This window comes from Lagopus muta, chromosome 13 (assembly GCF_023343835.1).
Source record: "Lagopus muta isolate bLagMut1 chromosome 13, bLagMut1 primary, whole genome shotgun sequence".
Lineage (NCBI taxonomy): Eukaryota > Metazoa > Chordata > Aves > Galliformes > Phasianidae > Lagopus > Lagopus muta.
Genome location: NC_064445.1, coordinates 4629942 through 4702030, shown reverse-complemented (window position 1 = coordinate 4702030; position 72089 = coordinate 4629942). Strand labels below are relative to the sequence as shown.

The following is a 72089-nucleotide window of genomic DNA, read 5'->3' as shown; positions in this document are numbered from 1 at the left end:
TTTAAGAACCGTGGAGATGTGGCACTGAGGGACATGGAGGTGGGTTGGGGTTGGACTACAGGGCTCAGAGGACTCTTCCTTGGTCTCAGCAAAACTCTGGTTCACCTGGAAGCACCTGAGCTGGGCATTAACTCCTTTCCCCATCACCTTGTTGTGGAAGGGAATCTGGCTCAGCCTTTCCCTTCCCTTCCCTTCCCTTCCCTTCCCTTCCCTTTCCTTTCCTTTCCTTCAGCCTGTGTGCTGACGGTGGCTGCTGGCTTCATCACATCTTGATGCAATTTAGGATGACACTGAGCAGCCCCATACAAGATTAATGAAAATGTTCTTTAGTCCCTTCAAGTCCTTCTAGTGAGGTAATGTAATGTAGATTGATTTGCACCATTCCTTTCACCTGTCCCTGTTTCCCAGAGGCTTTGAAGGATGGCAGGCTTACTTGCCTGCTTTATTTTTTCATTTCCGACAGGGGAGGAAAGATGTTAAATATCCCCATTGGTAGCTTTTACTTCAGGGCTCAGTTACATCATAGGCCAAAAGAAGGAGGGCTTTTTCCACGTGTACATATTACTCTGTGGACCAGTTCTGCATTTTGCCATCCTCCTGCTGCACTTTTATAAGTGTCATTGATGGCTTGCTTTCTGCTGACCCCACAGCATCTGCACTTTTGATGGATTACAAAACCCTTTTAGAAGGGTTAAATGCTTTAAAAAGGCAGCAGCCATGGCATCAGGTTGTGACCAGCAGCCACACTCACTGCCTTCCTGGATACAAACCAAGCTTCCCACAATTATCTCAGCATTTACAGCAGCATCCATGTTACTTTCTGATTTTTAGAAAACTTATTTAAACATTTATTTAGAAAAAAATTTTATTTAAAAAAATATTTAAAAAAAAAACACCTTTTTAAATCTCCCAGTTGTATTAGAAGACTGCTTTTCCACTGTTCTGCATCAATTTGGCATATGTGGTTAAGAGCCGTGCCACGTGGCTCTTGCCTTTTGTTTTTTCTTTAATATTATAGAATCATTAAGGTTAGGTAACATCTCTAAGATCACCTACTCCAACTCACCTCACCGTGCCCATAAACATATACCATATCTCCACTGTCCTGGAACACCTCCAGGGACTCATTCTAAGAAATTTTTCTTAATATTCAACCTGAACCTCCCCTGGTGCAACTTGAGGCCATCACCTCTCATCCTATCACTGTTACCTGGGAGAAGAGGCTGACCCCCAGCTCACCAAAACCTCCTTTCAGCCTCCTGTTCTCCAGACTAAAAAAATCCCAATTCTCTCATTTGCTACCCATAAGATCCTTCATCACTTTACTGCAACATCCACCCTTCTCTGGGCATGTTTCAGCACCTCAATGCCTTTCTTGCAGCATGGGGTCCAACATTGAACACAGCACTTGAGCACCTGAAACACTCTGCCAGGCAGGCTGCAGACCTATGAATGAGTTAACCCCCAGCAAGACAAGATGTCCCAATTAAAATTTAAGAAAGAAAGAAAAAAATACGTATATCAATCTGTATAACTGTGCCCTCTGGGTTGAATCCTGGCTAAATCCGACACACTTTCAAGCATTCACCTTTCAACACGTGGTCTTCCTCTCTGCCTGCAGCTGCCACAGTGCAAACTGCTCCACATTTGTGCCTTAAGTCTTGCCTCTATTCATGCAGCCATGGCATTAGCACAAAGACGTACTGAGGGCAGCTGCCATTTAAGCTTTTTCAACCAGAAAATGTCTAGCTGCCCTAATTTGGGGCTGTGGGTAGGTAGGAGTAGGGGGTGAACTCACACTAAAAAAAGGAGCATTATTCCATAAAACAGATCCTGCATGATGCTTTCAGTTCAAATGCAGTTTGACATTAATACATGCCTTAATTTCCCTGGAGAAAACAAACATGCTGAGACTGTCTGCAGGATACAAATTTGAAGATTTGTTATTTAAGGCTTAGAATGAGCCCCCAAAAATAGGCAACAGTATCCAGTTGTAAATCTTTAACTCTAGTAATTATCAGGCTAAAGTTGTAAATGCACCAAGAAATCATCTGGCATTGCAACATTCCACCTCTGCTCTACATAAGCACTCTTTGAAGAAGATAAGAGGAGTCAGAAACAGGCACAAAAGGAAAGTGGCTCCCAAGAGCTGGGAGCATCCCTTGCACAAGCAGAGCAAGTATTACAGGTTGGGACTCTCTCCAGATTTACTGTCACATCCTCCCTGCTGGAACACTGAGCAATATTTCATAAGCTACTCATTCAGTCAATGTTACCCTCTTTTGTTCATGGAAACATCTAGAAAGGAAGTTTCAGTGTAAGTTACATACTGATGTTCACCCTGTCCATGCACTTCAAGCCTACCCACAGGTAGTATATGGCTCTTATTGACTGTGAGAAGCATATTCTGGAGATACTAATGTAATAAGATGGACCATTGATGCTCTATATTGAAGGTACAAACTTACAGTTGCTTGTTTTAACCAGATTTCCTTTTCTGGGGATTTTTATATCAATAAAAACAGAGCATTAGGCACAGGCGTGAAATCCCCACACAAAACACAATGAAATCAAATAGAACTGAGAGTCTGGCTTTCCTCATTACTTGAAAGTAACAGAAAAGTACCAGCAGCAAAGTTTTCCACATCGTTCCACCGGCTGGATTAGCTGAAGTTTTAATGCCTCCCATTTATCAGCTTCAAAAAAAATAAATAAATCAATAAATAGTGAATATGGAAACTGAACTCTGTGCTCTACAAAAATTGAGTTGGTACTACAAATAATACTCAAACAAAGAACTTTAAAATTCATGCTCATCCTTGTCACTGAAATGATTACTGCATCCACCAATGGGAACCTCCTTCCCCTCAGTAACCATGGAAATATTTAAAGGCTGCCAAAGCCCTGCAATTACAGATTTCCCAATAGTTTTCAACATATCCTGCACAGAAAGTCGTGGTTTCCTGCCACAGAATGCAAAAATGTACTTTAATTATCACAACAGAAAGGGATAACTGGTCCAAAGAGAAAGCAGAACTACTCAAAATCAATAGAAGACTGCCACCAGTTTGTAAGGTGTGTCTTATTTGCCTTGCTAGAATCAAACAGAGCTTTATCGCGTATCAAAATTCAAACAGAGCTTTATTGCGTCAAAGGTTGCAAAGGGAAGGCAATTCCACTGATATGAGTGCAAAGTTCTCCTAGTTAGGAGCATGGATGCGGATAGCAGGGCCTTTGTGCAGTCTGCTGAGCAATGCTGGAACAAGTCGAACAAGGATCCTTCCTCTCTCCCCACCTCCTCACTGCAGGTGTCCCCTGATCTGGGAACAGGCTCCACCAACTCTTCCATGGAGATCATTAAAATCAGGTGGAGAAAGCAACCCAAAAAAGGAGGGTGCTGAGGGAGACCTGCCACCACCAGCACTGCACAGAGGAGGAATTTCCTCAGGGCGCACTCAAATCTCCACCAGACTCACTGGTTGACTTCAGTAAGCAATGCCAATCTATGTATTATTTATCTTTTACACTTTAGATTGCTGCAGTTAAAAGCACTTCCCTCAGTTTTCTTGTTTTCCATCTGCTTGTATCATTACCCTAGGATCACTTTGAGTTTAATTGAACCTGCACGTGCCTACTGAAGAGAAAACCTTGGACATGCTTGGTATAAAAGCTGCCACTCACTGTTTCTGTAAGAAACTGCCATTCTAAGTGCTGAACTGCCACAGCTCCATGAATACTGCTGGAGGAAAAACGTGCTCATTGGCAATTCTTCCCCACATGAGTGCAAGTTAGCAAGTACATATGACAGACATCAAAAGTTGTTGGTCCCTTCCCTTTCTTACCCATCTTCTCCCACCCCCAAAATTTCTTAAACATAACATTAAGCAGCACAGAACAGGGGTGAACATGATTGACATGACAGTGTTCCTTCCCTTTTTACTGCATAACTTCATGCACCTGAGCCTGGCCTTCTACAACATCTATGAAATAGACCTGAACAAGAAGAGCCACTGAAGACACAGAGTGCTTGGGGCAGAGCTTTGGGGTTTTTTTTTTCCACCTTAGAACTGACAGTCACTGCGTTTAGTCTGCTTCAAACTTGCATGGAAGAGCACACACAGAATCCTTTTTCTCCAAGAAGCAAATACAGCTGCCTTTTTTTTTTTTTTATTAACCTTTTCTATCTAAAAATACAGAAGTATAGTACAGAGTTAAACTTAAAGGAATTTGCTTGTGAAATGACCTTCCTAGCCTCTTTTTCTAATTTATTGAATCATTCAGATGACCAAAACAGAAGAATCTGGATGCATAGGAAAGCACATACAAAGTACAGAAGTTCCTCTTTGTTTTCTTGTGCCAGTGCCTACAGAGATGTGTGCCAACAGGAGCCAGCCTGCAAATAGTTCTTCTTGTCCCTTGCCTCACTATAAGGATTCTTTGGGGACAACCATTTTAACAACAAGGGACTCATTTCATTCCACATAGGAAGATTTGAGGAAACTTGTTGCTAAATATTAAAATGATTCCAGACTGTTTTTTTTTCCAATCAGACTTGGACACCACCAGATATATATAGGACAGAGTTCAGACACCTGGTTGGAACAGGCTTCTTCCATCACCAGCAGGCCAGATTTGCCAGGCCATCAGCAAAAAACACTGACCCAGTGCTCTTGTTAGATATCCAGTTTAAAAATGCTTTCGAAACATGAAAATCCCAAATTTGCCAAGGAGGAGAGAAGGTATCAGAACACCCAGTGTCCTACAGCAGAGCAAGTCAGTGCTGATGTCTGCCTGCAGCTCCTTGCACAGTTGCTTACATTCATACACCGGGAAACAAAAAGACTGCTGTAACTGACAGAGAATAGTGATTACCGAGCTGAAAACATCAGGATTTGTAACTATGGAATTAAGCCTTTACTGAAGGTGAGTCACCTTCCCAGAGAAATCAGGGCTGAATCAATGAATTACACCAGAAAGCAACGTGTCTTGGTATATAGGGTTATAAATTAAAACTTGCTTTAAGTTAGAAATAAAATCAACATGTCGGTGGAAAAACTGAAGTTTATAATAATACCACATTAAATGAATTATCAAAGTTTCTTTTACACAAATACAGACAACTGCTTCGGTGGCATAAATACATGCACTTACAGTATAACACAAAACCACCATGATGCATGCTAACTTTTGTGGGGATAGATAACCTGAGCATGGATAATTACATAAAAAAACATAGCACAGTATGAATGTAAGCTAATTCTTAAATTGATATTTAAGCCTCCAAGCCTACAGACAGTTTTGTACATGTACACATACACTAATATTTCCATTTACTTCATCAGGACAATTTGCAGGCTTTATATTAAACCTGCTCTGAAGTGCTCGCATGCTTTAGTCACACCAAGGATCGTTTCACTGCTAAGATACCCTCGAGTGGCTCATGAATTCAGCAGCCCCTAGATTCCAGCACTGCTGTATCTATCACCAGCCCTGCATGACATCCCGTAATTATAGGCTGCTATCAGACTAGTAACATCCTCAACAAGTAGAATTGAGCTCTTGAGCATCAGCGTGCAAACCACACAAACACAGAGCTCTTCTAAAACGAGAGATTAACCAAAAGAAAGCAGGCCAAATCCTGCTCTCATTTACCCCTCTTGGATGGGCTGCATGGATGCGGCTGCCAAGACGATTTGGCAAGGTGCAGTCCTTCAGCAGCACGGGCTCCTTTGCACAGCTCCTGTGAACGGAATGCAAATGCACAAGCTGTGCTGTGCCCAGCAGCAGCAATGCCATTCACTCTGCTGCTGCTGTCGGTGCTGCCTTGCTGAAAGGTTGCACTGGGTCCCAACGTACACACAAGTCTAAGTCAGATTTCTCATTCTGGTTGGCTGATAATATTAATCTTGAAGCTCCTTCCCTCCCAGCAAAGGCACACAGTGCATTTCAGAATGGTTTCTTCTTCGTGGGTTGTTTTTTTTGTGTGTTTTTTTTTTTTTGTCTGTTTGTTTGCTTTAGTAAAGGCTGAAAATATTTTTTTCATTTTGAATCAGAAGGTGATTTCCTCAAAAATACAAAACAAAACAACAAAAAAAAAACAAAACTGAATGGAGACTATGCCTGGTGAAATTAAGACTAGAAGTAAACAAGCAGAAGATGTCTTGGAAGCCATTTCCCTGCAGGCAAAGTAATGGGCCTCTGTAATTCTTATTCAAGGAAGCGTATCAAAAACTGAAACAACATATTTCATTCAAAGTCTCGATCAGGAACGCAGCCAGGTTTCACCACTTGCAATGCCAATAAGATCTCTGCTAGGGTACATTTGTTGCTGAGCCTATTCATTTCTCCCTTTTTTTTTTATTGATAGGGATTCCAAGCTTTAGTGGGAAAGTGCCCAGTTTCTGAAACGCAGAACATGGAGCAGCATTAGACCTATTATCTCCACATCCCTCCAAAGCAGCCCAGTAATTTCAGGGTGGTCAGGTCCTGTATGATCTCACTCTCTACTATTGCAACCATTCATTCCATGGAGAAAAATTGGCTTTTGGGAACTCAAAGGAAGGGAAAAAAATGCATCACAGAAACAATCTTAAAGCATTTTAGTGCTCCACAGACAAGGTAAGGAAGGCACACATAAGGCTCCCCACATAAACCTGCTCAAGCCAGCCTGATGAGCAGCCACAAGCTGCTGATGGGGGCAAATCTCCCTAGCAGAGAGGAAAGAGGAGAACAAGAGGTCATTTATCCCCCAGTAAGATCTTCCTGAAATTAGAGACGTACCTTTGGGATCTATCAGGTCTACAGGCTCAGATCTCTGCTGTTCCTCCTGGTCCTTCACACCATCTCTGGGCACCTTCTACTTATCTTCTCCCACCTGGGTAGGTCCAGTCACATGACCTGTGAGCCTCAATTAGGGAAGGCCTTGATGAGTCATGATGAGCCTGGTGCCCATCCTGATCCATCTCTTTGGAGAGGAAGTTTTCTACTTGTGGCTGCACTATAAGGCACACACATCCTATTACAAGCAGGATTAGCTGCCAGACTTGGAAGATACACACCAGCCAATGAGCGTTCAGCCCTTTTCTTGGGCAAATTGTATGTCTTTAAGCCTTTGCATACTCTTGTAGGCAACCATAAGCCAGAGGTAGTTCCAAGTCCAAACAACCTGCTCCATCCCATCACCAAAAAGGCAATTTGACCTGTCCCAGCTGTGTATCCACACCATCAATCACACTTTGAAACACAAGCAGAACTCTGTGTTTAACTCAGACAAGGTAAGAGTGTTAAGCACTGCTTCACTCTGTGTTGCAGCAGTGCTTCTATGTGTGCCATTATTTTTATTGTTAATGGTAATAACAAAAGATGAAATGATAAAAACCCAAGCAGGACATCTGCAACAAGTGTTGGGATTTATATAGAAGACAGAACTGCATGAAACTAGTAACAACTGAGTTTTGAAGTCTCATTCCTTATAAACTGATCAACAGATACCTCAAAGCCTGAGAATTTATAAGTACTTTTTTTATTTAGTACTTAATAATCAGATTTATCAATCAGCAGTGTTATTTATAAGCTTATTTTATGATATGAAAATTAATTTATTGACCTGAAGTAGCAGATAAATGAATCTTTTTGTGTCTTATAGCAACGTCTGTAATTGAAGGGTTATGGCTTACTGGCTGTTATGGTTCTGTAGTAACATACAGTGTAAAGAGGGAACTGCAAAGAAACGCAGATATAAAAAAAAAAATTCATGTAAGGAAATGGGAAAGTGATGTTTTTTTTTCTCACCAGGAAATAATTTTACAAATAGGACCCACATTTCTGTAAATAAACAGTTGCCTTCTCATTAGCTTTGCGTCAACCTATACTAAAATATACATCAGAGAAGTCTGTCAAAGCAGTCACAGAGGAAAAACAAGAGCAGAGTTTAAAAGCAAAGCCTTCAAAAATTGTTATGCTTTTCAAGTCTAAGCAGTAAACAAGACAGAGGAATGACTTGAGAGTTGGCAACAGACTCTCGCAACTGAAAAACAATACATTTTTTTAAGCATAAAACTTAGACTCAGTCAACTGTCTGCAAGTGGCTTGCCGAGAAGGAAGCTGGACATGAGATCCTGACATGCTGTGAAATCACAGCCCTTAAAAACACCATCCAGAGTCCCAACCCAACTGACAGTCAGAAAACAAGCCCTGCAGACGTGGCTGCTGGACTGCAGAGCAGCTGAGACTCCAAACGTGTTCTTTTCTGCCTCTGCGGAGAAGCTAGGGATAAACCTTGCTACCACAAGAGCAGGGGATCAAAACTGAAGAGAAGGTAATTAGAATATTTAAAATGATAACACAAAATAGTGTATTAGAAACAGAGCAATCCGTCACTGCTGAGCAAGCCCTGGCAATGCTGAGTCACCCACAGATCTGCACAGCAGCAGGTGATATCTCTGAGCTCTGTTTCTTGCTTGATGCTGCTCTGAGCAACCAATGCAAGGGTCCCAAGGCATAGGGGAGGACTTGACTCATCCACACTGGAGCTGAGGACACCCTGCATTCCTACAGGGTCCATGCCATTGCATTGTCATGCCCACACATCTCCCAGATAGCTGCACAGTCTCCACTGTAGTTACCTCCTACCATTCATTTTCCCCTCTAGGTACTGCATGTGGGTTTGTGACACAAGATCCAACATTGCATTGAATCATAGAATCTTTAAGGTTGGAAAAGACCACTGAGATCGTCCAGTCCAACCATCCACCAACACTGTCTATTAATCACATCCCTCAGTGCCACACCTCCACATTTATTGGACACCTCCAGGGAAAGTGACTCCACCATCTGGCTGGGCAGCCTGTGCCAGTGCCTGACCACCCTTTGGAGAAGTTTTTCGTAATATCCAACCTGAGGTTCCCCTGGCACAACTTGAGGCCATAAGTTATGAAGTTACACTGGAGGGAGTCCATTCCCCACTAAGAAAGCAGGGGGGGGTGATACAGGGGATGCTCCACTTTACTTTCCAGGTCAAAAAGAGGGGGAAAAAAAGCAATATAGTCATGCCTCATGGTACTCCAAGCATTTCTCTCTCAATGGAAACGAATTTATTCTGGCAAGCTGCTGAGTGCTTCAGTCTGATCCAAAAAAGTGACAGAGCATGAAACATTCTGGATTGATCTGATGCCCTGTGACATGTGCTGTGGCCTTGTTGGAGAGACCAGAGTGCTCTGCAACTTGCAGAGCTGGGAAGCACCTGCCCTGGATGTAAAAACAAAACAAAACAAGGTACTGCAATCTCCTTCCTCAGCCTCCAATGTCCAGAAATTGTGTTACCTTAAAAATTCACTCCATGTCCCTCTTACAAAGATCCCATTATCGTTTTTTGTTTTAGTCCACAATGGAAAACTTTACATTCCATTTAATATTTTGTTATCTAGCCTCTTCACTTGACTTTCACTCTCAGAAGGAGCTATAAGCAAACAGCAAAATGCTTTAAATAGCTTGAGATGCCTTTCACAGAAATCCTCATGTCTCACAGCAAGCCTAAGCAAATGGGTATCCCTGACCAGCACAGCTGCTCCAAAGCTCAAGGGCATTTCATAGCCTAAGCAGCATCTCTGAATTGTTTGCTCTTATTAAAAATGGCATTCTTAAAAAGCACAGAGTACTGGCTTATATCTGCTGCTATTGAAGACAACGGCAGAGCTGTCATCCACTCTAGTGGACAAAAATAAGCAATGTCTGATAACCCCAACCTGGATTGGAACAGCACAGTTCACCTCCATGTGATAGAAATGCATGCATGAAGATGGGATTCCTCCCAGAATTACTCACTACTGTATTTTAAAAATTGACAGTTACTCTTTTTTCTTCTATAGCCTGCAAAATATCTGACCTAGCATGTCAAGGAGCTTTGAAATCATGTAGGAAACAGGGAAGTTGGAGGCACCAGGCATCACAGCCCCTGACCTGGCTTGTATTCAGATGTGCAACGTTCCTTAGAATGAAGGTCTGAAGAAAAATCAGTCAATATCATTCTTAGCAATATTTCCTGTGCTCTTCTTTCCATTTTCCTGCTACTACATATTTTCCAGCACAACACTGAATCTCTTATTTAAAAAAAAAATGCAGGCTGAACAAATCATCAGGGTAGAGCTCATTTCAAAACCAAGAGAGGCTATTTTTTCTGGCCAGCCTATTTCCCTGCTTTCTGCCACCCCAGTAACCCTCAGCCAGCTTTCTTCCCACAGTGCCAGGTGCTCAGGAAGGACAGCCCAGAGCAGAAGGAGCTGCTCCACAATCAGGTGTGAGTCAGCACAGGCAGGTGCACTGTCTGCAGGCTGCAAAACAGCTGAGTTTGCACCCAGCCTGCAAGCTGTCCATGTAGCAGCACCTTTGCTGGATCAGACCCAGAGCTCTTGGCAGTGCTACTTTTCCTTTCAGTGCTGGAGATACTGGACGTGCACCAAAAGGGCTGCTTGTGAGTTTCCTGTACCTCCAGGAAATTCATGCCTACCCCAGGTGGTTCAGGAGATGTTTGTCCAGGGACCGGCTGTGACCCAAGGCTTGATGTAAACTTCTCCTGGGAGCATATTTCTTTCTGAAAAGTGATAACTCAAACAGCTTTAATGCCCTTCTGACAAATCAGCCTCTGTTTTGTTGTCATGCGGAGGAAAGCTCACTTCCCAGCAGTTAGCCCCTGCCTGCTAGGAGCTGTTGGCATTGCCCAGGTAGTCAGGAGGAGCAGCACAGAATCACAGCATCACAGAATCGCCAGGGTTGGAAGGGACCTCAAGGATCATGAATCTCCAACCCCCCTGCCACATGCAGGGCCACCAACTCCTCCTCATTTAATACTAGACCAGGCTGCCCAGGGCCCCATCCAACCTGGCCTTGAACACCCCTAGGGATGGGGCATCCACAACCTCCCTGGGCAGCTGTTCCATCACAGGGCAGAGGCTGAGCACAAACACAACAAGACCTCATCAATTATTAGAAGTTACTGCAGAACTTCTGTCTGCCTCTCTGTACACCATTGTAGTCACTCTTGTGCTGCTTTTTTTTTTTTTTTTTGCATCTATTTAGGTTAAACACTATAAAGAACTTATCCAACAGGCACAGACACCCAATGTGCTGCTTGTTAACACAGTAAATAAGTGATGTGCTAAAATCACTTCCAAAGAAATAGAAGTCTGTGAGTGGATGGGTATGAACACTAATCTGGGGCGGGACAGCTGTACAACACATCTCCTCCCACACTGCCCAGGAGAAAGCAGAGTAAGAGCTTCAACAAAGCTTAATATATCCCCAGGCTAATGGGAAACTAGTTCTAGATAATGGTCTGAAGGAGCCCTGAGAACACATGAATCATAACATGATGACTGTAGAATCTGTAGCATGCTGCCGTAATGAAATCCAAAGCAACTAGGCTATGAAGAATCAGAAATAATTTTGGAGATGGGAAACCTTTGGGAATCTCCCTAGCTGCTGCCATTTTAGGAAAATATCATAGTTTTGTAATCTGTTTGTGCCCTTGAAGAGAGCTCTATCTTCAACACAGTTGGGTGATAAATCCCAGCTATTAATGTCATCTTTCCCCACCCCCCCTAATTGTCAGGAGCAGAAAGCCTTCCATAATGGAAAGAGTGCATACAAAACCACAAACAGCTCATGCAGAATGCACAAGGTAGATGTAAAAAGGAGTTCAAACACAAATGGACCAAGTATTTCATGTCAGTGAAGCATACTGGGACTAGTCTATCACAGAGGGAGAGGAGGGAAGCTTGTGGAGTACCAGGGGTGGTCTGACCTAGGAGGGAAAGAAACTGGCCACCCAAAATCATTATGAATGCCGATTTTCCACACCACCACCAAGGGCAGAATTTATTAACGTTAGTAAAAGATAACAGAGGAAATAACCAGCTGTTGTAAGCCACTGGACGCACAGCATGAAAAATGGTCATGGGAATGCAGGAAGGCACAGAAGGCCAGCTGTGCTTCTTAATTCTCTCTGCTGAATATTAAAAAAAAAAAAAATTAAGCTGACTTGAGAATAAGAACAGAAACCAGCAAACAACTCAGCTTTCCTACCCTGGTCCCACCCAGAAGCCTGGGGGCAAATGAAACCCATGAAGCTGCATCAGGAAGGAACTGGCCCCCAGGCTGGCCTTTGGCCATCAGAGGATTGCCCAGACCCAAAGCTGATGATTCCCCACCAGGTTGTTTTCATGAGCCCAGGCAGACTTCAGCAGAGCTTTGCAGAGCTATAACAACAAAGGAACTTGCATCTTTTCCATGATAAACCATTACAATGCAGCTGGAAGCATTATTGCAGATGCACAGTGTGTTGAAAGTTATCCCTGGCAAGTGGGTGATTAAAAACATAATAAGCAAATGTGTAGCACTGGTCACTGCCACTAATGCATTTTTATTGCCTTACATTTGCTGATCATTTTATAGATTGTGAAGCTAACATGCTGAACTAGAGGAATATTGCAGCAGGTATCTACAGCAAGCTCTAGGGCCAAAAAAAAGAGATGTTTCTATGCTAAAAGGTTCAGGTGTCAGACTGGAGATACGGGGGCCTAAACTCAACTGTTTCTCAAATAAAGACTTGACTTTCCTGTAAGATAATACCAGCCACGCAAAGAGCAAGTTGCCAGATATGCAGTAACTGAAAGAGCAATATCACAATGCAGGAAGCATTAGCAGATGGCTGCCTTGTAACCAGCATCACACACCTTCCCAGAGGGAAGGGAAGAGCTGTTCTCTAAATGGAGAGACAGGAGGGAGGCAGAAAAGCAAATAACAACATCATTGGGCGATCTACCTTCTCATAAGCATGTCTGTTGCTCAAGGAAATTCTGTATTGTGCATGGAATAGATCCAACAGGATTTAGCTTGGAATTGAAATGCAGGGAAGGCTTTTGATAGATGGACATTGTATATATACACATTATTGAAACAAACATCTTTGTGTGTCTTCGAGCAAGGGTGCTTACAGTTTCAGTTGGGGATAATAGCAATAGGTAACACCTGGGGTTACATTTACATTTTCACAGCCCACGACTACAAGGACAAATCCGTGTCTATAGTCCATTACAGCACAGGGAATTGAAGAGCTGCAGTATTTTTCACGGTGTGCTCAAATCATACTGAATGATGAAAAGCTGCAACTTTGTTCAAGGACCTACATCTTCCAGAATTGGGATAATCAGTTCTCTCTGCCTCCAGGCTGAGGCAATTGCTCCGTAGCATTCAAGGGAAGACTTATGGCATTATAAAACCAACATGTTCTGCAACAGGCACAGAGCACCTGAAAGGAGTTGAAGCCTCAGAGCTCCAAACAGCACTAGGCTGTATTCAAGAGCAGCAGGTTTCCATAAAAGCCTTCAGCAGATATGTTCTTGGCCTCCTCTACTTTAGGGGGTTCTTTGTGTCCTCCCCTAGACATGAGACTAGGTCCCCTCAGAGTACTCTTTTCATTTCTAACACCTTTTCTGCTCCCAGGTTCCTATTTCTCTATATATCCAAGCCCACAGAGATCCTAGGTGAAAAGTGGAAGTTCTTGGGCTCTTCATAACCTACCCAGAATGTCACATAACACTCACATGAGGCTGTCAGCAGCTACCATGGCGTTTAATTTTTTGCCTTCAGCTCACTGTTCTGCAGCTGAAAAGATTTGCAGAAGTCATCATTTTGTTTGCAAAGTCCCTCTATGCCCAGGACAACATTAGTCTCATGATCAAAACCTCTGTTCATCTCATCTGGAAGAAACAGTACTTGCAAGTCATTTCCATTGGAAATCCCCTGCAGGCTTGAGGCATAAATTCATTTTATCTCAGCTCTCCTGTGGGCTGAGAAAGGATGTCACAAGCACCTGCAGCTATTACCTATGTAAAAAGAAGTGCATGAGCTTTCCTTGCAGTTTTTACTTTAGACATTATGACACCTGGCTGCTGGTGTTACTGAATACAGCACTACTCAAGTGTTTCGAAGCAAAGTGGCTGAGCATTTGTAATCTGTTGGTTTTTCAGTGTGTTGCCCTATTAGATTTATGCCTTTTAGATTGGGTTTCCCCTGCAAGGTCAGCAAGCACATCTGCTGTGTAATGCTGCAGCCAGGTGCCTTGGGGGACACTGGTGCTTCTGGAAGTGTCCCTCCAGCATCAGCTGCCTGTGGATATGAGATGGAGCGAATGCTAAAAAAAAATCCTTTAAAACCAAAACTCAATTAGCAAAGCATTGGCAATGCCTGTCGAGAACAGCAGATTCATCTTTAACATAACCACCTCTAAAGACAAAATATTTCAGCTACATCAGAAAAAAAAGAAAAGATGAGAATTTTCCGTTACACTTGAATGCTTCACTTAGCACACCAATGAATCAAAAATAATTGCTTGGTCCAGCATTTTGTACAACATTAAATACACCACTGGATCTATTGATCCTTTACACCAACAGCTCTTTGAACCTAAAGCGAGTTCCTCCCTGTGTCTGCTTGCTTCTTGCATTTTAAATGGGAGGGAGGGAAGACCATTTAGAGATCACATTCTGCCAGGGGGACTGCCTCTCTGTGCACTTTTTTGTCCTTTACCATAACAAGCATCTCCCTCGAGTGGGATTTCTTGCATCATTTCACTTACTGGTAGAGGCTGCAGAACTTCAACACCTGGGAAGAATTCTTACAAAGTCACACTCAATCAGCCTAATGATGCAATCCTGGTGTTTTAAATGTTTGAGTAGGGGTGTATGCTTCCAACAATAGATTTCTGATGTATTAGGACCTAAAAGGAAAAGATGAAAGTGAAAGTGACCTCTGTAAGCCTTGATTTTCCAGGCGAAATTTCCATTGCAAATCACAGAAGGGAGAAATGCTTGGACTTAGAAATCTGATTTGGAATTAATTAAAAGCATTTTCAAATAAACACAGTGAGAAATGAGCAAATTCATGCAAACTACTTCAAAATTCTCTGGCAAGAACCTGAGAAGGGTAACATCTCTGTAACAATGCTGCAAGAGAGCACTGTATTGATTGCATTAACAGGGAACAACATGCAGCTGTACAGTGAATGTCTCATAAAGGACTTATAATCCAGTTAGATGAAGTTCCTGCTTTAGTTTTTTATCCCCCTCTGAATATGGAATATCATTCTCACAGGAAGAAAATTAAAGGACTTCAGACGCACGGTTGGATTCACAGAAATAAGGAGATAAAACAAAAACAGCACATTAAATCAGTGGGAAAGTTGCCTTTGAAGGATTCGACACCAAATCAAGATTGGACGCCCCTGTGAACCGCACAGGTAGGAGAGGTCTCAACTGGAGCTGGTGCCTTTCTCTGACAACCTGGCTCCAGCAGGGCCAGGATCTGGTCCTTTAGGTCTTCCACAATTTAGGTCTTGGATCTGGCACTAGGTCTTCCACAAAAATACCTTTTTGTTCTTCTCCTTATGCCTCTGCTATGGTGCTGCTGCTTCTGCTCAGCCCCCACCCATCAACACACTTCCGCTCACCTTGACCTGGTGGTATACATGCAGCATCCATTATCATCTTCAGCTCTCAGTGACACTGATGGTATTGAATCTACATCCTCCCAGGATGTCCCTTACAGACAGGATAAATCACTCAGTGGATGGCACTTCTGCTGCCATGGCTCCTTCAGAATAACAATGGAAAAATTTAATGTCACAAACCAAAAACAAGAAATCTTTGAATACATGAAACCCAGGGACAAGGCAGAGGTCAGAGAATGACACTGCTGGGAAGAAAATCATTTAGCATGAGGAACTGTCAGCAGTATCCGTTCTGCAGCCCCTCACTCCTCAATAACAGCTTCTATAAATCAGTCATTTAATAACATCAGCTTCTAGGCATTCCTCCATGGAATGAGAAAGCTGTGAAAGTCTGTGCATCACATGAGAAAAATACATTTTTAACACAGTGTGCTAATCACATCCATCCCCTCTGCCCTGAGTGTTCCAGCAAGGTGGTTAGCTTGGGGATCCTTTCCTAAATTCTCCAGCCCAGACTCATCCTCAGCCCTCTGGGTGGTGGGAACCCACCCAGAAACCTTTCCAGTAGCAAATTCCAACAGCCTTTATGAGCAGCCCACCCCAGCAGCCCTTCCACACCTGCCCATAGCCATGCTTTGGACAGAGCACAGTAGGTTTGCCTACTAGAAAGCCTTCTTCAACACCAGTGCATGGCCTGGGACATCCTCTTCTGCTTTTCCCAGCACTTTAGTGATTGAGAGGAAGGAACACCACAATGATAAAACACCTTCACCATGACAGTGATTGGGTTGCATGCTCTGTGAGAGCTGCACAGCGCCCCAGAGGCAGCAGGTGACATAGCCCTGCAAAAAGTAATAATGAAAATTTGCTCTTTGCAATAACCTGACAGAAAGCAAGGACACTTTTCAATATAAGTAACAGAACCCCTAGGTTAAGGGAGATTAACAGCAAAGAGCTTTATTAAGCGTGAATCATTTCCTACTTATTGTCCACAAACGCATTGGAGTGTGCTTTCCTTTTCTTTTTCGTAAGCCAAATGTGTAATTGGCATTATTAGTTTCCTCCTCCTCCTTTAGTTTTTAATTAGAGCATAGAGGGGGAAAATGCATTTTTGATATGAAGGAGAACTGAGCAAGTAGAATAATAATTCTGACTGTTTCAATTATTCCTTCATAAGATGAGCCAGATTTTTGTCAGAGCTCAGCTTTCACAGTCAGCGCCGGATCTGAGCTGTGGCCAGAACTCACTGTGCTCTGTGGGGCTGAGGCTCCAGAGATTCAGCTTTTGCCCCAGCACAACATGGTGCATGCAGAGCTCCACCATGGTTTGATCCCAGCACTGGGGCCAGACCTTTCAAACCATTGGCCTCATTTGGAAATTGCATTTCTAGAAAAAGGCAATTTCCCATCAGCAAAGTGCTGCCTTAGGTTCGAGGTTCCTTTCTTTGTAAGTTCTCATTGCTAAGGATACTTTCATGTGCTGAAAGGGATGATTGTCCTCCCCACCTACCTGCCAAGTTCAAAGTCACTGCATGATGCAGAACTGATTGTTCACCCCATCACTGCTCTAAATCCTCCTTCTGTCCCTTCCTCTCATCTTCTTTCAAAGCCGCATCTCCCCAATGGATCCTTCACTCCCTACCCACTGTGGGTAGAATCACACAATTACTAAAATTGGAAAACCGACTCCAACCCCAACCCACCCTCCCCACATCCCTCGGTGCCACATCTCCACGTTTCTCAAGGGACTGTGACTCCTTGAGGGCTGTGACTCCACCATGTCCCTGGGCAGTTGTGCCAGTGCCTCTCTGCTCTTCCTGAGAAGTTTTTCCTAATATCCATTCTGAGCCTCCTCTTCTCCAGACTGAACCATCCCAGTTCCCTCAGCTGCTCCTCATCAGATCTGTACAACCAGCCTTGCTACATACACACTATGTATCCATCTGAGCCTTTTGTCCCAAACTGATCTATTCTCCCTGAAGCCCATCATAAAATCACACACATAGACCTTGGGCTGTGGAATTTCTCTGCCTCTTTTTTACTTCCACATCTAGTTTAGGGGAAAGAAAGTTGAGACTAGAGCTGAGGAAGCCATAGTGACCTTTGAAAGCCCGTTCAGTTATCACCATTCAAAAAACACTGAGGGAATGTTTTCCACAGAAGGCACTTAAGTGTAATTATTATTTCTGAAGTAGCAGAAATGTTTCAGGTGGTGTAAAGCGTTTGCAAAACACTGTCACATGTATCTATGGAAACCACAAGATACAAACACCACATCACCAGGGCTCCTTTAGCTAGTTCCATTGCATTTTACTTGCATATTTACTCCAGCAATTCACACGCTGAATTCCAGCTTGGTTTCATTGATAGGCATGATTTTACAACGAGTGTATATTTCCAAAGTGGGTGTTAAACCGACAATCACTTCCAGCCTTATCTCTGAGGCATTTCAGAGCGAGGTGCTCAGCCCTGTTTGTGTTACATGTGGCAAATGAATTTGTCTCAGCTGTGGATTCAGCATGCACACAGCCCACTGAGTCACTTCAGGGCCCGTCTCTAATTAAATGTAAGCAAGTATTTGGATTAGAGAACCTCAGACCACCAAGGAAGATGAGAACTTGTAGTTCCTTCACAAGTTTAAATCTCTCTCTCTTTCACAGAACCCCAAACACCTTGTCAATCCTCTTAAATATAAGCTATAGACGCCTCTGAGGCAGCACGCTTGGTAGTTTATCTCAGGCACATTGTTTTGAATGGTATTAATTGTACCCCACAGCAGAGGCTTCCGTTGAGCAATACCTGCATGCACCACGTGATGGTGGAAGGGGATGGAAGGGGATGATGCTGTCTGGAGATGTGCTGCTTTCAGAGCAATGGAGATACGGCAGCTGAGGGCAGCTGCCATTTAAGCTTTTTCAACCAGAAAATGTCTAGCTGCCCTAATTTGGGGCTGTGGGTAGGTAGGAGTAGGGGGTGAACTCACACTAAAAAAAGGAGCATTATTCCATAAAACAGATCCTGCATGATGCTTTCAGTTCAAATGCAGTTTGACATTAATACATGCCTTAATTTCCCTGGAGAAAACAAACATGCTGAGACTGTCTGCAGGATACAAATTTGAAGATTTGTTATTTAAGGCTTAGAATGAGCCCCCAAAAATAGGCAACAGTATCCAGTTGTAAATCTTTAACTCTAGTAATTATCAGGCTAAAGTTGTAAATGCACCAAGAAATCATCTGGCATTGCAACATTCCACCTCTGCTCTACATAAGCACTCTTTGAAGAAGATAAGAGGAGTCAGAAACAGGCACAAAAGGAAAGTGGCTCCCAAGAGCTGGGAGCATCCCTTGCACAAGCAGAGCAAGTATTACAGGTTGGGACTCTCTCCAGATTTACTGTCACATCCTCCCTGCTGGAACACTGAGCAATATTTCATAAGCTACTCATTCAGTCAATGTTACCCTCTTTTGTTCATGGAAACATCTAGAAAGGAAGTTTCAGTGTAAGTTACATACTGATGTTCACCCTGTCCATGCACTTCAAGCCTACCCACAGGTAGTATATGGCTCTTATTGACTGTGAGAAGCATATTCTGGAGATACTAATGTAATAAGATGGACCATTGATGCTCTATATTGAAGGTACAAACTTACAGTTGCTTGTTTTAACCAGATTTCCTTTTCTGGGGATTTTTATATCAATAAAAACAGAGCATTAGGCACAGGCGTGAAATCCCCACACAAAACACAATGAAATCAAATAGAACTGAGAGTCTGGCTTTCCTCATTACTTGAAAGTAACAGAAAAGTACCAGCAGCAAAGTTTTCCACATCGTTCCACCGGCTGGATTAGCTGAAGTTTTAATGCCTCCCATTTATCAGCTTCAAAAAAAATAAATAAATCAATAAATAGTGAATATGGAAACTGAACTCTGTGCTCTACAAAAATTGAGTTGGTACTACAAATAATACTCAAACAAAGAACTTTAAAATTCATGCTCATCCTTGTCACTGAAATGATTACTGCATCCACCAATGGGAACCTCCTTCCCCTCAGTAACCATGGAAATATTTAAAGGCTGCCAAAGCCCTGCAATTACAGATTTCCCAATAGTTTTCAACATATCCTGCACAGAAAGTCGTGGTTTCCTGCCACAGAATGCAAAAATGTACTTTAATTATCACAACAGAAAGGGATAACTGGTCCAAAGAGAAAGCAGAACTACTCAAAATCAATAGAAGACTGCCACCAGTTTGTAAGGTGTGTCTTATTTGCCTTGCTAGAATCAAACAGAGCTTTATCGCGTATCAAAATTCAAACAGAGCTTTATTGCGTCAAAGGTTGCAAAGGGAAGGCAATTCCACTGATATGAGTGCAAAGTTCTCCTAGTTAGGAGCATGGATGCGGATAGCAGGGCCTTTGTGCAGTCTGCTGAGCAATGCTGGAACAAGTCGAACAAGGATCCTTCCTCTCTCCCCACCTCCTCACTGCAGGTGTCCCCTGATCTGGGAACAGGCTCCACCAACTCTTCCATGGAGATCATTAAAATCAGGTGGAGAAAGCAACCCAAAAAAGGAGGGTGCTGAGGGAGACCTGCCACCACCAGCACTGCACAGAGGAGGAATTTCCTCAGGGCGCACTCAAATCTCCACCAGACTCACTGGTTGACTTCAGTAAGCAATGCCAATCTATGTATTATTTATCTTTTACACTTTAGATTGCTGCAGTTAAAAGCACTTCCCTCAGTTTTCTTGTTTTCCATCTGCTTGTATCATTACCCTAGGATCACTTTGAGTTTAATTGAACCTGCACGTGCCTACTGAAGAGAAAACCTTGGACATGCTTGGTATAAAAGCTGCCACTCACTGTTTCTGTAAGAAACTGCCATTCTAAGTGCTGAACTGCCACAGCTCCATGAATACTGCTGGAGGAAAAACGTGCTCATTGGCAATTCTTCCCCACATGAGTGCAAGTTAGCAAGTACATATGACAGACATCAAAAGTTGTTGGTCCCTTCCCTTTCTTACCCATCTTCTCCCACCCCCAAAATTTCTTAAACATAACATTAAGCAGCACAGAACAGGGGTGAACATGATTGACATGACAGTGTTCCTTCCCTTTTTACTGCATAACTTCATGCACCTGAGCCTGGCCTTCTACAACATCTATGAAATAGACCTGAACAAGAAGAGCCACTGAAGACACAGAGTGCTTGGGGCAGAGCTTTGGGGTTTTTTTTTTCCACCTTAGAACTGACAGTCACTGCGTTTAGTCTGCTTCAAACTTGCATGGAAGAGCACACACAGAATCCTTTTTCTCCAAGAAGCAAATACAGCTGCCTTTTTTTTTTTTTTATTAACCTTTTCTATCTAAAAATACAGAAGTATAGTACAGAGTTAAACTTAAAGGAATTTGCTTGTGAAATGACCTTCCTAGCCTCTTTTTCTAATTTATTGAATCATTCAGATGACCAAAACAGAAGAATCTGGATGCATAGGAAAGCACATACAAAGTACAGAAGTTCCTCTTTGTTTTCTTGTGCCAGTGCCTACAGAGATGTGTGCCAACAGGAGCCAGCCTGCAAATAGTTCTTCTTGTCCCTTGCCTCACTATAAGGATTCTTTGGGGACAACCATTTTAACAACAAGGGACTCATTTCATTCCACATAGGAAGATTTGAGGAAACTTGTTGCTAAATATTAAAATGATTCCAGACTGTTTTTTTTTCCAATCAGACTTGGACACCACCAGATATATATAGGACAGAGTTCAGACACCTGGTTGGAACAGGCTTCTTCCATCACCAGCAGGCCAGATTTGCCAGGCCATCAGCAAAAAACACTGACCCAGTGCTCTTGTTAGATATCCAGTTTAAAAATGCTTTCGAAACATGAAAATCCCAAATTTGCCAAGGAGGAGAGAAGGTATCAGAACACCCAGTGTCCTACAGCAGAGCAAGTCAGTGCTGATGTCTGCCTGCAGCTCCTTGCACAGTTGCTTACATTCATACACCGGGAAACAAAAAGACTGCTGTAACTGACAGAGAATAGTGATTACCGAGCTGAAAACATCAGGATTTGTAACTATGGAATTAAGCCTTTACTGAAGGTGAGTCACCTTCCCAGAGAAATCAGGGCTGAATCAATGAATTACACCAGAAAGCAACGTGTCTTGGTATATAGGGTTATAAATTAAAACTTGCTTTAAGTTAGAAATAAAATCAACATGTCGGTGGAAAAACTGAAGTTTATAATAATACCACATTAAATGAATTATCAAAGTTTCTTTTACACAAATACAGACAACTGCTTCGGTGGCATAAATACATGCACTTACAGTATAACACAAAACCACCATGATGCATGCTAACTTTTGTGGGGATAGATAACCTGAGCATGGATAATTACATAAAAAAACATAGCACAGTATGAATGTAAGCTAATTCTTAAATTGATATTTAAGCCTCCAAGCCTACAGACAGTTTTGTACATGTACACATACACTAATATTTCCATTTACTTCATCAGGACAATTTGCAGGCTTTATATTAAACCTGCTCTGAAGTGCTCGCATGCTTTAGTCACACCAAGGATCGTTTCACTGCTAAGATACCCTCGAGTGGCTCATGAATTCAGCAGCCCCTAGATTCCAGCACTGCTGTATCTATCACCAGCCCTGCATGACATCCCGTAATTATAGGCTGCTATCAGACTAGTAACATCCTCAACAAGTAGAATTGAGCTCTTGAGCATCAGCGTGCAAACCACACAAACACAGAGCTCTTCTAAAACGAGAGATTAACCAAAAGAAAGCAGGCCAAATCCTGCTCTCATTTACCCCTCTTGGATGGGCTGCATGGATGCGGCTGCCAAGACGATTTGGCAAGGTGCAGTCCTTCAGCAGCACGGGCTCCTTTGCACAGCTCCTGTGAACGGAATGCAAATGCACAAGCTGTGCTGTGCCCAGCAGCAGCAATGCCATTCACTCTGCTGCTGCTGTCGGTGCTGCCTTGCTGAAAGGTTGCACTGGGTCCCAACGTACACACAAGTCTAAGTCAGATTTCTCATTCTGGTTGGCTGATAATATTAATCTTGAAGCTCCTTCCCTCCCAGCAAAGGCACACAGTGCATTTCAGAATGGTTTCTTCTTCGTGGGTTGTTTTTTTTGTGTGTTTTTTTTTTTTTGTCTGTTTGTTTGCTTTAGTAAAGGCTGAAAATATTTTTTTCATTTTGAATCAGAAGGTGATTTCCTCAAAAATACAAAACAAAACAACAAAAAAAAAACAAAACTGAATGGAGACTATGCCTGGTGAAATTAAGACTAGAAGTAAACAAGCAGAAGATGTCTTGGAAGCCATTTCCCTGCAGGCAAAGTAATGGGCCTCTGTAATTCTTATTCAAGGAAGCGTATCAAAAACTGAAACAACATATTTCATTCAAAGTCTCGATCAGGAACGCAGCCAGGTTTCACCACTTGCAATGCCAATAAGATCTCTGCTAGGGTACATTTGTTGCTGAGCCTATTCATTTCTCCCTTTTTTTTTTATTGATAGGGATTCCAAGCTTTAGTGGGAAAGTGCCCAGTTTCTGAAACGCAGAACATGGAGCAGCATTAGACCTATTATCTCCACATCCCTCCAAAGCAGCCCAGTAATTTCAGGGTGGTCAGGTCCTGTATGATCTCACTCTCTACTATTGCAACCATTCATTCCATGGAGAAAAATTGGCTTTTGGGAACTCAAAGGAAGGGAAAAAAATGCATCACAGAAACAATCTTAAAGCATTTTAGTGCTCCACAGACAAGGTAAGGAAGGCACACATAAGGCTCCCCACATAAACCTGCTCAAGCCAGCCTGATGAGCAGCCACAAGCTGCTGATGGGGGCAAATCTCCCTAGCAGAGAGGAAAGAGGAGAACAAGAGGTCATTTATCCCCCAGTAAGATCTTCCTGAAATTAGAGACGTACCTTTGGGATCTATCAGGTCTACAGGCTCAGATCTCTGCTGTTCCTCCTGGTCCTTCACACCATCTCTGGGCACCTTCTACTTATCTTCTCCCACCTGGGTAGGTCCAGTCACATGACCTGTGAGCCTCAATTAGGGAAGGCCTTGATGAGTCATGATGAGCCTGGTGCCCATCCTGATCCATCTCTTTGGAGAGGAAGTTTTCTACTTGTGGCTGCACTATAAGGCACACACATCCTATTACAAGCAGGATTAGCTGCCAGACTTGGAAGATACACACCAGCCAATGAGCGTTCAGCCCTTTTCTTGGGCAAATTGTATGTCTTTAAGCCTTTGCATACTCTTGTAGGCAACCATAAGCCAGAGGTAGTTCCAAGTCCAAACAACCTGCTCCATCCCATCACCAAAAAGGCAATTTGACCTGTCCCAGCTGTGTATCCACACCATCAATCACACTTTGAAACACAAGCAGAACTCTGTGTTTAACTCAGACAAGGTAAGAGTGTTAAGCACTGCTTCACTCTGTGTTGCAGCAGTGCTTCTATGTGTGCCATTATTTTTATTGTTAATGGTAATAACAAAAGATGAAATGATAAAAACCCAAGCAGGACATCTGCAACAAGTGTTGGGATTTATATAGAAGACAGAACTGCATGAAACTAGTAACAACTGAGTTTTGAAGTCTCATTCCTTATAAACTGATCAACAGATACCTCAAAGCCTGAGAATTTATAAGTACTTTTTTTATTTAGTACTTAATAATCAGATTTATCAATCAGCAGTGTTATTTATAAGCTTATTTTATGATATGAAAATTAATTTATTGACCTGAAGTAGCAGATAAATGAATCTTTTTGTGTCTTATAGCAACGTCTGTAATTGAAGGGTTATGGCTTACTGGCTGTTATGGTTCTGTAGTAACATACAGTGTAAAGAGGGAACTGCAAAGAAACGCAGATATAAAAAAAAAAATTCATGTAAGGAAATGGGAAAGTGATGTTTTTTTTTCTCACCAGGAAATAATTTTACAAATAGGACCCACATTTCTGTAAATAAACAGTTGCCTTCTCATTAGCTTTGCGTCAACCTATACTAAAATATACATCAGAGAAGTCTGTCAAAGCAGTCACAGAGGAAAAACAAGAGCAGAGTTTAAAAGCAAAGCCTTCAAAAATTGTTATGCTTTTCAAGTCTAAGCAGTAAACAAGACAGAGGAATGACTTGAGAGTTGGCAACAGACTCTCGCAACTGAAAAACAATACATTTTTTTAAGCATAAAACTTAGACTCAGTCAACTGTCTGCAAGTGGCTTGCCGAGAAGGAAGCTGGACATGAGATCCTGACATGCTGTGAAATCACAGCCCTTAAAAACACCATCCAGAGTCCCAACCCAACTGACAGTCAGAAAACAAGCCCTGCAGACGTGGCTGCTGGACTGCAGAGCAGCTGAGACTCCAAACGTGTTCTTTTCTGCCTCTGCGGAGAAGCTAGGGATAAACCTTGCTACCACAAGAGCAGGGGATCAAAACTGAAGAGAAGGTAATTAGAATATTTAAAATGATAACACAAAATAGTGTATTAGAAACAGAGCAATCCGTCACTGCTGAGCAAGCCCTGGCAATGCTGAGTCACCCACAGATCTGCACAGCAGCAGGTGATATCTCTGAGCTCTGTTTCTTGCTTGATGCTGCTCTGAGCAACCAATGCAAGGGTCCCAAGGCATAGGGGAGGACTTGACTCATCCACACTGGAGCTGAGGACACCCTGCATTCCTACAGGGTCCATGCCATTGCATTGTCATGCCCACACATCTCCCAGATAGCTGCACAGTCTCCACTGTAGTTACCTCCTACCATTCATTTTCCCCTCTAGGTACTGCATGTGGGTTTGTGACACAAGATCCAACATTGCATTGAATCATAGAATCTTTAAGGTTGGAAAAGACCACTGAGATCGTCCAGTCCAACCATCCACCAACACTGTCTATTAATCACATCCCTCAGTGCCACACCTCCACATTTATTGGACACCTCCAGGGAAAGTGACTCCACCATCTGGCTGGGCAGCCTGTGCCAGTGCCTGACCACCCTTTGGAGAAGTTTTTCGTAATATCCAACCTGAGGTTCCCCTGGCACAACTTGAGGCCATAAGTTATGAAGTTACACTGGAGGGAGTCCATTCCCCACTAAGAAAGCAGGGGGGGGTGATACAGGGGATGCTCCACTTTACTTTCCAGGTCAAAAAGAGGGGGAAAAAAAGCAATATAGTCATGCCTCATGGTACTCCAAGCATTTCTCTCTCAATGGAAACGAATTTATTCTGGCAAGCTGCTGAGTGCTTCAGTCTGATCCAAAAAAGTGACAGAGCATGAAACATTCTGGATTGATCTGATGCCCTGTGACATGTGCTGTGGCCTTGTTGGAGAGACCAGAGTGCTCTGCAACTTGCAGAGCTGGGAAGCACCTGCCCTGGATGTAAAAACAAAACAAAACAAGGTACTGCAATCTCCTTCCTCAGCCTCCAATGTCCAGAAATTGTGTTACCTTAAAAATTCACTCCATGTCCCTCTTACAAAGATCCCATTATCGTTTTTTGTTTTAGTCCACAATGGAAAACTTTACATTCCATTTAATATTTTGTTATCTAGCCTCTTCACTTGACTTTCACTCTCAGAAGGAGCTATAAGCAAACAGCAAAATGCTTTAAATAGCTTGAGATGCCTTTCACAGAAATCCTCATGTCTCACAGCAAGCCTAAGCAAATGGGTATCCCTGACCAGCACAGCTGCTCCAAAGCTCAAGGGCATTTCATAGCCTAAGCAGCATCTCTGAATTGTTTGCTCTTATTAAAAATGGCATTCTTAAAAAGCACAGAGTACTGGCTTATATCTGCTGCTATTGAAGACAACGGCAGAGCTGTCATCCACTCTAGTGGACAAAAATAAGCAATGTCTGATAACCCCAACCTGGATTGGAACAGCACAGTTCACCTCCATGTGATAGAAATGCATGCATGAAGATGGGATTCCTCCCAGAATTACTCACTACTGTATTTTAAAAATTGACAGTTACTCTTTTTTCTTCTATAGCCTGCAAAATATCTGACCTAGCATGTCAAGGAGCTTTGAAATCATGTAGGAAACAGGGAAGTTGGAGGCACCAGGCATCACAGCCCCTGACCTGGCTTGTATTCAGATGTGCAACGTTCCTTAGAATGAAGGTCTGAAGAAAAATCAGTCAATATCATTCTTAGCAATATTTCCTGTGCTCTTCTTTCCATTTTCCTGCTACTACATATTTTCCAGCACAACACTGAATCTCTTATTTAAAAAAAAAATGCAGGCTGAACAAATCATCAGGGTAGAGCTCATTTCAAAACCAAGAGAGGCTATTTTTTCTGGCCAGCCTATTTCCCTGCTTTCTGCCACCCCAGTAACCCTCAGCCAGCTTTCTTCCCACAGTGCCAGGTGCTCAGGAAGGACAGCCCAGAGCAGAAGGAGCTGCTCCACAATCAGGTGTGAGTCAGCACAGGCAGGTGCACTGTCTGCAGGCTGCAAAACAGCTGAGTTTGCACCCAGCCTGCAAGCTGTCCATGTAGCAGCACCTTTGCTGGATCAGACCCAGAGCTCTTGGCAGTGCTACTTTTCCTTTCAGTGCTGGAGATACTGGACGTGCACCAAAAGGGCTGCTTGTGAGTTTCCTGTACCTCCAGGAAATTCATGCCTACCCCAGGTGGTTCAGGAGATGTTTGTCCAGGGACCGGCTGTGACCCAAGGCTTGATGTAAACTTCTCCTGGGAGCATATTTCTTTCTGAAAAGTGATAACTCAAACAGCTTTAATGCCCTTCTGACAAATCAGCCTCTGTTTTGTTGTCATGCGGAGGAAAGCTCACTTCCCAGCAGTTAGCCCCTGCCTGCTAGGAGCTGTTGGCATTGCCCAGGTAGTCAGGAGGAGCAGCACAGAATCACAGCATCACAGAATCGCCAGGGTTGGAAGGGACCTCAAGGATCATGAATCTCCAACCCCCCTGCCACATGCAGGGCCACCAACTCCTCCTCATTTAATACTAGACCAGGCTGCCCAGGGCCCCATCCAACCTGGCCTTGAACACCCCTAGGGATGGGGCATCCACAACCTCCCTGGGCAGCTGTTCCATCACAGGGCAGAGGCTGAGCACAAACACAACAAGACCTCATCAATTATTAGAAGTTACTGCAGAACTTCTGTCTGCCTCTCTGTACACCATTGTAGTCACTCTTGTGCTGCTTTTTTTTTTTTTTTTTGCATCTATTTAGGTTAAACACTATAAAGAACTTATCCAACAGGCACAGACACCCAATGTGCTGCTTGTTAACACAGTAAATAAGTGATGTGCTAAAATCACTTCCAAAGAAATAGAAGTCTGTGAGTGGATGGGTATGAACACTAATCTGGGGCGGGACAGCTGTACAACACATCTCCTCCCACACTGCCCAGGAGAAAGCAGAGTAAGAGCTTCAACAAAGCTTAATATATCCCCAGGCTAATGGGAAACTAGTTCTAGATAATGGTCTGAAGGAGCCCTGAGAACACATGAATCATAACATGATGACTGTAGAATCTGTAGCATGCTGCCGTAATGAAATCCAAAGCAACTAGGCTATGAAGAATCAGAAATAATTTTGGAGATGGGAAACCTTTGGGAATCTCCCTAGCTGCTGCCATTTTAGGAAAATATCATAGTTTTGTAATCTGTTTGTGCCCTTGAAGAGAGCTCTATCTTCAACACAGTTGGGTGATAAATCCCAGCTATTAATGTCATCTTTCCCCACCCCCCCTAATTGTCAGGAGCAGAAAGCCTTCCATAATGGAAAGAGTGCATACAAAACCACAAACAGCTCATGCAGAATGCACAAGGTAGATGTAAAAAGGAGTTCAAACACAAATGGACCAAGTATTTCATGTCAGTGAAGCATACTGGGACTAGTCTATCACAGAGGGAGAGGAGGGAAGCTTGTGGAGTACCAGGGGTGGTCTGACCTAGGAGGGAAAGAAACTGGCCACCCAAAATCATTATGAATGCCGATTTTCCACACCACCACCAAGGGCAGAATTTATTAACGTTAGTAAAAGATAACAGAGGAAATAACCAGCTGTTGTAAGCCACTGGACGCACAGCATGAAAAATGGTCATGGGAATGCAGGAAGGCACAGAAGGCCAGCTGTGCTTCTTAATTCTCTCTGCTGAATATTAAAAAAAAAAAAAATTAAGCTGACTTGAGAATAAGAACAGAAACCAGCAAACAACTCAGCTTTCCTACCCTGGTCCCACCCAGAAGCCTGGGGGCAAATGAAACCCATGAAGCTGCATCAGGAAGGAACTGGCCCCCAGGCTGGCCTTTGGCCATCAGAGGATTGCCCAGACCCAAAGCTGATGATTCCCCACCAGGTTGTTTTCATGAGCCCAGGCAGACTTCAGCAGAGCTTTGCAGAGCTATAACAACAAAGGAACTTGCATCTTTTCCATGATAAACCATTACAATGCAGCTGGAAGCATTATTGCAGATGCACAGTGTGTTGAAAGTTATCCCTGGCAAGTGGGTGATTAAAAACATAATAAGCAAATGTGTAGCACTGGTCACTGCCACTAATGCATTTTTATTGCCTTACATTTGCTGATCATTTTATAGATTGTGAAGCTAACATGCTGAACTAGAGGAATATTGCAGCAGGTATCTACAGCAAGCTCTAGGGCCAAAAAAAAGAGATGTTTCTATGCTAAAAGGTTCAGGTGTCAGACTGGAGATACGGGGGCCTAAACTCAACTGTTTCTCAAATAAAGACTTGACTTTCCTGTAAGATAATACCAGCCACGCAAAGAGCAAGTTGCCAGATATGCAGTAACTGAAAGAGCAATATCACAATGCAGGAAGCATTAGCAGATGGCTGCCTTGTAACCAGCATCACACACCTTCCCAGAGGGAAGGGAAGAGCTGTTCTCTAAATGGAGAGACAGGAGGGAGGCAGAAAAGCAAATAACAACATCATTGGGCGATCTACCTTCTCATAAGCATGTCTGTTGCTCAAGGAAATTCTGTATTGTGCATGGAATAGATCCAACAGGATTTAGCTTGGAATTGAAATGCAGGGAAGGCTTTTGATAGATGGACATTGTATATATACACATTATTGAAACAAACATCTTTGTGTGTCTTCGAGCAAGGGTGCTTACAGTTTCAGTTGGGGATAATAGCAATAGGTAACACCTGGGGTTACATTTACATTTTCACAGCCCACGACTACAAGGACAAATCCGTGTCTATAGTCCATTACAGCACAGGGAATTGAAGAGCTGCAGTATTTTTCACGGTGTGCTCAAATCATACTGAATGATGAAAAGCTGCAACTTTGTTCAAGGACCTACATCTTCCAGAATTGGGATAATCAGTTCTCTCTGCCTCCAGGCTGAGGCAATTGCTCCGTAGCATTCAAGGGAAGACTTATGGCATTATAAAACCAACATGTTCTGCAACAGGCACAGAGCACCTGAAAGGAGTTGAAGCCTCAGAGCTCCAAACAGCACTAGGCTGTATTCAAGAGCAGCAGGTTTCCATAAAAGCCTTCAGCAGATATGTTCTTGGCCTCCTCTACTTTAGGGGGTTCTTTGTGTCCTCCCCTAGACATGAGACTAGGTCCCCTCAGAGTACTCTTTTCATTTCTAACACCTTTTCTGCTCCCAGGTTCCTATTTCTCTATATATCCAAGCCCACAGAGATCCTAGGTGAAAAGTGGAAGTTCTTGGGCTCTTCATAACCTACCCAGAATGTCACATAACACTCACATGAGGCTGTCAGCAGCTACCATGGCGTTTAATTTTTTGCCTTCAGCTCACTGTTCTGCAGCTGAAAAGATTTGCAGAAGTCATCATTTTGTTTGCAAAGTCCCTCTATGCCCAGGACAACATTAGTCTCATGATCAAAACCTCTGTTCATCTCATCTGGAAGAAACAGTACTTGCAAGTCATTTCCATTGGAAATCCCCTGCAGGCTTGAGGCATAAATTCATTTTATCTCAGCTCTCCTGTGGGCTGAGAAAGGATGTCACAAGCACCTGCAGCTATTACCTATGTAAAAAGAAGTGCATGAGCTTTCCTTGCAGTTTTTACTTTAGACATTATGACACCTGGCTGCTGGTGTTACTGAATACAGCACTACTCAAGTGTTTCGAAGCAAAGTGGCTGAGCATTTGTAATCTGTTGGTTTTTCAGTGTGTTGCCCTATTAGATTTATGCCTTTTAGATTGGGTTTCCCCTGCAAGGTCAGCAAGCACATCTGCTGTGTAATGCTGCAGCCAGGTGCCTTGGGGGACACTGGTGCTTCTGGAAGTGTCCCTCCAGCATCAGCTGCCTGTGGATATGAGATGGAGCGAATGCTAAAAAAAAATCCTTTAAAACCAAAACTCAATTAGCAAAGCATTGGCAATGCCTGTCGAGAACAGCAGATTCATCTTTAACATAACCACCTCTAAAGACAAAATATTTCAGCTACATCAGAAAAAAAAGAAAAGATGAGAATTTTCCGTTACACTTGAATGCTTCACTTAGCACACCAATGAATCAAAAATAATTGCTTGGTCCAGCATTTTGTACAACATTAAATACACCACTGGATCTATTGATCCTTTACACCAACAGCTCTTTGAACCTAAAGCGAGTTCCTCCCTGTGTCTGCTTGCTTCTTGCATTTTAAATGGGAGGGAGGGAAGACCATTTAGAGATCACATTCTGCCAGGGGGACTGCCTCTCTGTGCACTTTTTTGTCCTTTACCATAACAAGCATCTCCCTCGAGTGGGATTTCTTGCATCATTTCACTTACTGGTAGAGGCTGCAGAACTTCAACACCTGGGAAGAATTCTTACAAAGTCACACTCAATCAGCCTAATGATGCAATCCTGGTGTTTTAAATGTTTGAGTAGGGGTGTATGCTTCCAACAATAGATTTCTGATGTATTAGGACCTAAAAGGAAAAGATGAAAGTGAAAGTGACCTCTGTAAGCCTTGATTTTCCAGGCGAAATTTCCATTGCAAATCACAGAAGGGAGAAATGCTTGGACTTAGAAATCTGATTTGGAATTAATTAAAAGCATTTTCAAATAAACACAGTGAGAAATGAGCAAATTCATGCAAACTACTTCAAAATTCTCTGGCAAGAACCTGAGAAGGGTAACATCTCTGTAACAATGCTGCAAGAGAGCACTGTATTGATTGCATTAACAGGGAACAACATGCAGCTGTACAGTGAATGTCTCATAAAGGACTTATAATCCAGTTAGATGAAGTTCCTGCTTTAGTTTTTTATCCCCCTCTGAATATGGAATATCATTCTCACAGGAAGAAAATTAAAGGACTTCAGACGCACGGTTGGATTCACAGAAATAAGGAGATAAAACAAAAACAGCACATTAAATCAGTGGGAAAGTTGCCTTTGAAGGATTCGACACCAAATCAAGATTGGACGCCCCTGTGAACCGCACAGGTAGGAGAGGTCTCAACTGGAGCTGGTGCCTTTCTCTGACAACCTGGCTCCAGCAGGGCCAGGATCTGGTCCTTTAGGTCTTCCACAATTTAGGTCTTGGATCTGGCACTAGGTCTTCCACAAAAATACCTTTTTGTTCTTCTCCTTATGCCTCTGCTATGGTGCTGCTGCTTCTGCTCAGCCCCCACCCATCAACACACTTCCGCTCACCTTGACCTGGTGGTATACATGCAGCATCCATTATCATCTTCAGCTCTCAGTGACACTGATGGTATTGAATCTACATCCTCCCAGGATGTCCCTTACAGACAGGATAAATCACTCAGTGGATGGCACTTCTGCTGCCATGGCTCCTTCAGAATAACAATGGAAAAATTTAATGTCACAAACCAAAAACAAGAAATCTTTGAATACATGAAACCCAGGGACAAGGCAGAGGTCAGAGAATGACACTGCTGGGAAGAAAATCATTTAGCATGAGGAACTGTCAGCAGTATCCGTTCTGCAGCCCCTCACTCCTCAATAACAGCTTCTATAAATCAGTCATTTAATAACATCAGCTTCTAGGCATTCCTCCATGGAATGAGAAAGCTGTGAAAGTCTGTGCATCACATGAGAAAAATACATTTTTAACACAGTGTGCTAATCACATCCATCCCCTCTGCCCTGAGTGTTCCAGCAAGGTGGTTAGCTTGGGGATCCTTTCCTAAATTCTCCAGCCCAGACTCATCCTCAGCCCTCTGGGTGGTGGGAACCCACCCAGAAACCTTTCCAGTAGCAAATTCCAACAGCCTTTATGAGCAGCCCACCCCAGCAGCCCTTCCACACCTGCCCATAGCCATGCTTTGGACAGAGCACAGTAGGTTTGCCTACTAGAAAGCCTTCTTCAACACCAGTGCATGGCCTGGGACATCCTCTTCTGCTTTTCCCAGCACTTTAGTGATTGAGAGGAAGGAACACCACAATGATAAAACACCTTCACCATGACAGTGATTGGGTTGCATGCTCTGTGAGAGCTGCACAGCGCCCCAGAGGCAGCAGGTGACATAGCCCTGCAAAAAGTAATAATGAAAATTTGCTCTTTGCAATAACCTGACAGAAAGCAAGGACACTTTTCAATATAAGTAACAGAACCCCTAGGTTAAGGGAGATTAACAGCAAAGAGCTTTATTAAGCGTGAATCATTTCCTACTTATTGTCCACAAACGCATTGGAGTGTGCTTTCCTTTTCTTTTTCGTAAGCCAAATGTGTAATTGGCATTATTAGTTTCCTCCTCCTCCTTTAGTTTTTAATTAGAGCATAGAGGGGGAAAATGCATTTTTGATATGAAGGAGAACTGAGCAAGTAGAATAATAATTCTGACTGTTTCAATTATTCCTTCATAAGATGAGCCAGATTTTTGTCAGAGCTCAGCTTTCACAGTCAGCGCCGGATCTGAGCTGTGGCCAGAACTCACTGTGCTCTGTGGGGCTGAGGCTCCAGAGATTCAGCTTTTGCCCCAGCACAACATGGTGCATGCAGAGCTCCACCATGGTTTGATCCCAGCACTGGGGCCAGACCTTTCAAACCATTGGCCTCATTTGGAAATTGCATTTCTAGAAAAAGGCAATTTCCCATCAGCAAAGTGCTGCCTTAGGTTCGAGGTTCCTTTCTTTGTAAGTTCTCATTGCTAAGGATACTTTCATGTGCTGAAAGGGATGATTGTCCTCCCCACCTACCTGCCAAGTTCAAAGTCACTGCATGATGCAGAACTGATTGTTCACCCCATCACTGCTCTAAATCCTCCTTCTGTCCCTTCCTCTCATCTTCTTTCAAAGCCGCATCTCCCCAATGGATCCTTCACTCCCTACCCACTGTGGGTAGAATCACACAATTACTAAAATTGGAAAACCGACTCCAACCCCAACCCACCCTCCCCACATCCCTCGGTGCCACATCTCCACGTTTCTCAAGGGACTGTGACTCCTTGAGGGCTGTGACTCCACCATGTCCCTGGGCAGTTGTGCCAGTGCCTCTCTGCTCTTCCTGAGAAGTTTTTCCTAATATCCATTCTGAGCCTCCTCTTCTCCAGACTGAACCATCCCAGTTCCCTCAGCTGCTCCTCATCAGATCTGTACAACCAGCCTTGCTACATACACACTATGTATCCATCTGAGCCTTTTGTCCCAAACTGATCTATTCTCCCTGAAGCCCATCATAAAATCACACACATAGACCTTGGGCTGTGGAATTTCTCTGCCTCTTTTTTACTTCCACATCTAGTTTAGGGGAAAGAAAGTTGAGACTAGAGCTGAGGAAGCCATAGTGACCTTTGAAAGCCCGTTCAGTTATCACCATTCAAAAAACACTGAGGGAATGTTTTCCACAGAAGGCACTTAAGTGTAATTATTATTTCTGAAGTAGCAGAAATGTTTCAGGTGGTGTAAAGCGTTTGCAAAACACTGTCACATGTATCTATGGAAACCACAAGATACAAACACCACATCACCAGGGCTCCTTTAGCTAGTTCCATTGCATTTTACTTGCATATTTACTCCAGCAATTCACACGCTGAATTCCAGCTTGGTTTCATTGATAGGCATGATTTTACAACGAGTGTATATTTCCAAAGTGGGTGTTAAACCGACAATCACTTCCAGCCTTATCTCTGAGGCATTTCAGAGCGAGGTGCTCAGCCCTGTTTGTGTTACATGTGGCAAATGAATTTGTCTCAGCTGTGGATTCAGCATGCACACAGCCCACTGAGTCACTTCAGGGCCCGTCTCTAATTAAATGTAAGCAAGTATTTGGATTAGAGAACCTCAGACCACCAAGGAAGATGAGAACTTGTAGTTCCTTCACAAGTTTAAATCTCTCTCTCTTTCACAGAACCCCAAACACCTTGTCAATCCTCTTAAATATAAGCTATAGACGCCTCTGAGGCAGCACGCTTGGTAGTTTATCTCAGGCACATTGTTTTGAATGGTATTAATTGTACCCCACAGCAGAGGCTTCCGTTGAGCAATACCTGCATGCACCACGTGATGGTGGAAGGGGATGGAAGGGGATGATGCTGTCTGGAGATGTGCTGCTTTCAGAGCAATGGAGATACGTGACTTCATTAAAAAATATCTAATAATTAAAAGAAAATGGACACTGCATATGCTATTCCCTGGAAAATGGTAACTTGCATCATCTCGCTATATATGTGAGCTCCATACAACAGATAAGCTTTAGAAAAGGCTTTTTTCTCCAATACAGATGCAAGAAAGCACAAGCAGGCACAATTTCTGCTAACAGGAACACAATCAGTTTGTTGTGCCCTTCATGTCTAGTTATCATATCACATCAAAGATCTATTTTTTAAGAGTTTCCTGCTTTAAAAAGAAACATCTGCCCAGATTAGAAATCTGCTACCTTCCCTAACAACAGCCAACAGCTGAGACTGGTGTACCTGCGGGAATTTCGCCTGCTTCTCAGCAGTGACGTTTAGGGATACACACAGCAAACACCAGGAGCACTTTGGTAAACAGAGCTGATTTGTTACACTGAGCCACCCCAGCTGAGCCAGGCGAAGGCTATGCTTCAGAAGATGGCATCTTCTGCCATCCCTTGGGTCTTCGTTGTCCCAATCCAATTTAACGCATCCATTTGATTTGGAAATGGACAAACCCTGCAGAATTCATAAAGGAGTAGCGTTTGCCCAGAAAAAATAAAAGCCCTACTTTGTTTAATGCAAGACTTAAATGCACACAGACTATAATGCAATAGGGAAGACTAACAAAAGCAGACATTGCTGATAAGCAAGGTGCTTATAAAGTTAGAAGTCTCTGCAACTTTTAGTAGACAAGAAGTCACTCATCAAGTCATTAAAGACTAATGAGGATGAAGGCAACATCAGAAACGTCAGAGTGCTTACATGGGCCTGACGCATTATTCTTTGAAGACAGCTTTTGATGATTTTCTAAACAGAATAATTTTTCTCCGTTGTATTTGATGTTGACATGCAATACACAACCGTGACATTAAGAGAACAGTTTCAGCATTAAGAAGAATCCCCCCAGTCTGTGACCTCCTGATATTCTCTGGGTGACACACAAGAGAAATCAGATAGGTCCTACTGTGAACTCTCCTATTCTTTGGCCACTTCCAATTCAATCTCCATTCTCTCTCCCCAGTAGGGCACACATTTAAGTGTTCCTCTCCTTATGCTGCTCCCATTTGAGGATGGTCCACTTCTCACAGCAGTACCCTGTGGCAGGGAAACACGAATTCACACAGGAAATCTACAAAGCAGAAAGTCGATCTTAGATGCATTCCAGAGCCTCTCTGGTTTTGAAGGCAGAACTGAATGGTTCTGAATGGTTATTATTGGTTTTGTGAACATTTGTTTTGCCTGATGTGGGCTGCGGGAGCTTGCCAATACATCTGCCAGCCGTACCCCCTGGGGAAATGCTTCCTATGGCACATTCTGACTTGAATTCCTCAACAGCAAGAAATGAATTTCTTTTCCAGTCACAGGATGGACTCTGCAATGTAGCTTGTTTTCTCCTAAAGTTCCCTGGGAGCATCTGCAGCCCAACCTTGCTCACAGGTCCTGCTCCCCATGCCTGTATGAGGTCTTCATCTTCCCAGGAGGAACGCTGGACAGAAAAGCTTCTGGAGGAGCAGAATGGGGTACTTGATGTTAGTATCCTCTTTATCACTACAGCCCCTGTGACAACATGCTGGAGATACAGATGATGACCTCACGTTATTTACACAGTGACTCAGCAGCTGAAGATGTTAACCCAGCCCCATGCTGTTAGTGAAGGAGGTATAATATCTTTGCCATGCTGACATTTATGGCGAGGGCAACACTGCGTTTGTATCCTTCAGCACCACAGTGACCCAAACCCACAGCAAGTACATCAGAGCTATTTCCAAAAGGCAATATAAAACAGAGTCTGCAGTGTCAGGTCCCAGGTAGGTGTGCTACCAATGCGCTATTCTGGGGCTGCTAATCCTTCAGGAAACAGGGGAGCTTTCTGGCACTACACAGTGGCTGCACTGCGCAATGAGGAAAGGCAAGGCTCCTGTTGGCTGCTTACCCCAGGTTACAGCTCAGTTTGGTATTTAATCATTCTGTCAATGGGCAGAGGCACTAAGCATCATGACAGACCTCCTCTAGCACGTCTTCCTTCCCAATACCTCTCCCATCCCTCCAACAAGGGCAGCCCATGCCTGGAGATTAAATCCTCTAGAATTTACAGCAGTGACAGAATACCATGGGTGCATTAAGACAAATCCAAACACAACAAGGCTTTCTTACCTTCTGCTTGAATTTCCTTTCAGTCACCTGGAGCTGAATCAGAAGTTGATCAGTTTGAGGTTTTTTTTAGATGATAGAAGAAACAAATTTCATTAGAAGTCTACAGTAAAGTCATGTTTGCTTTTGCTTTTGAAGTTTTCATGTATATTTTTAAAATAAAGGTTGTTTTTAAAAAAAAAAAAAAAAAAAAAAAAAAAAAAACTGCTTTGCCCTAAATAAAGTATTTTTCCCTCCTTTCTATCAACCACAGCCTTGCTATAACATTGAGATGAAAATCTGGTATTTCATTTTACTATATATAACTCAGTGGTCTGATATCCAGATATATTATTCTGGCAGGGAATGATTTAGAAAGGGGGGAAAAAAATAATGACCAATATATGAGAAAAAGACCACTGTTCTGAGACCTAAATAAGCTCCCAGAGCATCATATTATGGTGGCAAGGGGCTCACCATTGAAATAGAGGATCTTAGTGGTCTCTTCCAGCCTTAATGATTCTGTAAGCCAGTGACCTTGCAATGACAGCACACAACACTGAAGAACCAACGGTCCCTAACAAGATCCAGCAAATGCTAGCTTGGATTTATTCTGTGTGAAGTAGAATAAAGATGCAGCTTTACTGTGCAGACTGCCAGCATCTCTTCTCAGTGACCACCACACATGCCATATGGACCTCCCTCATACAGTTTAGTCTACCAAAGGCTATTTACAATGCTAAAAGTTGAACATTGGGGTAGACAAAAGCAAGGAGCAGAATTAAACTTCTGTTTTCCCTTGAGTTTCACTACCAAGCCTCTGCTGCTTAACACATATTCCCAATTGGCCAGGAGAAGGGCAGCAAGGCAATAACTCCTGCAGATGATGCTAGGGTAGGGTTAGATTAGTCCTGATCTCTAGTCATCTTAATTGGGCTCGGTCCACTGGAGTAACCCTGGCTACCCACAATTACAGCTGTTTCCATTCCACCACCTGTGAAGCCCATTGTGATGAGCTGCATGGAAGCCACATGGGAGCAGGGTCAGCCACAGCAGTGCTGATCACATCTGGTGTAAAAGCAGGGATCAGAACTTCAAACACCTGGAATTTACAACTTAATACTTTGAAAGAGGTGAATTAACCTTTTCTTTCCAAGTTCTATTCTTATTAAAAAAAAATAACTCCACACACTGCTCTTAGAAAGTTTCCTGTAGCCTGTATGCACTTATTATAAAGCCCTAACAACATCTACAATAGAAACATATTTCTCTACCTTTAGCTCCTTAATTCATCAACTATAAGAGTAAAAATCCACATCCACGTGAGTAAAATAGTTGCATTCATACATTAAATACAATGAAATACAAAGTGTGTATGAGATGCCTGTGAAATATTTATTTTATTGTAAATATTTTTTCCAGTAGGATTCTGCCTTGATCCTTTGTATAATATGCAGTTCTTCCTACCAAGTGCAGCCAGTGGAAAATGGCAAATACAATTTTTCTCTCAGTTAAGAGGATGACAATGATGCCCAATACATCAATGAAATCCGAGTCTGTGTTAGCATCACTGATGGAATAGAAAATTGGATTTCACCGTCTAATCCATTGTTAATGATTTTGCTTCATAAATACACTTAGTCTTCATTATAACTTGTTGTTGGAAACAATTTAAGCTTTGGGAAAAAATATTGTTGGAAGAATCAATTATTAGCATGGCATGTCCCACTATTTTGATTTATGATTTTTCATGGATAAGAAACCCTGAATCCAGGTTTGGCTGGAAGATACAGAATGAATGCCATTGCTTCAGCCTGATGGTAGCAAACAAGGCAGGAGGTTTAGATCACATCTACAGGAAGACCCAGCACACTGATTTCCCACAGGAGGAACTCTTGATTAATTTCATTAGCTCTGCAGGGGGTGAGGTAGGGCTGCACCACCTCACAGCAGTGCTGTATCAGAGTAAATCCCCCATGTCAGGGACCTGTGCCAGTAGGACGGGGTGGCAATGTGACACCACAGCACAGATGTATATAGATATAGGATATTCCAGGTCTTCCCTGGTACTCTTCCCTCACTCCAAATTAAAAGTCTGTTGCTGCTCTTCATCTCAAGTGTTATTCATGCCAATAAAGCTTGTTACAGCAATAAAGTTCTGCACATGTGCTTAGAGCTATATTCTGGATGTATGTCAAACAGGAGGAGATGGATAGGATATCTGAGCAGTGAGGCAGGACCTTGCCACACCTCCCACCAAGCATCACACCATATTCCTCCTAATTGTACTGTCTTAGCAGTCTGTCATCCATTGACAGCCATGAAGCACCAGCCCCAAGACACAGATTCAGTCCTTACATGGCCAACATCTCCCTGAAGAGTGAATCACCTGCAACATGAGCCTGAGAGGAGAATGAGACCCAAAGCTCCCTACAGGGGAGGAGAAGAGGCCAAAACTCACCGATCTATAAGCTAAACAAGCTAACCAAAGATGCAGATGTGTTGCTGACAAGCAAATTCAGTACCAGGCAGTAAGTGGGGCTGCCCTGAAATGTGTTTTTTAAACAAATATTGACCTTAGGAATTTAGAGGTTTGCCCTGGTCAGAGCAAAGAAGGTTGAGAACCTCTGGGGCTTGCATTGGTTCCAGCCAAGAAAAAAGCTCTACACTTGAAGGAAAGAGTGAGTAATATATAATGGAACATTTCCAAGAATAAAAAGTTTTGTGTTTCCTACCAAGCGCCACAGGAGAGTTTTAGTATTATGCATTACTTGAATCTTAGAATAGTTCAAGTAAATACACCACAAATAGCAGAGGAAATGTGTTTCAATAACACAGGTGTCCACATGAATATATGCATGAATCCTGGCACATATTTTTGTTTTGCTAAGAATTGAAAAGTTGCCCTCTGGCATTTCTCACTGCTGTTTGCTGTAAAACTCGGATGAGAATGCAAACAGAAAAGGACACAAAACTCACTGATAATCCTGAAGAAACACAGGATCAGCCCAAAAGGCTCAGGTTACTCAAAGCTGCCTGATGGATCCATATGGCAATAATTAAACAGCAGCTGGGCAGTAATTCCAGAGTGCCATTCTAACTGGACATCCCATGCAGAAACAACTCATATGAAGAGTTATTCAATCAAAGCCATCCCTATCACAGCACCCATCTTTCTTTCTCCCCCCAGTGGCCTATGAGCTACAAAGTTAACAGGCCATGGCTATACAATATGTTCATTTTTGTCTTCTGAACTTTTTGCTCCCTAAATCAAAGGTACTTTGCTCTAGATGGATCTTTAATTTGCTCCTTTAAACACCCCTGTGTTTACATATATTAAGAGATCATGGTTGCAGAGAGAGGGAAAGGGATGCTATGTTAAAAATAACTTAATGGCTAGACTATTCATTTGATGATTCAGAAAGAAGCAGAAAGTTTTGCCCAAAGAATATCAAAAGCTCTGATTATAAAACAGCATCTGGATTCTGCATGAATACACTGACCTGATAGAAATGTTAGCAGCCAAGAGACCACCCTGCAAACACAGCTCGACATTTAGTCCCATTTCAATTCCTTGGAGCAGAGGAATCCTGGGTAACAAACCATTCTGCCAAAAACCATTCACCATAAGGACAGCACTCTTCTGCTCTGGTGACATTTATTCTTGCTTTGTAATTTGTTATTCAGTATAATATTTGCAATAATACCAATGGCCCAAGAGATACCACGTTTGAGCAACGATTGTGACTTTTTTCCCTTTGCCAAAACAGTCTGGCAGCTTACTTAACTTGTGGGTTTCTGCAAACAAGTGATGCTCATTCTAAGTGTGCTCCAGCCTTGCAAGCTGACCATTTGGGTGGTGTTTCCAACTGCTCCAAACAGAGACCAGATCGCAGAAATGATGATAAGCAAGTGCTTATCAACAGCATTGCCTACATCCATCTTGAACTGTAACAGAGCTACAATGCAGATGGTGTGAAAGAAGATGAAATGAGGAAATCTGAAATTTTAAGAGACAGATGTTGTTTTCACCACAAACCATAGACTTTGTGGCCGCAAACAATACTGAGATGCCTGATTCCTTGAGGCATCAGACCACAGCTAAAGATCTCTTAAGACACATAAACACTTTGCTTTCTCATCTTCTTTACTGCTATTAACTCCTCTAACAGATTAATTTTCAAGCAAGAAAGAGCAGACATGCTCCTTCCCCTTCTCAGTCAGGCAACCACAGCTCCCAGCCTCTTTGCCCTGCAGTGGGACCTATAACAAAGCAAGTCTTCCTCTGCAAAGATACAGCAAAGGAAGTACTCAGATTTAGCAAATTACACAAAGCTTATTTTTCTGTTCATCTTCTACAAGGCTGCTATTGTCTGCTTGCGCTACAAATTAGATGCTCTCCTCACAGCACTGCAGTCCTTAGGATGACAACACTAGCATTCATAGCTGCTATGTGCTCCCAGGCACCCTCCTAGAGGAGCTCAAGGAACAGATAATAGCACTGAGCAAAATTCCCATCACCATGAGGTCCTTGTCACCTCTCCAAGCTGGCTCCCAGATTGGATCCAACCTCTCCTAGCAGCTCCTAGCAGCTCCTAGCAGCACCTACAGATCACCACTAGCAAGCAGACCCCACTCACTGCTCCTAGCTCAAGGAAAAAGGCAAATTCAAGCTATATACACTCCTTCTCCTTTGCTTTGAGCCTTTCTTAATGCATTTTGGCCTAAACAAGCTCATTAGCTTAATCAGCAGCCTCTGTAAACCCATCTCATTCTAAATGAAAGGGATAGGAAGCAGCAACACCTGTAGAATAGGGGTGAGAACTGCAGGGAGGTGACCATGAGTAGCATAGCTGGAAGAGGGTGAGTTAAGTGGATGTGAAGTGAGAATCCTGCAAAAACAGGCAAAGCAGAGAAATATTCCTAAAGCATGGGCATCGTGAGACAGAACTGCTGTCAGGCAGCACCTTGGACTGGCAGCTAAAGCATCCTTCTTGGTCAGAGAGACAGAAAACTGCTTGAAAAAAAAAAAAAGTAAACTTTTTTCCCCTGTACAAGAATGGTTCTGTACAAAAATTCTGGTGAATTTATGTGCTCCCAGTGCTGGTACCAACTGCTCCTTTAATCCCAGCATGGCCAGGGGAGCAACAAGAGGGTGCCCATGGGAAGGGAGCACAGAGATGATATCAAGCATCAAAGATCTGCACAAACAGTTTAGCACTAGTTCAAACATCTCATTAATTTAATTTAAGTGGAAAAGCTGTCAGCCTTAATTTTAACGAAACACTGAACCACAGGTGAACTTTGTGCTTAAGAAAACTGCAAAGAGAAAAATTCCACGTTTTGTCATCTACCACGCTATGGCCTTATTAACCCTTGCCTGAAAGGTGATGGAAAGGCAGCACAATAACTTCTTGGGAAGCCCAAGACTTCTGTAGGCAGTGCCACATCTGCACACTTCATATTTGCAGCAGAAACAGAACAGCAGCTGTGCTTCTATGATGTCATGGGTTATGAACAGGCTCCACAGTGAAGTGGCTGCAGCAGCAGGATGAAGGCTGCTCTCCTGTTACCATCAAGGGGAAGGCTGCCTTTTCTATTTGCTTGTTAAATTAGAGATGAGGCATTGCCCACCGAGAAATTCCCTAGGCTCGAGTTAGGCTGTGACAAGGCTGATAGGTATCTCCCAAAGAAAAGGAGCACAAGCATTGACTGGAAAGCCACCTGCTGCCATAATTGGCTGAGATGCACCTTGAGCACCTCTCCCTCCAACCAGCCCTTGCTCCAACACCCAGCACTCTGGGTACAGCCCTCACTTTAGACTTAGTTTCTTCGTGTAACCCACTGAAAAAATGCGATGCCACACCTGAATGTGACCAGGAAGGTCTGGTTGCCTCCTGCCTGAGTGTGCTGCTGGGGCAGGAATCCCTGCTGCTGCCCCTCTCCCTGATTCATGTAGTGCAAACCAGCTGGAACGCAGCCCCATCTGCCACCTGCTGTCCCGACAGCAGTGTCCATGTCCATGTGTCCTTGCCCCTCAGCACAACAGGAATACCTCTCCAAGATTTCAAGGAGACATCACTTTTCTCTGAGTCTCTGTACATCTCAGCTTCAGAAACATGGAAAAAATCCAATGTATTCCTCAAAGTGCCTTTATGCCTTGCTGGCTCTGGCCAGAAGCTGCATGGATGACTTAACGCGGGAGAAATGAGCACCAGCAACAGGGCAAGGGCATGGTGCATCCTGCCTGCCTGCCTGTCCCACGCTTCTTCCCTGCCAGGCTCCTGCCAGCTCATACTCTGAGTACTGTATGCAATATTCCCCCTGCACTGGTGCACAAAATCTCTCTCTATTTCAGCTGTACTCTTTTTTTTTTTTTCACATCCTCCTTACACGGTGCTTTGTTTTAAGAGTGCATCCTCCACAGTAATTTCATAGGTTTCTATTCCTAGCTCCAGGAGAGGGAAGGGAAATCTAATAATATTGATGAATAACCAAGCTGCTGCTAAGGAGTCTGCCTTTTATTTAAAAAATACCTGGTAGGAAAAGGAAAAAGGATGTCTCACTGCGGACTGTAACATGGGTGGGAGCTGGCAGATCAGGGGCTGTGCTCCCAGGCACATTGTCAACATCAGGGAGGCAAAGAGTGGGAACGCAGCTTCAAAGAGCGTGGGCAGCCTAGGAAACTTCACAAGAGCTGGCACCTTGAAAGGTGAATGCTGTTGAAAAGCGCATTTGGGTTTACTTCCCTTTGAACAAACACCCACCATTTCCTGGTGTTGTCTTTACTTTCTGAGATCCGTTCACTGAAGTCAAGCAGAATAAACAACACCGTGCGAGATGAAGGCTGCAATGACTTTGGGGCTTGTTGACAAGTGTCTTTTCCAAGTGGTTCGTGCTTGCAGCAGAGCCTTCCTGTTGGAACACAGAGTCCCACCCCTGCCCAAAGTGCACAGCAATAACAACTTCCATGCAAACCCAGGGCCATCAGCACCATCAGTTTGCAGGAAATTGCTCTGAAGCAACAGGGGACTTGATAAAAGAACAGTGGAAGGAAAGCGTTACTCAAAGTGATGTCAGCAGAGTTCATGTGGAAATGAAAAAAAAATAAAACAATAAGGGAAGAAAACATTATTAAATCGTAACGGATACCTTTGGGGTAAATGTACAGCTTCTCCTTTATTACCCTCAGGAGCAACATTCACCATTTAGCAGGGATATAAAGGCAGTGAAACAGGTCACTGGGGTTTTGACAAAAGACATCGATCAATTTGTAGGTGGGGGAACCCAGGAGAAGTGGGGCTGCATGTTCTGTGCCCCCACCCTGAGCCCAAAGCCCTGCTGGGGCTCCCAGCACATCGCTATGGTGCTGCAGCTGTTCTGCCACAGCTCCTTCCCAAAAGCATCATCTCATGGCAATTAATTAAGATATTAGAGACCCCACATTCTAAAAACTGATTCTTATCTTAAATAGTCCTCCCTGGTGCTAAGTGAAGGGAAAGTGCCCATCCACAAACCTCCATAACTGGAGCTGTTGTGTTCTGGCATAAGCAGGGGTGCACCACGTGTGCTCAGCAGATGGGCACTGATTGCCCTGGGCTGTGGGAGCTCTTCTAGACCTCACAGCTGATGCTGCTGCACCAGAAGCATTGCTTACACTGTTGTCTAGCCAGACAAGAATCCCCACTGCTGCTTCTCGCTGCTTTCAGGCTTATTTTAAGCTTTTCCACAAACCACAAGAAATTTTCTCAATTAGGCAGAGGGAAGCTTCTCAAAGTTGGAGGAAACGCCAAGGGAAGGAGAGGGGATTAAAACAAGACGAACAGCATAAATAAAGTTGGAAAAACAGACAGGAGAAGAACGCAGGTGTGCTAATCCACCTTCCCAAAGAAGAGCTGACAGAGCCACCTACTGCTCACTGAGCTCTGGCTCAACCTGCAAAGGGAAACGTGGGAGCATCTTCCTGATGAGAGCAGTGTTCTTAAGCCCATCAATTCATAACATCAAGGGAAATAAGAAAAATACTCTGTGGCATAAAGGGAAGATTGAAAGGCTAATGAATAATAGATTTAAAAAGAAGACTGGTATGTCCTGAATTCTCAAAATACCTCTAACATGTGTGTAATATACCATAAATACCAAAGCTGTAGTGCTGCCTGTGTGTGACAAGTCACAGAGAAGTCAGAATATGCTTCCTGAGATCTGAATCCTGGCCACCTAGCAATTCACTTTTACTAGGGGGGAAATGGGGGAAAAGAGGGAAAAAAAATTAATAGCATCTCTCAGCAGACAGTTATTTCTAGTCTTCTACATTGCTACAGAAGGGAACTATCATTTCATTATTTTGGTGGGTGTGATGGCACATGATGTACCGACCATATGCAATCAGAGAATCAAATGCTGGCTCAGAGCTGAAGACATAATGAGATACACACATCTTTTAAATGAGAAAAACGATTGAAAATAAAAGGCAGTACGGTGCTAAACACAGATGTCTCCAGCATTATAAAACTTTCTGGAAATGTAGATTCTAAGTTGCCATTGCTGCAAGTGCTTAGGGATCTTTTTACCTACAAATTGCCATTTTTACCTTTTATTATTTTATTATTATGTGATTATTAGGGCAACCTGACGGAGCTGTGGGTGTTCCTGTTCACTGCAGAGGAGCTGGACCAGATGGCCATTAAGGGTCCCTTCAACTCCAGCAATTCTGTGATTCTATGCCAAAACATTGCCAGTCAAGAAACTCTGAGATGAACCTGGGAAAACCTGCCTGTGACATCAGACATTTGTGATATAGGTTGTTTTGGTTTGGTTTTGTTCTCCCCAGTCTATCATGAAGAGAGAGATCTGGGAACCAGATTAAACATTTTTCTTATGAAGGGAGGGCTTATAGATGCAGGAACCTCAAGTGCTCGTTACTGGTTGCATAAATCCAAATTCCATTAGGGAGTCACACCAGACACAGCCCTGACTTCCATGCAGGAAACCTGCCCCTGGTCACATTCCCTGGGTGATGAGGAAGGATGCAATGGAAGTCAGCAGGCAGGAGCCATGCTGAAAGCTTCCTCTGCACCTCTGCCCTCAGCATCTCTGCTTGGAAAATGGGCTCAGCTCCAGTGGCCCTATATTCCTGAATGGAAAGCTGTGCTGTGTGGGGAGTGCTAGAAATGGCCTCTACCACCAATTTTGGTTGAGAAAATGGGTCACTCAAACTATCTTCTAATCGGCATGTAGCTTCTTCATCCTCTTTTCCCCCTGTCCTTTGTTAACTTCTACCAGTGTGACGGCTTCATCTTAATCCAAGGGAAAGTCCTGCCCACGGATCACTGCATGGATCCCACCTTGCCACCAAAATAACCCCATCCTGAGAGCAACCCCTATGACTGATGGCTGAAACGGGAAGCAGCGAATCAAGGAGGATGAGCACAGCGCAGCAAGCACCTCCCGCAGGGGTTTCATGGTCATGCCAGCAGCACCAGCTCATCAAACCCAAGGGCAGAACATGCTGTTCTCTCCGAGGCACACGCAGGGATCGATTCACTTGTGTACATGGAGCCCAGTAGCAGCAGCTCCAACCCAGGCACACGTCACCGACAGCAGCTGGTACAACGAGCTTCCTTCCAAACCCATTGCTGTAAGAGCATCTGGAGACCAATGCTGGCTACAAAGGCTCCCTTTCCAGGAGAACATTTTGCTTTGCTCGTCGTTTGTCTCTCAAAACCACGTTATCTTTGTTTTTGGTACTGAAAATGTATATTCCATCACTTTCATTAGGGCAGAGAGGAAATACGATGATGCTCATTGTTGAATGCAGAACTCTCATTTTTTAGCTACTCATAAAATTTTAGCACTTGAAAGTGATCCCAGGAGGGGTGTTTATTAAAGGAGTCTGAACTCATCTCTGGCTGCAACTGGCTCTGCTATCATGAGCCACATGTGGTTTCAAAGTGCCTCTGACAGCAGTCACCAGAACAATGTAATCCATAAGTTTACATTAAATATTTATACGATGCTACTTTGTGCTCTTCTTGGTTTAATTGGCCTTTGAAATTCATCAAAATCTATTAGCAAAGTTCGTTACTTAACATTGTTTGTAGCATTTAGTTGTAATGCTCTGCTAAACAAACAGGTCTGTCTGTCTGTACAAGCCATCTTATGGAGCAAAGGGGCAAATCCTGCTTTGCCCATGGCAGGCTCATGAAGCAGGATCCCATTTTGGACATGTGATCAAAACAGCAGGAATAGAGTTCTTTCAGAAATTCCATATGTAAGAGAGCAAAAGAAATTTCCAAAAAGAAGAAAGGTTTTTCTGACAGACTAAAGGATTTTTTTTTTCCCCAGGAAATTCGTGATATTTCAAATGAAATAAAGAATTAAAAACAAACAAACAAAAAACCCACAACAACCTCTAGTACAATTCAGTACAATCCCAGTTAAAACAGAAGGAAAGTCTTAGAAGTTAAGACTTCACAATACAGTCAGAACTTGTGCTTGTTGGTTGGAGTCTAAATGAAAAACAGCACACTTTGGCAACTCCAAAACATTTTGCAGATTTATGGTTTCAATAAAAACACTGTTGTATAAGACAGAAGGCTTCAATTTCAATCTAGAGTAATCTCATTGTCTCCAGTGGACACAGACATCACCAGGAACAGAGGGCGGACCGCTGTCTCCCACAGCTGCTACATTTACAACAGAGAAATTCATCAGGCAGGGAGGCAGGAGCAGGCTCTCAGACTGGGGAACCTGCAGGAAGGGGAAGAAAAGGGCACCAGTATGGGTAGAGCTCATTGGAAACATGGAGACAGATGTCCCCGGAAACACCTGATGCCACAGATGTGCCTTGGAGCATTGAGTTCCTCCAGTGTTTAATTTCTACCCTGCAGAATTCTTGGGTGGACATATTGCATCTTCATGATTTAAGCTGTCCAGACATGAAGGGATTATGTCATTTTAGTAATCCTGAAATGACAGTTGTAGAACTGCACCAAAACCACACTAAATCAAGGAAAAAGAACTGAGCTCTTTTTGATGTAAAAGGGGCAGTAAGAGGTTAGTTAAGAATGAAAGTTTCCCCTGTTGATTGCAGGTGAATTGGACTAGATGACCTCTGAGCATCCCTTCCCTCAAACGATTCTACGATCCTATGAACCTGCTATATAAATCTGGTATGCACCATCCAAAGCCACAGCAAGACAAGGACTTATTCAGTTACAGCTGCTTTCCAGCAAGTGAGAAGTAGCAGAAATGGAACAGCCAGACTGAACAGCCAGGAAACATTGCTAGGACATTGCTTGGAGAGCCAGGAGCCAGAGCTTGGACTAGAAGTTGGCTTGCAAGAGGCCAGGATTGCCAGTAAGAGAAACAGCTCTTCCCCACACAAATGTGAAGGAACCAAACTTTTAAATCTTTTACCCCAAAGGACACTCCCAGCCTCTGTTTCTCCAAAGGGAGGCAACAAGCTGGGAAAGAAACAAATCAAATGGAAGAAAATCCAAAATTCAGAGCTAGTTCTATGCAGACTAGCTAGTTAAAGGAAGTTTCATAGTGTCTTTTGCACAATGCAGCATTGTGCACTGACAGATCTATCTCATCATCTATTACAGAAGATGAAGATGTGGTTCTTACCTTTATTACTTTAATTAGTATTAGTTTTTGTGGGGTTTTTTACTGATTTTTATCTTGTTCCTTACATTTGATGAGGCTCATTTTTAGGGTTCCCATTACAGAGGATCATCTCAGCCATACCAACATCCTCTCTGCAGATGCTTTCCTGACGGAACTCTCAGGTTGAAGTAGGTCCCTCTCACTCTCAGTTTATATATTCCTGTATTCACAAACATTTAGAGAGGGTGAATACTAAAGCAGAAAGTTAAAATGTTTGGAAGGTTTTGTGCAAAATCCTCTTAAATGTCATTACAATGTTTATGTATTGAGTGTAAGTTCTCACAGAGGGCTCTCTTACAAATAATACTGGGTTTGGATCACAGCGGAACCTAGCCCATTAATTGCTTTCAGCCCCTTTTAGCATTACTGTATTTATAAATTAACAGCAAAATAAGAAAAGAGCAATACCCAGACATACAGACAATTACCAGTTATTACGTTGGAGCAGAGGAAAAAGCAAATTCAGAGTAACCAAGTGCCATCTGGTGGATCAACAGGCACCAAACAGGAGACATGGACACGTGGGAGTCAGGGGTTGGTCAGGCACGGAAAGGATTTGTATGCTGTAGGCATCATTATTGGCGATAAAAGAAATCATTTTGTTGGTATCAGACATGCAGTCTCTTTAAATGACTACAAACACTGCTGCCAAGATTTACAGCCACCCTGTTACTGTGACTCAAACAAGAAGTCCATAAAACTTTAACCACCCGGCTCCTGCATCACAGCCATAAATCCTGACTGTGTTTTTATCTCAGACAACACAGACCGGGCACAGAATGCAAAACTGTGCAGAAAGCACTGCTGTACAACGGGGAGCCAGCATTGCAGTCTGGGGCTGGAGGAGCAATCTGCCAGTGCAAGGGAAAGCTCCCCACTGAATCAAATTCTTCCTGCTGCATTGCTCTCCCACAAGCTGTCATTGCACAAGGGGTCCTTCTGCTCCTACCTCTACATCATTTTATAAACCCTGTAATAAAGTGCTCGGTGCAAGGGCAGCACCACAGCTCTGGTGCCCCAAAGACACTTCCTCTTGCTGACAAAGCTGCTGGTTCTGTTGCTGCTGGTTCTGTTGAACGTTGTTGTCTGAATGTAGAGAGGTAGGATTCAACCCATTTTTTTTCCAGTAGAGCCTTAAAAAAGAACTTCTTGAGGTATGAGGATACAGTCTCAGCTGGTTCCCAGCCCATTCCCACACATACACCTCACACTTAACACATCACCTCTGCACTCTCCCCTCCCTGTGGGGCAGCTCCAGCTGCTCTGTGTGCCACAGGTACGCCACAGACCAATTCTGCCTGATCACCCCATTCCCAGAGTCCTTCCCTCATGACATGGATTGGAGATGTTCTTAAAACCACAGTTATTCAAACCTGCAAGATAGAAAAGAGATAAATAATTTACAACTTGGGGAAAGTGTCCATTTAGATTAATGCGAGGCTGAAAATAGTGCTTCTCTCCAATTCACTGGATGACTACTATAACATTCAGTCCAGTTTAATGGAACGATATTCCAGTTACATGAAGAAATGTATCTGTCACTCACTTTTACTCCATCTATCTGCAATGGAGATGATTACTTTTAAAATATCTGCCTTCAGTGGACTTGCACACTTGGCTAACTTTTGAGATATGACAAAACACAAGGCCATCAGCTTTAAAAGAGAAATAACAGTGACCTACCTATCGATACAGATAGATCAGATTGGGAAAGGATCCAAATGCAGACAGGCTGCCCAGGGAGGTGGAGGGGTCACCATCCCTAGAGGTGTTCAAGAACTGTGGAGATGTGGCACTGAGGGACATGGTTAGTGGGCATGTCAGGGGTAGGTTGATGTTTGAACTAGATGATCTTAGTGGTCTTTTACAACCTTAATGATTCTATGATTCTACAGAAGGGCTTTCAAACCAGCTAAGTACGTCCTCCTATTTCTTTCTCCAGAGATCAGTTCAGTCAAACAACCTGAGAAGTGAGGCAGCTGAATGCCCCCAGGGGAATGAGAAGAGAGCTGAAATGCCCCACAAGAACCTGACATCTCCTGTATGAAGGTATGGGCAGACTACTTCTACTCCTCCCCTCCCATGGCCGAGGGCAGCATCACTGAATTCACAGCATGCAGCTATCCCTGCCTGACCACATTTACTTCCTGCCTGCTACTGCACACAGAGCATTTTAGCTGTGCCTCACTGAGAGAATGATACCCTCAGATCCATACTGGTGGAGCCAACAGTAGGTATTCTTCCATCAGCTGGTGATCCAAGCATATCTATAAATATATATATACAAATATTTATATGTATATAGATGTGTGTGTGTATCTCAGATAGCTTTTCCTTAAGAGGTTGGCCTAGGTGTCCCTCTCCTCATTACCACTCTGCCTCCTTGGGTCAGAAGAGGAAAGACACAGGGATGGATGTGTCTCACAGGCTGATGTTATTTTACTAAGGTAGCACTTTGGAAAATAACTGCAGTAAATTAGCACTTTGATGGCTGTATGCCAGCAGTGCTCATAGGGCCCCAGGAAAGCTGAGCTCTGCCCCAGCCCAGCATTCCCCTTTCCTGTTCAGTCTGGACAGTCTCTTAATGGGATTTTCAGACATGGCTGTGAGGGCAATTACCCAATCCAAACTGCACCATTTGCTCCCCAACTGCAGAAGAGCATTAACATCTGAAACCTGTTGATCACCATGCTGGAGGAGAGTAATTTTCACAGGTATGATTAAAAGTCACATTGCAGGAGGAAATGAGACCACAAAGGAAGACATCCCTATGTGAGGTTTGCTGGCAGTGTAGCACATATGTATTGTTATAGGAAAGTGAGAGCAGGCCTCCTTCTGACCCAGGTAGACCACCCTTAGCAGGAGCTTTGCACCATTTTCAGGGCCCAACTGGTAAGGAAGGAGAAACATCTCACTGGGTTTCAAAACTGAATGGAGGCTGCCACCTACTAGCATAGAGCTGAAATGACCAAAATGGTGCAGTGTTTCAAGAAAGAAAAATATAACAGAAAGAGGAAGAAAGGTAGAAGAATGGAACCTATAGGAGGGTTGAAAACGAAAAAGATTTTTGTCTTCTTCTGGCTATGATGATGAGGCAGGTCATGCTGCCTTGCAGGGTTCAATTTTCCCTGTCTGGATCAATAGCTCCCAGCACATCATTCACACTCAGCTGCTTATCTAGTTAAGTCAATTATTTTTTCTTTCCGCTTATGCAAAGCCCACAAGAGCATAATGGTTTCCTAGAATAAGTCATCCAAAATGGTTTGATGCTCTGGGAGAAGTACCTGCACTCAGCAGCTGTGCCACTGAAGCTTTCTCTCCAACTGCAGTGAGCCATGTGCTGTTGCTCATTCCCAAATCATGGAGAAGGAAGCAGAAAGGTTTTATTGGTGTGACAGGCAACCTGGTCCTGCCTCAGACCTCAGCAACCACTGAGTACATTTGAACAGATTCTCTGCAAAATCAAGGAGGAGTTCCTAAAAGTCCAGAAGTAGAAATGCCACATCAACTGCTTCAAAGCTGTTGACTTTCCTTGAGTCCAGAATTGGTGACCAACTTTCTCCAGCATAGGTGGGATACTTGGAGAGCCAGCTAACGCCATCACAGCTGTCCCATAGGACTGCTTGAGTGTGAGCAGTCCCCAAGGCTCACCACACTGTCAAAGAAACAGAAATCAGTGCCCATTTCAAGATTTTGGAGACTTTCCACAGGGAAGGATGCAGCTTTGTCCCACTTTTGTTGTCCAGAAAGGCTGAAGGACAATCAACCCATAAATTAAACAATGCATTAGTCAATAGACCCAACCCTCCTGTATTCTCCCTGCCATCAAAAAGCCAAATGTTCCTGCTTCCCTTGGCACCAGTAACTCGCTTTCCATAGAAAGATAGAAAGAAAATGTCACCAGGTGTTTGTGACTTTTTTCCTGTCCACTGACAACATGCTGGAAGTTGTTTAAAATTTGTATTGCAGTTAAAAACAAAATAGAGGACGAGGAAATTCCCAAAGTTATCTTTTCATTCTGGATGTAATTCCCTGCTGATAGATGTAGTCCCTTAACACACTTCTTAATGGCCCCTTTAATGAGGACTCTCTTGCAGTAGAAGTACAGGGCCAGCTCTTATCTCCTTTCATAGTTTTCAGGGTCCAAGTGCAGGCCTTTCTGTACAAAGGCAATCTGAGTCTACCCAGAAAGGAGAAATCAGCAAAAAACTCCAAAGCCTGAGGTCCCTGAGCAGAGAACCACCTTACCTCTCACCACGGCCATCTGGGAAGAAAATCTCTTGTAAACAGGAGATGTTGTTTTAGCACTTAGTGCTCTTTTTCTCTTTCTCAGCCTCTTTCTCTTTTTCTCCACTGCTATACACTACATACACAGAAAGAGTGTAGGAGCCAGGTATCATGAATCTTCAATCTTTATATCTTCCTGGAACAACTAGTTGACAGCTGCTAAGCTACTGGCAAACTGTCTGCCTTAAGTATTTTTCCCCTTTCCTTTGGCACCATGCCCCTGGCTGGGTTTCAGCTACACTTTGCAGAAACCATTCAGAACAATAACTACACACTGCCTCGTAAAGTAAGCAGTGGAGTGCATTCCCCCTCCAATTACGCCTGCAGCTCATTAACAACAACGTGACCTACACACATTTGCATGGATGGGGGAAATCAGCTCTGCTGTGGATCAGATGACTTTCCTGCCCTTGCTGCAGCACCCAGCGCACCCACACAGCAGTGGAACACCCAGTTTACTCACACTAATAGCAGGAAATAGAAAGGGACTACACGAAGTCAAGGCAGGAATGTCAGGATCGGTGTGCGCTTCTCTATTATCTGCATTTCATTCTACCGTTTCACGCTCGAACTTCCCTCTTTTTACTCAGTTCACACGGGGCTCAATGGCAGCACAAGGGCAGCAGTGCCCACTGAAGCAACTCTGCTCTTAACGAACCCCTGATTCCCCTTCCTCCTATGCCACCTTCCTCTGCCGCTTGGTACTGCAACCTCTGCAAAACAGCACAGCGATTTTACAAAGGGGCGGAGGGGGGCGGCAGGAATAACGCTAAAAAGCCCGATTCCCATCGCCCAGCATTGCCTGCACTCACTTAGTGAAAGGCTTTTGCCCAGGGATTGGATGCTCTGTGGTCTCTTCGCCTCCACGGAGCCGACTTCATGCAGGATGCAGCCGGTTTCACTTCAGACCTCACTTGTGAGGCAAATTTGGCAGAGGATCACAGAGTAGCTTAGGTTGGAAGGGACCACCGTGTTCATCAAGGAAGAGGTAATGCCTGTCCTTGCAACTTTTAGCAGCCTGTACCAACTGCCCATGGAGGGCACCATCTTGATCAGGAAAAAAAATGATGCGTAATTATTGTGGCTGCATGCATGAAGTGACAGGGAGCCCATGAGCATGAGTGAGGATCATTGAGATAACAGACTAATGAGCAGGATGCCTACAGCCCATGAAGGAGCTGACAAAAGGCTTACGTGACACACCTGTGGTATTGCACAAGGAGGTTGTGGAGACCAGAAAATGCCTAAATATAGAATTTAAAATGCATAGAGCAAGCTGAACATGTGGTATTGCTAATAACTGGCTCACTAGTGTGTGTGTAGCATATGGATAGAATAATTAACCAATTAAAAAGTGCTTGGAAGACAAGGGACTGAAGATGCTAACCAACAGGAGAAGCAATAACTGCAGAACAGAGGACTGATGGAATGTACTTACACAGAGAGTGAGGTTTGGGTTCTCTGTAGTTGGCACAGCACTGGAATCCACTACTGCTGATGGCCTTATGTTGTGTGACGTGCCCAAACATAGGAGATGAACTGATTGTGGGCAGAGTAAGGGCAAGACAGCGTGGTCTGGAACGAGGAATTGACCTGAAACACGCTTTTAAGTCTTAGCACACTAAATCCATCCACTGTCATCTGCTGCAATAAATCAGTGCATTGGACCTACGGATTTTCTCTTCCAGTTTTATCAGTTCTGGAAAATTTCTCGTTAGCCACTAGTGGTCGTTGTTGTCCTGTGCAGCAACAACTCCTGGAGTTGGCACAGGGAGAGAACACTGACAAATCATTTCCACGCGCTTATTTCACCAGGTACAAACCGTAGTCAAAATTTGAAAGTCAAGCACAAAACGGTGGATCTGTTCATTCATTAGGAGATGAGCAGGCACTACGCTTACCTCTCCTTGTAAATTGTATTCAGCGTCAAGGAAAACACAACACTTTGACAACAATTAGGTACCGCAATGAATTGGAAACACTGCAGCAAGCCAAGCAGATGCTGCTTTGTTTACAGACTTCATGTAAACACTGATTTTGATGCAGTTCCTTTCATCCTGGGCGCACGTTTGTCCCCCAACCTAACGACAGGCAATTGCAAAATCACAGGAAAATATGATGCCCTGTTTTGTGGAAGCCGTGTGTGTTTGCTGAGCGCTTATACAAAGCAAGCACTCAAATAAAGCAGATGCAGTTCCCCTAACGTCTCCCAAACCAACTCTCTGCAGTACATAGAGTTAAAAATTTAGGCCCAGGCTGACAAAAGGGCACCACAGGCTTTTAAGCGCTCGGCTTCGAGGCATCCAGCTGGTGGAGCAGAATTCACAAATATGAGCGGAGCACTGGGATGAGGGGGTTGCAAAGCATATTTCAGGGCTGCAAGGAGTTACCCTGGCTACTCTGGGTGAGCTGGGCCAGGCAGTGGAAACTGTGCAACCACAGCCCTTGTCTGGATGCCACAAGGTACACAAAAGGTGACCACGCCATCATTAGTAAGTGGGATGGTATATACCTAACCAGTGAAAAGCTCAGTACTTGTGCACTCTGAGCTGCTCTGATCATCAGGTACAATTTTCGTGGGGCTGCGACACAGCTTTATGTGGTTAAACTCTGTCTTGAGGGGGTTTTCAGGCACTTGTGAAGTTGGAGGCTTAGATCGTCCTTCATTTTCCTTCATTCATTATCTGTGCAACCTGAGGGAGGGTGCCTGCTTTGGCAGAGGGGTTGGACTCAATGATCTCTGGAGGTTCCTTCCAACCCCGACAGTTCTGTGATTCATTTGTAGGATCTGCATTGGTTCATGAAGAATGGAACAGATCTTTATATACTCATTTTTCTTCATAAACCAACGTGGATCTTACAATCGAGGAAGATCTAAACCTAAAAACTCACCCAAGACAGAGTTGAACCACATTCCTGCCCCAAGCTTTATTCTCCCTTGAGCTGATTCACTCCACAGCCCAACCCCTCCATCTCTAGGCCACATCCAACCCAGTGTGCTCAGGTGGGACAGAGCCACCTGAAAGGGTCAACTTCCTGCACTCCAACCAAATTACAGATCCCAGACACTTTACATCTGCCTTTCTGCACTTAAAACACACTGCTGTTTCTAATCTACCTCAGAAGAGGGCTAGCTTTGAAAAAGAAATGCAATGCTCTCATTAGGGTAAATGCAACTTCTGCATTTTTTGCATTTTTGCATTTTTTTTTCCTAAGTTCCACATTTCTAATAGTGTTATCAAAGCTATTCTATAAGATTAATCCCAATGGCTAGAGGTAAAACAGCTCTAATTGAGCCATTTTCCAAGAGGAAGGGTTAATAAAAAATGAAAATAAAAATCAGGGGAAAAGATGAAGAGCAACCATGTTCCACTTTTCCTGCATTTTACCAATTATAAATTGAATCGCTGTAAAAACCTCCTCTGTTGATAAAATGTCATATTACCATTTCTCCCCAATTATAATCACTAATCAACACTGCAATGATGCCATCCTGTTTGGTCTTTTTCTATAGGTTCAAAAGAAAATTTCTGAACCTAGGAAGACATCACTTAATTTCAAAGCTCCTTCAGAATGATGAAGATTTTAATTACATACATACATAGCTACACGTGTGCATAAATGGATACATTCTCTTACACAGTTTCCCTTCACGTGGGCAGGAGCTTCAGATGTAACCCATGAAGTGAACCCATCTCTTCTCTAGGGAAGGAAAGCAGGGGCTTTCTTTGAGACCAGCATGATGTCCTGCCACCCATCTCAAACATGCAACAGCCCTTGGGCATTTTGCCCATCCCTTTGATTAAGCAACACGTGACACACATCAGCCATGGTTGCACAGTGAGCAGGATGAACTGATTGAGGCAATCTGATGGGCAAAGGACTTAAAACAGTCTGTTGCTACCTTAAGCAATGTGGGAAAAGAAGGTTACTAAAAACCTGATCTGAGATGTGATCTATATTTTGCTGCTGTCATTAGGAGCTTCTCCATTGACTTTGCCGTGCTTCAAATTAAGCATCAAACTTATACAATGAGAAGTGGAAGAAGAAACTCTAGTATCGAAGAAACCCATATGGCATCCTGCCTGCGAGCCTCCTGCAAGCCTCTTGAAGCGTGTGCTATCACTACACAGACAGCAGAAGGGAGACAATATGCACCTACATCCCAAATGCCTTCCCCATTCTGGTACAGGAAATCATTCTGAGGCAGCTTTCTCCTTAAAAATACCAAAGTTTGTAATCTCCTTCTATAAACTTTTGTGAAGAAATGTGCTCTGTCCCCCACACACCCCTATGGAAGATCAAACCAAAGGGGCTCACACCACCCGTGCAGCACAACGTGCTCTGGATGCTCTCTGCACGTTTAGTTGCAGGCTGTCCCAAAGGCTGCGCGTGCACTCATTAAGAAAAGGTGGGGGGAAAAAAGCCCGCTAAAAAAATTCATTTACTTTAAATCCAGTTCCACATAATTCCATTTTAGTGCAATCTATATTCAGGCAAGCATTTAAATATTCTATTAAAACGGATCCGTCCTCAAATAATGTGAATCCAGGGAAGTAATAGCTAACATCTCAGTGCTAAGCCTCCATCAGAGTCACTACGGTGCCGTGGTACCCCCTTCATTTCTCTCCAATTCTGGCACCTGTAACCATGGCAACATACACTGAAACCTCTCAAGCAGAACAGAACTGACAATCAGAATAACAGCACAAAATACCTGAGGTTGGGGGGAAAAAAAAAAAAAGAAAAAATAAAGAGAGGAGAGGCACAAGCAGGTAGTTGGTGAAATTAAAAGCTGATGACGAGAAAACAGCTGGAAACAAATGCTGGCACAAATGGCCATGTTCTACAGGGAGATGGATTTGCGCAAACCTGGCCTGCTCTCTCTTATTAGCTACAGAAAGAGAGGTAAAATAAATATTGTTTTAACAAAGAGTAGAAGTGTGAACTTGAAAAAGTTGTTGCAAGTAGAAAGCAACTGTATTTCCGCTGCCTGACGTCCAGCAGTGCTCAGGGTTAGCCCATGGAGAAGCACTATTTTATCTAAGTAAAATGTGCCTCGGAGAAACACCATCCAGCAAGCAAGAAAGAGAAGTCACCTTTTAAAGTGATTCTGAAAGAGTAATTCCATTAGCCTACATCAAAGAAAAGGTTTGAAATGAGCGTGAGTTAATAAACCATATATGTATAAACTGGGATAACTTCCTAGACATTTAAGGGATCTAATTAGCATTTGAATGCTGTGAGGCAAGAAAGGGAAATGCTATCTTTAAACTGTAACAATCCAAAGTAGAAATGAGATTGACCTATGTGGGAGAGCCTGGCAGGACGAGGTGCAAGGTTGGCTTAGAAGGCTGATGGGTCTGGAGCTGGAAAATGACAAAGCCCAAGGCCTTCATGAGACCTAAGAGGAAGCCTTGCAGGTTTTATTTGTTAACTTACAGTGATGAATTTAGAGAACAGAATTACAGAAAAAGAGAGGGGCTTACATCAGCACCCCCACTGCACCCCACTCACCTCGCAAGAGTTGGGCATCAAAAGCTCAGCAAAGCCATTGGGAGAATCAGCAAGCAAGGCCCTCTGGGGAAAAAGAAAAGAAAGGTAAGGAGAATGATATGAGACAAAAGCAAACAAGATGCTAAGTGAGACAGCTGAGGGAAAGTAGTGGTGCATCTGGGGATTTCCCTGCTAAGGAGTTGTAACCCCAAAGAAACCAACAGCAGCTATTGCTTTGAAACTGCCTTGCAGTTAGTTGCCTAAGGGGCTTCATAGTCTCTTAAAAGCTGTGTATTACATTTAGGCTGCTTCAACCCAAGCCATTTCTTGCTGGAAGGCAGGGTTCCAGGAGACAGTTCTCTTCCCTCTGTGGCGGCTTCATGCAGGAGGACAGAGAGCAGTGGTGGCCCTGGGATGTCACTGCTCCCTCCTCAGGGTGATGATGGCAGAGGGTCCACACTGTCCTTCTGCTCCAAGCATTCCTTTTTCCCTGCACTTTTACTGATTCAAACCTCGGTGTGCAACAGACTGGGACGGGATTCAATGGAAGCAGAGGAAGAAATGGACTTGAAATAGAGAACACTGAAAATGGAGAAGAGCTGAGATGTGAGCGAGCATTAATGTTCTGAGAAAAGGGTCAGTCTCTTCTTTCTCACTGGCTTCTCAGGGGAAAAATGTAACTGTTGAGCCACAGTGCATGAAAAAGCTGTCATTCACTGTCATGTAGGAAGCACCTTACACTCCTTCCTCTGGGGAATTTCCTCAGTCAGTGGATTGTGTAAGAGAGAATATTTTTCCTCAACAATCGTGTCTCATTGACTCCAATTTTCTTCTTTGTCATTCAGAAGAGTCTTTATGCTGACCTTCAAGAACGTTTTGAGCTTTCCAACTGATTTCTCTAATGCCTCCAGGTTAATACGGGTTCAGTGGTAGCAGAGTTTAACGGCAGGTTTGCAAATAGCAGGCATTCAAAGGCACGGGAAGGGATAGGAAAAAGCAAACAAGTGCAAACCATGGGGCAAAGCTATCCCTACAGCCTCCCCAGATGTGGGAGCTCACAACGGACCACTGAGTTCCATCTGCATGTCCTCACATTGCACATCTGTACCCACACCTCATTCAGTTCTCTGCTAACCAGAGCAAATTAATATCCCACTAAAGAAGACCTTCTTACTTCATTCTGATTTATGGAAAGATAGCCATTACTTTCTAGATTGCTAGGAATTACCACAGCGAAAGCATTTGCATCCAGCATCCCTGCACTTCTGCATTCACTTTTACCAAAAAGCCAAAGTGTGAAAATCTTAATGACTCCAAATTTAAAGCTTTTCTTTCACTTGGCACCCTTAAAGCTAATTTATTATCATAGGGGTTGAAATTGCAGGTTTGACTGTTATCATGAATACGCTATTATCCTGGACTTCAGCCTCTCTAATCTGGAATTTGCTAATAAAACATTTCTCATCTGAAAGCGTTGCCATCATTAATATGGTTGGGACTGTCTTACTCAGACCAGCGTGCACTCCCCCATATAACTACAGCAGTCACAGAGGTTGTTTGCTCAGTATGGTAAATATACCTGGATTCCTTCTATCCCAAAACATACACGGATGGCAGATCAGGACATGGCAATGGCAGGGCACTGTGACAACGTTACTTCAAATCTTTGACATCCTGAAAATCTTCTATTCTGGGATAAATCAGAGGCAAGCAAGTACAGCTGTTATCTGGCCTGTTGTTATCAGGACTGGTGTAAAGGGCAGGATTAGGGCTTTACAACTGTCCAGTTGTTACCTATCTACCAGTGGAAAAAGTATACATATTAATTATTATATTTTAAACTCATGCTTTATGATTTCAGAATTAGGGCTGAATCCTATTAGGGAGATAAAAGGCTCCTTGTCGTTCGTACAAGTCTAATAGTGCGATAGATAGAGAGGCTATTATATTTGGCACAATATTTAGAGAAATTAATCCTCAAGCGCAAAAGATTTGAGGGATTAACGGACTGAGTGACAGCTGAGCTCATCCAGCCTACATCCCTGGATTGTGCAACAAAACCGTTTGCCTTCAAGTTGAGTGTGTTCCTCACTCCTGCCTGAGTCAGCATGACTCCTGCCCACATTGCTCTCGGGTCCTCCAGGGAGATCAACAACCTAATAAATAAATCCTCATTTCATGGCAGTTTGCAAAACTGTCATGCTGTGCTCATTCCTAAGTTTTTGCATGTCCTGTCTTCCCTCTGTAAAAAAAGATCTAACCTGCACGTAACGGGTATTAAAACATTCAAAATTTGATTGAAAGTCATTGGAGCTATACATTTTCTATGAGAAATGATGTGTAGGCATCAAACAGACAAGTATGTCCACTAAGTACCACCCAGCCCATCCAAGCACTGCCTGAAGACCACCTAACCAGCACAAGATCCTACCTGCTGTGTTATCCCTACACACAGCAGAAACACAACTATTCCCCTAGACTGAAGTGGTGTGGAGAAGAAAGGACATCTGCAGTTCTGCAGGTAGGTAGAGAACAGAAGGAAGCAGCCCTGGTACTGGAAAGAGGCATTGCCATGGCCGAGGCATTATTAGCAGAACTCCCTGGCTGAGCAGCCAGGACCTGGAAGGGAAGGAGAGGAGATTCCGTGGTTGCCATGGTAGTGGCAGCATGGGGCCATGGCAAGAGAACAAGGTATATTCACAGCAAGCTTATTTTTGTAAGCTTTATTAAAAAAAAAATCTGTGAAAATAGCTAAAATAAATTTACAGTGAATATTTCTGACGTCTCAGGACTTCGTAGGCAAAGAAACAGTTGAGTTTACATTAGATGATGTGCAATTTTGCTCTGAGCTGTGCAGCTTTGTAGAAGCCAGTGAGTTTATGTGGTCGCATCCAAAAGGATCTCACAGATGACAGAGCTATGGCACTTCTTACCTTTGTAGGGCTTGAGATACTACAGGAGATACTGCTTAAGGTACTACAGATGGTTGTTGCTACCATACAGCTTCTACAAAGCACTTTCTTGTACAGCATCCATAGAACTCACAGCTCTGAACCATAGAGCAAATTAGGGTTATTAGGAATAGGCTGCATATTTCCATGTCTCCACGGTGAGGATACACCTGAGAGCTGTCCTCTCAACAGGCAACATGAACAGGAACAGCACAGTGGGGAGATGGGGAGGGGAGCACCCAGCCCTGGCCACTTTTGCTTAATAATCTGCACGTCTCTGGGGTGCCCCTGCACTAACAACCTCCTGTATTGTGATGTGTGGGATGACACAGAGAGCATCAAGGTGCCTTCAGCCTTTGCCAATACATAAAATCTCTCCATTCCTTAAAATTGTCCTCTTACCTTAATTAAAATCCTCTTAGCTCACAAGCTTGTTGTTCAAAAGCTGAGATACCCTCTCTGGATTTCCCCCTGCTTTAGTTCACACCACATCTAAAGGTGGGGTGATCCTTTCATGAACAGAAACATTCCTTTTGCTCATACTGCCAGCATGGTTAAGGCCCTATCAAATCTCTTCCTTACTGTATTATTTCTTTTCAAGGTAGCTTACTAATCCTTACCTGTTTTTCGCTTTGACCTGCAAATAGCAAAATATCATCAACTGGAAAAGATAATCACTCATTTGTGAAAGTGTTATTTTTTTATTATTATTCTATGGCATGGGCAATACAAATGCCACTCCAAGTCAGTTTGTATTAAGTAGTTTCATGTCACATGACACAGTGTGAATTGACACATGCTGTGCTGTTGTATGAGATCTAGGGTTGCTTGTTTGAAGAGATTTTTTTCTTTTCTATTTAGGACAAGATATTAGGTACTATAGATATTATATGATCCGTCCATTAGCTAAAAAATACATCCAGATTCTGATACTCAGACCAAAAGAAACCCTAAGAATAATGGCTTACATATCTATAGATAGCCAGCTTATCCGTTACAATAAATTACATATCTAAATAAATAGAATTATTACAGAAAAATAAAAATTAAACCTCTATGCTGTTTTCAAAATTCAACCTATATCAGGAACGTAGTAACTTCTGCTGCATATCAATAATTGGTAGCATGCTCCGAAAAGCCTCCTATGAGTTTCTGCATTGTTTCATTCCTCAGTAATTTATGGAAAAGTGAAGGATTGACAAACAACAGTTCTCACTCTGCCAGTTCCCACCCCAGACCAGTATTACTGGATGGCCAGTACTACCAGGCTGTTCCTCACTCAATAGACCAGCATTACTGGATGGCCAGTACCAGTTCCTCACCCAAATTTTGGAAAGGGTTGGGATAGAAGGTCTTGTATGGCTGAGTGGTTAATTTCTTATCTAAATCACACCTAGGAGCATTTACAAGAAATATCTGAAATAAGAATACCTCTGCTGATGTTACAAGTTGACTCCGTTCCCGTGTCAGTCAAGTAATTAAAATCCTAATAAAAGCTCATTAAGCCCACGCATACAATCCTTGACAACATTTTTTTGGTTGGTTGGTTTAGATTTTCCATGTTTTGCATTCCATGAGTCTGGAAAGCCTCAATGTAGCTTTCTTGCAAAGGAATGGGAACCAAAGAGAAACAAAGGCACTGTCCTGGTCAAAGTCAGTGTATTTTGGTTTGTAAATCAGCATCTTCTCCCCACTTTTGGAACTTAAATTGCAGCCTAGATTACTCAACCAACCCACCCCAGAATGGGCTGATTACCATCAGCAGCACCTGCTTTAGATGCTGTGAGCCTTCCACGAGGTTTCCTCTCAACGGGGTCCTTCCTTTCACTTCCATCATGCTCCCCACCATGCCAGTGAGCCATATTTCTCTACCCTCACTGACCTCCAAGCACACAGTCTCAGCTATGGATTTATTATTGTCTTTAATTCCATCCTCAGGCTCTTTCCTACATTCCACCTCAGATCGATCCTTTGCTCTCCCTAATATTTTGAAAGAAATTACTGCCTTCATCTGCTTTTCCTGGACAGTTCAACAAAGAGAAAATATAAAGCTCAAAGGAAAATCCAGCCAAAACCTCTCCCTTTTAGCTAGTATTGCATCAAAGTCATGGATTTTAATATAAAATTCCACAACAAACCCACTTGCTCATTATCAATATTCAGTGACTCCCCAGTGCTTACAATTTGTAATGAACCCCCAAAGCAAGAGTTTCACAAAGCTTTATGATTTGATCATGAAAGTTTTGAAGCACTCTGAGGCTCGAAACCTTTCAACTGAAAATGAAACTTTATATGTATATATATATTTAACCAGATCTATGTGAAGGGCCTGTATTGTAGGTAGTGAGGACAGAACAGCATCAAGAGCCTCCAGAAAGCCTTAATCCAAAGGACAGAGCTCTGCTAGCACAGAACTGGGGCAAACAGCTGCAGGTTCTCCCCATCTCCCATTCTGGAAGGAGAGAGACTTGCTGGGGACACAGAGCAGAAATCACTGGGGTGTGAAGATGTATCTCTGTAGGGTAACACAGGTGCTAAATCCTGATTCAATCCCAACCCCACCAAAATCAGTAGCAACACTCACATGATCTCAGTGGCACACAGAGGTCCTAAAGCTATGTGAACATCCTGATCGTACCAAAACTTCCATGGAACTCAGCTGGAGCATTACACACATTACAAAATAAACTGCAGCACTATTCCAGCCCTCTCCACTGTGTCCCACTTGTTGGACTGTCACAAAGGAGGGCCCTGGGTTGACACAACGTGGCCGGCCAAACAAACAACTTCATGTCAAATCCACAGCTTTCAAAGCTCACATTTGGAAATTATGGCCTTGCCAAAAATAAAAAATAAATTAAAAAAAAAAAAACAAACCAACACAACACTTTTAAAGAGTTGTTTAGTGTGATTTCCTGCACAGTTCCTGCACCCATGTGTGCAAAACAGTGCAACCCCCTACCTTTTGTCAGCAGCACCAGAATCACATACGCTTAACAATGACTGTGGTTGGGGTGTTGCATTTGCAAGCAAAACACACTCTTACTTTCTCAATATTGGCTCCTTTATCGCGGGCTCTTACAGCTGACAACACAGCAGAGAACTTCATAAAGAAAGTCTCATGATAGCTGTTATTTATTATGCAAATACTGTCTGCCATGGCAACATTGCATCCAGTAGTTTGCTTTATTTGCTCTGGTACATGCATATTCAAATTAAGGCTGAGCACATTGTGCCTACACATTACAAAGATTTTGTTTTCCTTGACACTTACAGGAGAACAAACTGCAATTAATACAGCCTGTTTAAGCAGACAGCACCCAATTAGTTATCATCCATTTTCAGATTGGGACTCTAGACAAAAAACATGGAGCTGGCTTCTTATTCAAAAGCAAAATACATCCAAACTACAGGTTTTCAAAGACACATTTAACTCACAATGGCCAGGATACTCGCTTGGCCTTTAATGTGAAACGGAGTGTTAATTTTTCTCTGTCACCTCTTAATTGCTTCCTTATTATACTGTTCAAGCAGTTAATTGCTAGACTGAGTGAAAGAGTGTTTTCAAGGGAAAGGAAATGCCACAGCATGAAAGAAAAAAAAAAAATAGAAGCAGCGTAATTGGGCCTGATATAACATTAGTTGTGCTATTGCCTTTAATGGTAACTACAAAAATTAATAGGAATAGCCAAACTGTTTTCTATTGCAGCACAAGCCAGCAGACGTGTCGGGAGGTTTACATGCAGCGGGACTGTGCTCTCAACGGCTCCATCTATCTGGTGTGCTTACGTGCATGTTTTGTTCAGCTTTATCCCTCTCTACCAGGCACCTTAATTTCTTGCAGTGCATGAGGTGCTTCTCAGAGTCGCACTTCTCGTCTGGTTCGTGGTTGCCTGTGTGGTGAAGGGCATCCCAGTGACGTTTTCCTGCCATCACTGCACTCGCTTGAACTGGAATGATGAAGGCCACGAGCACAGGCAGCCCACAGCAGTTGAGTTCCCCTCTCTCGCCTCAGCCCAGAACCGCTGATATTCCTCCTCAGAAATAAAGGCCAGTGCTTGTGCAAGAGATATGAGTCAACAGGGAAAGACTTGACTGATGTCGTGGAGGGAAAATGGATACTCCAGATCCAAAGGCAAGAATTACAGGCATTTATTCAAACAACAACATGTGATTGCAGGCTCTAATGAGGATCTTTGTGTGACAGTGCTAGAATTCATGATTAGTATTATTTCCTCCATCCTCTAATTTTTATTAGAGAATAGTAGTTATTAATGGAGAGAAGAAGGAGAAAAAAAGCAGGCACCAATGATACTGCCACACGGTAGATGTAAATATGCACATTAATTCATAAAAAAGTGAGTTAAATACAAATTTTGAATTAATTTCCTAAATGTAGCTTCCCAGTGGACAATAGAAAGGAGATGATCCAGTTACTAACTTGTGCTTATTAGCATTCAAACGTGCTGATTAACTCATTAGTAAGACTACATTTGAAGTACTCCCTTTTGTTTCCCTCTCTAAGCTGTTGGTCTTCCATTTATTTGTTTATCTGCCAGGAGAAAGAAAACACATTTATTTAGGGCTGAGAAGAATGAGTCAACCCCATAGAATACTTAGAATAAATAGAAAACTTAGAATACTAAGTTTTATTCAACATTAAAATATCCCCTTTCGTTTTGCTGGGGTTTTTGAAATACTGTCATCTGCTGAACAAGGTGGGTGAAAATAAGCACATTCCTGATAAGGTTGTAACTTCATCGGAAGAAAATAATGGGCAGCAACTATCAGGGCAAAACTGAGCTTTCTACCAAGCAGATCCCTGAATCGCACTCCAAAACCACACTGCCAACGTCAATGTGAGTGAGGAGTGAAGCTCTACCTATGCCCTATGCCAAGGAACCAGGCTGCTTCCAATTCCTCTGGTACATTGTCTGCTCTCACAAAAGTGAAACATTTTATGGCAATCACAGCATCAGCTCCCACTCCTGACCATTGAAAGCCATGATATTCTCAACTGAGTCATCAGGGAAAGCTTTCAAAATGCTGTAGGCCCTTTTAGTGATTATTTCATTATTTAGTACTTCATTGGACGAAATGCCTGAGAATTTGCACAACTTCTTTTCATACTATAAATGTTATCTATTGGCCATTTCCCAGCATCCCCAATGTCTGCATACTTATATGGCCTTCCTTTCCACCTGACCAATACATCTCACAAGCTTTGTTTTCTTCCATCCCACCACTCTTGTGGAATGTTTAATAAGAGGCTGAGGAATAGGATAAATCAGATATTCTACCATACATGACATAGACCATCTTTGTCCCCTGCCTAGCCCATAATCTAATGTCTTCCTGTTGAAACACAGAAAAAAATTGTTAAGAAGAGTCGAAGCAAACCATGATATCTCTCTTCCACTGGTGTAATTAACAAGTCTTTGTAATTCAGACTAAACACACCTAAAGATCTCATTTTGCATAGTAGAGTTTCTGAAACCTTTAAATGAAAAGCTCTGCTCTCCAAATAATGCCTAAGTATATGTATACATTACTGCTTATGCAGTATCTTGCTGTTACTACAGGATAGTAACAACCTCTTTACACATTTGTGCAATTTAACAGTCCATAAATACATCTTCTGAATAAGCTATAATTAAATTGAACAACTTGATGTCTTATTTTCATAGAAATCCATTTTATTAAACTATCTGCCTGCTTCCATTCTTTTATATTTAGATCTTTACCTAAATCTCTCTCCTTTTTCTCTTTAACTTCCAATTTGCCTTTGTCTAAGGATACTGACAATGTCCTATATAGCCTTGAAATCAATTTAGTGAGACAGTCTCTTTGTACAACAATTTTTCAATCTGTGACATTTGCATTTCTATACCTTTTTTTAATTCACAAAGAATAGCATGTCTTATCCAAAGGAAACGGGAAAACTGAGCTCTAGGAATATTAAATTCTTCTACAAATTGGTCAAACGATTTAAAACGTCCATCCTTAAACAAATCTTTAATACAAATGAACTCTTTTTGTTGCTAGGTTCTAAAGGTTCCATTTCTTAACAAAAGTGGAAGGCTCTCATTATAACACAATGGAGTTAAGGGAGACAATTTCTCATTCCAGCCCATGAATTTATGCACTTTCCCTATATTTTACAGACTGGAAAATAGTTGTTAACATAATCTTTTCCTGCCACACCATTTTAATGTATATTTTTATGTCTGTACTATCAGGTTCAAGTTCCTTATATATGTATATATACATATCCTTCTACAAAATTGTGAAGGAAATTACCCTTGTCAGGTCCTTATCACTCACAATTGTGATGTGTTAATCCTTCTCTGCTGTTGCAGTTCTTGCAGACTTTCTCCCCTTTATTGCAACATTATTTTATTGCAAATATTTTGTTTCAATAAACCTCCCACCTAACTACCACAATTCCAGTAGAAGAAATAGTCTACATTTCACTTTATCTCAATTGTGACAATGAAAGAATAAAATAGCAGTCATTAGCACAGGAAGAAAACAGAGTATTAGAAGTGTAATTTAAACAGAAGTTTTCTTTGGAGTTTAGAACTTAAGAGTTTCTAATTCCATATTCCATATTCACTTAAACCTTCCTATCTCCCCAAAACAGAGCCAGGCTGTATAGAAACTGCCAATTTAACCAGGACTGAAAGGCTTTCTGTATCATACTGAAAAGGAGATGTCTCTGCCAACAAAGAGCTACAATGCAGCAGAATTATTTAGGAAGAGTTGATCTCAGGTAACATTGCTCTGCTAAGACACAGAAATCCGAGTCAAGCTTGCTCCATAGCTAAAGGAGAGAGACAGCAGGTGTCCCCCATAGAGCATGTGGGATGAACTCCTCTCTTGAGGTACTGGGCCAATAGTTGAAGGACACCGGAAGAGAAGCTCAAAGTGCCAGACTGAGCTGGCTAAGCAACGTGCAAAACACTTTGTCCCAGGGGTTTGCTTTTGTCAACAACTCCAGCACTTCTTCCATGTGACCGCCTCTTTGGAATAGACACCATCCGGTGATTTCTCAATAAATAAGGTACCTCTTGAGAACAAAAGAATGGCCTTAAACCCTCCACAGTCAGTAACTGTATATTAACATGTGAATCTCTCAGTTCAGGCTCGTGTAACATTCCTGCTCAGGTTGTCTTCTGGACTCAAAGTTGCCAAGAGATTGTACCTCAGTAAAGGTGGTGAATTGCAGCTTTCTAGCTCTAAATGCAGGGAAATGTCAGTGTTTCTATGACAGATGGGAGCTGAAAACACTAACAAGGCAACAACAAAAACACGGCTGTCAAAGCATTGATGGGAAAAGCAGTGCCTGAAGAACGTATCCTTTGACACCTCCGTGCTATAACCTCTTCCCCTTCCTACAAATTGAACAACATCTTCTCAGCGGAGGGCCAGATTTTAAGAGATGCTAATCAGCCAGCACTGAAGTCAACAGGCACTGGAGGTGCTCAGCGCAACCAGTTAGAAGAGGTCCAGGTCCCAGTGAAAACACTGCTCAGCTTCCTCCAGCAGCACTGCCAAAAACAGAAGGTCAGAACAGCACAACACAATCCTACATGCATCTTTGCAGCTTGTTTTCCCTTTCTACTAGTGTTCAAATTTTTTCAGCACTTCTGAGTTGGTACTGTTCTCCAAGTGAGTGATTGTTTTTTTTTCTTTTAAATGGGAGAAGTAAGATCTGCAGAATAGCATGACTCCAGGAGCTGAGGTGTACGGAAATTATGGGATTACTTGGGAGTAAAACTCCCAAGTTATATATTGTCACTGGAGAGATTTCAGATTTTTTTTTTTCCTGGAATTTAGAATAGCTTGAAGTGCTTCCTATTCTAGGAACCCCACCTCTCTCTCTTGGTAATTATTTACAGACCCTGAGCTACGCCATCTACAGTGTGCATATATTCAAAATCTTCATGAACAAAACCAAAACCAGACAAAAACCCAAATCTCATTCTGGAAAATATAGGCATTTCTCTTATGAGAACATGGCATCTCATACATTTCCAATTATCCCTTTATATTTTAAAAATCTACAGGAAGCAGTCACGCAAACAAATTGGCTGCTGATGCCTATACCTCGCTCCATGTCAGACTTTCAGGCCCAGATATCTCTGGCAATATATGCCTGACTGGAGAGTTCATGCATGTCACGCAGCAGCAGCAAAACCAACCTAAACTGGGCTCTAAACCTTGTTGTACTAAGATTCCTTTGAAGAAACTCCAATGATCAATACACTAGACTGAAAGAGGAGCCATGGAGAGCAGTGCTGGCGCACCTATTGGCTGACACCAGGGCCCTAATCAGGCAATCTAAATCAACAACTTAATCACAAATAAATAAATACAGAAATAGTAAAACATTGCCTAAGACTGCATCCAGTTATGTTACATACAAATGCTTAAGTGGGTGAAAAGCTGGAGGTGAAACAGCTGCATGGTGGGATCAGCAGAAGGCTTTCCTCTGCAACCTGCCATTACATGACAGATCAAAGTGATCTCTGAGATGCTTACCCAACCTGCTCACAAAGATTTCCCATGACAAACACACCGCAATCCGTCTTCTCTGCTTCAGCATTTCTTCCCACTCATTCCCTTGCCCTTCCTTATGACTTCCCATAGCCTGTTAGATTTTACTCCCACACTGTAAGTACTCAGTGTAACCAAACAAAGCACATGGGACCGAATTCATTCCAGCGCTGTTTTGTTAAAGCCACTGGATTTACTTTGGGATTGAATTTGCTCTTCTTATCTGAGAAATGGGGGATTCAGAAAGAGATAAAAGAAGAATGAAAATAAAAAGTGACCTTGGTGGTCATATTTTCTTTAATCCACTAGGGCCACTCGATGAATGCATGTAGCCAGGCCTACAATAGTGCTTACATTTAAACTCGGGTGGGTGTAAATATAGGTAAGGGCACTAATCAGCCAGGTGGCTACATGTTACCCTGAACACAAGCAATTAAGTACAAGGGCAATTTTCTCCCAGAGGTTAGTTATTTCATAGCCAATTACCCAGGCAGCTTCACCCCACTTTGAACTGTGTGTGGAGTAAGAGCCATGTCTGCATCTGGACCTTCAATAGATTCCCTGTAGCTTTAGCCATCAGCCCTATTCATCTTTTTCTAAAGTAGTTACAGCATCCACCTGCCTTTCAGCATTTAACTCCTTCATTTGTAAAGAAGCAAGCAGAACATTTGAACAAAAAGATATTTTTATCTTTATAATAGGCGAGGCAATTTTAGCACTATATGTCTATGAAACTCAGCATTCAGCCTTGTGTAGTATCTTCACAAAATTAGCAAATGCACGTTATTCAACAGATACAATCTGCAAAGCAAGCCTTTCGAGTGAGAAATCCGTATTGTTTCTTGTTCAGAATATGGCAGGTCCAAAGGAGATTGACTGAATGAACAAGAGGAGAATACATCCAGCTAACACAAGCTAACTCTGCTATTTATGTAATGCATTAATAATACAATTAAATCAAATATTAATGGAATATGCTGAATATCTCTGAAAAGATACATATTGCAGGCTGTGTAGATATCTGTGTACTGTATATTTGTGTTTTATTCCCACAAGACACACTGTTGTGTTACAAACGCACAGGCAGAACACATACATCTGCACACACCCAACCCACGCACACGCAGACTGAAAGAGATGAGGTCATTGCAAAAGCAAAAGGTGATGTGGACTCCAGGGGGAGGACTCACCACACTGCACTGCCTCCGCACGCCGTGCTCCATCCTTAGAGCTGAACTGTAACTGTGGCATCAAACTGGGGCTTTTCTCCTGAAATTGCATCCCACTGGCCACATCTCAACCCTAGAGCACCTTCAGTACTGGAGTTAACAGCATAGCTCCAATAGTAACCCTATCAGACTACATGCAAAATCAGGTTGTACCCATCCATCACCAACACACAAATCTGTGGATGCAGCAGTTCTCGCTGCCAAGTCCCATTGGTGACACAGGACTGCACCTGAAAGCTCAGGTCCCACAGACCTCAGTGCCCTGAGGCTCACTGGGCACCCCCTATCTGTGATGTGGCACAGAGCTGCCCCAAAGCATCTCCCAGCACTATTCAAGTCAGGCCAGACGAGAATGGGGGAACAATTTAACAGCCTGGTGATATGATTTCAAAAGCAGTTCCGAACCCCTCGGCTGCCACTCATTCTGAACACCTTCCTCTAAATTACAAAAAGTGCAGAGTTATAAAAAAATAAAATAAAAATGAAAGCCCCTAACTTATTTCTCTGAGCTTTCCTTTGCACCCTTTTGGAGAGATTTTAATAATAGTGGGTATGTTGGCTCTTCTAAAGGAAAAAATCCACGGTGTGGAACAACAGCCTGGACCAGCTACACATTCTCCTTCCATAAAGATAAAAGATACTGGGGAAAAGG

General features: G+C 43.0%; 1 long non-coding RNA gene across 1 annotated transcript; it reads right to left on the bottom strand.

The window, feature by feature from the left end:
- Positions 1-36654: 36654 nt before the first annotated feature.
- LOC125699861 (uncharacterized) lies at positions 36655-41760 on the bottom strand. Its single transcript, XR_007379711.1, has 3 exons — positions 40749-41760; positions 37270-37302; positions 36655-36685 (listed from the first exon to the last, which is right to left on the bottom strand). It is a non-coding gene; the product is annotated as an uncharacterized LOC125699861 (long non-coding RNA).
- Between the last annotated feature and the right edge of the window lie 30329 nt (positions 41761-72089).